Source organism: Lipophrys pholis, assembly GCF_963383615.2.
Source record: "Lipophrys pholis genome assembly, chromosome: 2".
In the NCBI taxonomy this organism is placed as follows: Eukaryota; Metazoa; Chordata; class Actinopteri; order Blenniiformes; family Blenniidae; genus Lipophrys; species Lipophrys pholis.
Window position 1 is genome coordinate 28391180 of NC_137636.1, and position 72089 is coordinate 28463268.

General features: G+C 41.2%; 2 protein-coding genes across 4 annotated transcripts in view; one reads left to right on the forward strand and one right to left on the reverse strand.

Annotated features, from left to right (window-relative positions):
* Positions 1-7405: 7405 nt before the first annotated feature.
* Positions 7406-59255, reverse strand: igdcc4 (immunoglobulin superfamily, DCC subclass, member 4). Of its 2 annotated transcripts, none has more exons than XM_080458542.1 (20): positions 58919-59215; positions 36663-36977; positions 29991-30132; positions 27957-28090; positions 23107-23241; positions 21950-22102; positions 19892-20302; positions 19642-19806; positions 19073-19210; positions 17471-17653; positions 15983-16195; positions 15490-15591; positions 15151-15337; positions 14045-14172; positions 12330-12500; positions 12070-12204; positions 9256-9358; positions 8940-9120; positions 8638-8766; positions 7406-8227 (listed from the first exon to the last, which is right to left on the reverse strand). In XM_080458542.1, the coding sequence occupies exons 1-20, from the start codon at positions 58983-58985 to the stop codon at positions 7685-7687; spliced, it is 3735 nt and encodes a 1244-aa protein (XP_080314668.1). In that variant the 5' UTR covers positions 58986-59215; the 3' UTR covers positions 7406-7684. The 2 variants fall into 2 exon arrangements, with proteins under 2 accessions (XP_080314668.1, XP_080314667.1); XM_080458541.1 differs by having other exon boundaries at positions 7407-8227; positions 8889-9120; positions 58919-59255.
* Positions 59256-68553: 9298 nt separating this feature from the next.
* LOC308106803 (secretory carrier-associated membrane protein 5-like) overlaps positions 68554-72089 on the forward strand; it is a 6819-nt gene continuing 3283 nt past the window's right edge. Inside the window, exons 1-4 of one of the 2 annotated variants that reach the window (XM_080458762.1) lie at positions 68554-68761; positions 69197-69259; positions 69367-69486; positions 71449-71605. In XM_080458762.1, coding sequence (XP_080314888.1) covers positions 69253-69259; positions 69367-69486; positions 71449-71605 — 284 coding nt within the window. In that variant the 5' untranslated portion in view covers positions 68554-68761; positions 69197-69252. The remainder of the gene's footprint in view (positions 68762-69196; positions 69260-69366; positions 69487-71448; positions 71606-72089) is intronic. The other variant, XM_080458763.1, reaches the window with a different exon arrangement.

A 72089-nucleotide genomic window follows, 5' to 3' on the forward strand; every position in this document is an offset into this window, starting at 1 on the left:
ACTGTGAGTATGACTAATTATTGTCCTGAGGCTCTGTTGAAGATAAAAGGGTGGGGCACAGGAGAAAAGAGGGTTGTTGATACCTCGCTGTATCCAGTGTCCAAAGCTAAACCGTGGAACACTTGTTTACAAAGCAGGATTGTATTCTAGTCCTCAGTGTATAACCAGTTAATTCTATTGGATGATCCTTGCATTACACCTCCTGTTTAAAATATACTTCTAGGCAGGGTGTATCTTAGACACCTTAAATTTTACATAGAATATCACAGAAAAGCCACGTGAACCAAAGCACACAACACAACAGTCAGAGGCGTTACCTAAAGTTAATGATTTGTTCTGACTATGAGTGACGTTCACAATGATTACATTGCAAAAATAGCAAGTTTAAACAATTGTGAATAGATAACCAAGGTAAACATGACATTAAGAGATCACAATGAAATCACAGATCTCAAATGACAGAATAGATATCAAACTATCCATTCATCTTCCATTTTGCTTTATTCAACTTGTGGTTGTGAGGGGCTTGAATTGATCCCAGCAGATTATTGGTGAAGGGGGGGATACACCCGGGGCTGGTTGTGAGCTTGTCATAGGTAACACCCATACACACACTCACATTACACGTATGAACAAATTTAGAGACACCAAATAACCTTGTTTTGGACTGTGGGAGAAAACCAAAGTACCACAGAAAACCCACAAACAGGGGGGTGGGACATTGAAACTGCACAGATACACCTGAACCCGGAAAATTCTCTTTTTGAGTCCAGAGTTCAAACCACGACACCATTGTGTAGGCCAGACTTAAGTCTCTGAATATGTTGAGTGAGCCTCAATGCTGCTTGCAAACATGCTGACAGTGTGTCTGATTAATGGGCTTTACTGACTCCAGCATAGCGAGGTATTTGTGGAATTAAGTTGTGATTGCAGCTGTCTCATTAAATATATTCACTTTGGCATGATTCAAATCTACTCTGATTAAATATCAATGAATTACACAGTTTGCAATATCCAAATGCAGCCAGCAGACAGCTGAGAGCTTTAGTTTTAAAACAAGGCTGAAAGTTTGGATGAGCTATTTTTGTACTTCAGCTATTTTACTTTTGCGTCATTATTCAGTAAATCATCTGCAAAGCTCCTTTCTTATCTCCCAGGGTTCGGAAGATGAAATAAATTGTAATCTCTTAATGCAAACCACAACACATTATGTTGTCATTTAACATAAAGGTCAAAGTGATTGGAGTTTGACGAGAAAATAACCCAAATACAAACAAGGTAAATGTCAGAAAAATAAATCATGCAGGGAATGGAATTGACTTTAAATTTCTGCAGAACAGACTGATGGAAAATAAGATTAAAGTTGAGCCTCCTCCTACTCTGCATGTATGAGACAAAAAGAATCACACTGAGCAACTTTCTTCTTTCTTATGATGTTTATTTACAGAAGAGAAGTTTTCACAGTTGCTGTGAGTTTTGACATTTTCACATATGGTAACACAGTGGAAATATTTCTACAACCCACAAGTACTACCTATTTGTGTGACCGTTTCATCCGAACAAGCAATGTTTCTATCACAAATCACGGCCACAGTCGCCATGACTAACACTGAGTAATCCATCTGCTGCCTTACAGACTAAGAAAATTGCACTTCTAGAAATGTAAAGATGACAGCCCAAAAGTTGCTCATGGCCCAAGAGGAAGTGCTAATCTATTAAGTGCCCCAACAATTGGCTCCTGCTTTAGTGTCTGTGATGAATGAGGTCTTGCTTGGCACACGTAGATTGCAAAGGTGTCTGAGTAGCTGCAGAGCATTGCTGGTGACACATGACCACAGAGTCTGAGTCTGTGCTTACACATTCTGAGAAGCAGAACTGAGCCGGTGCACACAAAAACAAGAGAAGACACAACCATTAAAAAAAAAAGACAAGAGAAGAAATATAACCGTGTGACATCACTGGACGAAGCAGCTCACCATAAAGCACCAGAATGTACAGAGAGAAGTCAGAGAGACCGAAATACACTGAGCGATTTGTACAAAACAATAAATCTTCTATGCATAAGAGATTCCATGATGTTTGCTAACAAATGTCATGTAACTGAGTTGCTGGCATGATCGTCTACAATGTTCTGCTGAGATGGGGCACCTGAGTAGAGAAGAGACCATTATTTCTATTGGTGGCTGTCTGCACCGGGAGGTAAGTCCTGCCTGGGGAGGGTGTCCCTTTAGCCCATCTTCTGAGAAGATCAAATACTGACCCACAAGCTGCCGTTCAGCCAAAACGTTTAATACGCGTTTTAAAAAAGCTTGGTAACAGCATGACAAAGTCAGCTTTGCTTTCTTTCTTTCTTTCTTTCTTTCCTCCCTTCACTTGTTTCCCCCCCATCAGTGTTGACCAGACCATCCATGTCACTGTGATGAGTAAAGAAACTCACACTGAGGTAAAATGAAATGCCAGTCCCATCCTCCGTGGAAACCTTGGCTCACAAAACCACAGGATGCTCAAGAAACTGATCAGAAACATGAGGTATGCAGTTTAAAAAAAAAATAAAAAATTTAAAGAGGAAGAAATAATGCAATTATCATCTCTATAAAACAAAACAAAAACCAAGCATGGATAATGTTCCTTCAAAATATTTGATTTTCTAGCCAAAAACAAATAAAAAATGAGGAAAGTGAAAGACATGAGAAAGTGGTTAAAGGTGTAAGTAGAGCTCCAATAGGAAGAGCACACATCCCTAATGCTGGAGGCAGGTTTTATGCTGTCCTTGTTTCAGATCATCTGTGAACTCCACACGCTCATACCCCACTTCTACATAAAAAAACCTGCTTTGAATGTAACACCAGTGGGATAAAACAACATGGACGTACGTCCAAATGAGATTTTGGCAGCTACAACGTCATGAAATCGCAGATGTGATAAGAGTTTTCTTTCCAAACACTGCGACTCCCTGACAAACACCCACACATTTTCAAATGCAATAAATGTCTATGGGGATAAATCACAGCTGTGGAGCAGAGAATACACTTTATTTCATTTATCTAACAGAGGAACACTGTAACTACTCTATAAGAACCTTTAGAAACAATGACACAGAGAGGACAGCTGCTATGTGGACATGTGAGGGCTGAGAGATGTGTCAACAACTTTGCTTTCCAAATAAAACTTTGAATTGGATTCATGTTTGTCAGTGCTACTTCATTTCAGTCTGAGCGAGTCTAAAACCACTGCAGCGTGGCTTTCAGTCAGTGGTAGCTGTAGGAACTGAACCCAGGTCTGGGTGAAGCAGCAGGAACACGGTCACGGGGCGTTTAAGCACTCCTCCTCCCAAAGGTAGAACAGATAACCATGGCTGACCTGGACTTAAAGAGGTATGTTAGTGATATCAAAATGGAATGTTTTTGAAAATGCTTCCCTACAAAATTGAGGACACACACATTTATTATTGTTTTTTTTTTTTCTTTCTTCTTTTTCTCGAGAATGACGATAAACATTATCAATAACAGAATCGGTAAATAACCTGGGTCAAAAAAATATACACTCATTGTTTTGGATCTTTGCTTTAGCTTATATAAAGTTCAAATATAGAATCAAATCACAGGGCAGAGGGCTGTGACTGCATCGCTCTCCATACATTCAACTTGTCGCCGGGATAGATGATATCACAGCAGGTAGTTCACTTGAACAGCGACGGAAGCCTGCTGTGACTTCAGTCACTGCAGCTCGGCAGCCAATAAACCGTGCTTGCCATTTCAGATTGATGAAATGAGTAATGCAGCAGTATTTCTTTTCCACGTGAGCTTTCTGTGGAGGAGCTTTTTCTGAACCACCACGTGGTTTTCGCACAATGCCTTTTTTTTTTTTTTTTTTTGTAACAGGTCTTTTTGAGTTAGTTCATGAAGGTACATAAATATTTTTGAAACACTGAAAATTGTCCCCGAATGAACTACTAGGTAACATTTGACCCGGGTTTGAGCAGAACAACTTCATTTCTGTCCATCAAATATCAGCTGCTGCAGTAAAAAACAGAACACATGTCAGTTTGTTCTTGGTGTTAAACCAAAAAAACCCAAACAAACAAACAAACATGCATTGTGTTCAGAAAATTTGGGACAGGGTAAGCTTTAGAGTAAACACCATTGCGCGCACACGCCATGAGGAACCTTCTACATTTCTCCTGCTGATGTATTTGAGTCGAGCTGGTGAAATTTGTTTTACATTTGTACACAGTTACAAACATGGGCAGGGGAGAGAAGGGATTTGTCCTCTTCTCTTTCACTGCTGGATGACTGGAAGAAAAACCACCTGAGAGAAGATGAGATAAAACAAACTACAGGGCCAGATGAATGCTCAGCTTGATTATCATTAGGTGATCTCAACTCGTAGCATCAGTTTACACCATCGTCATACTAAGTCATGCTCGCCCATTTCTTTTTTTTTTGATTATGTTATCAGCCTAATATTAGTATGTTTTAATGTGAAGCACCTACGTGTACAAAAACTACCTTACAAACTTGCTGCAGGTTAAACGGCTGTCCTGCCACCAAGTGCACGTCCTCGTCCTCGTCCACCTGATGTATTTAACAAAGACTGGAGGTGTGGCGACACAGGCGGTTTAATATGAAGGATACATGCTTGGTAGAATTCTTAGATGGTACTTTAAAGTATTGTCTGTGTTTGTTTGTGTGTATTCTATCTTTAAAAAATCCACTTGACATCGCGTTTCTTGTCAGCATCCTTCAGATAGATACACGCTGCAAAAACTGAAAAATTTGCTTTTTTTCCTCTTCTGGCAGTGCCAGAACAAAGTTTGTTTCCACTCAGGACATTTCCTACTTCACTCGAAACTCAAGTACTCATACGGTTTCTGCTTTTCTGGATTAACGTCTCCAACTTCAAATTTCCAACCAGTCAATACAGGGAAAAAAAAAAAAAAAGAGTTCTGTGCAGATGATACTACAAGAACAAGCTGTGGGAACTCTCCACTGACCAACTGGAAAAAAATACCTCTCTATTATGTTAAGACTCAAAACGTCTCACTGGAACAGAGAGGAATTTCAACATGACAGTTCACTGCAAGAGCAGTATGACTTCCTAATGATGCACTTTGCAATAAATTGTAGTTACAGTAGACTACATTAGCCTGGTGAATGAAGTTTGACAGCTAAAGAAAAACAGCTGCATGTCCAGAATAAAAGTATGTAAATAATAACCTTACAGGCATCATTTTATTTGTGCTTGTATAGGTGATGTAAACATGTTCTGTCCTGTAATGTGAACACAATAAAAGAAATGATATGAAATGAATTCAAAGAAATGAATTCAGAAGATGGTGGGTTGGAATTCACCACGAAGAGGAAGACAACCTGTGCAATACGTCATCTGAATGCCAAGAGACGTCTTTAAGGGGTATTTATGCATGCTGGAGAGTATTTGTAGTAGCTGGTCAGATGGTTAAATTAGTGACCTGGCAAGATATCTAAGATAACTAAAAACTTATTAGCGGAGTCACCTCTGCTTGTTCAAGTCAGTCACAGTTGACTGTTTACTTTAATTTAATGCGGTGCACAGCTGCGATCAAAATCCCTGGAAAAAAATTAAAAAATAATAATAATTTAGCAAATAAAATAATGCCACATACTTTTTATACAGTACATGTGACGACATTTTATTTCTCCTTTAATCTTCCCGCTGCCCTTTGGAAAGAGAAATTTAACAACCAGTTTATCCTGAAACAACAGGCGATGGGAGCTCCCTTTACACTTCCCAGCTCTCTGACCCCTCCAAAGGTCGAAACTGTCAGGACAACATGAAATCCTCCCGCGCTGGACTCCTTTTCTTTCTCTTACATTATGCTGTACGCTACAGTGTGTGTCTGTTGAAACGCAAAGTACCAAACTGCAGATGCAGTTACTTCCCATGCTATTTCGGCAGGATTCTTCAGACAATAAATGTAGGTGCTTCACATCAAAACTGCTGGGTGGTGATGTTTTGAGTATGTGGCAGGGAGAGAGTGATACTATATTTAGGACAAAATCGATTGGTATCAAAGGAAGTTGCAATGCACAACAAAATACATAACTTCCTGTTTGATATGATGCAAGAACGTACAGTCAGTGTCGGGACGATTATTTCTGTCACTACTAAAAGGCTGTAAAATCTGACCAGTTAAGAAAGAGATCTTAAAAACATGCTAGTTACGTAAAACTAATTAAACTACACTGGAAACCGTCCTGAAAAAGAAATGAGGTAGTGTTGTTGATAAGGAGTAGGGATGCACCATTTGTTCTTCTTCCAAGGCTTAAACCAATTACTGACTTACTTCTGCAGAACAATTTATTCCGTTCAGGATACTTTCTGTACAGTATACATCATTGTTTGAGTTTTGAGTCAGATTTAGAGGATTTCTAACATTCTCCTGGGAGCAGTGTTATGAGCATAAATTTTTCATAAAGGTGGACTCAGAAAGGCTCGGAGAATCAATTCGAATTGATCTCAAATTAAAATCCCGGCAAACGTTTAATATAAGGGAATGAGTTCACTGCATTGCACATTGTCTTGGCCTCAGTATGACCATCGGTGCATCCCTAACTGGGTGCTGAACAGAAGACGGATCTACAAGATGGATTCCTGCAACGTCCCCTTTTGGTCCACCGCCAACGTAATGAAACCAAAATTAACATGGAAATTGTCTGATTTCCTAATGAGATCTCAACCATCTTTTAAACCAAACATAAGACTGTGTACACTTCAACTGAGTGTCCCTGGTTCAGAAAAATCCCACCACCTGGGTATATGGCATTTTGGAAAAGAATACTTAACTTCATGTACCAAATCTGCGTACTCCATACTTTTTTTTTCCTTTACATTTTGACTGTATTTAATCCTTCATGTTGACATGTTTTGTACTTGTACTGAATATAACAATCTTTAGAAATATACAGAGGTTATAAACGCACCTAGAATAATTAGGCACCTGAGACCCCCACACTCCAGTCAGGATGTGTGTGTGAATTTGTTTCTGCTTGACTGTTTGGATTTGTGTGAGAAGATATCAATGAATTACTGTGTGTGTGTGTGTGTGTGTGTGTGTGTGTGTGTGTGTGTGTGTGTGTGACCCTGAGACAGCAGGAGGCTGGAGAGAGACACAGGTGTTCTGCACTCTCCGAGTGTGCAGATACTATTTAAGGCTTATTCCTCAGGTGCCACGATGGAGTAGCATAAGCACAACGGAGCCCAGGGAGACCCCCCCTCCCCCCGCTGTTGATCCTCCCATCGTCGATGATAACTGTCCAAGCGCTCACTCGGGGAACGGAACTGTGTGCGACACGGTGGGAATAGCCTACTCCAGTCCACTTCCATCTGCTTGGATAAGTTCAATCTTTTTTTTTTTTTTTTTTTTCAGACAGGAAAGACATCCGAGGGAAAATATGGTTTGCAATGCTTGAAAATTGCAGACCAATATACAGTACTCTACCACTAAACATATACTGTATATGTATACCGTATATATACACATACACATTATTAAGCAATGGGTTCAAAGTATAAAACTTTGCAGAGAAGAGAAAGAAATCCAATAATGAGGTGCATAAAATAATCCTTGGGGATTCTTCATGGGCACATGAAAAGAAAAGCAGTCTGATGTCTCTATGGGAGGGTGAATCCCCACATGCAGAGGTTATGGACACAGGTAACTGTGTGCTGCTGAGGTAGAGTGGACAAAGCCGGAGCTGACAAAGGGGGCAGGGGACAGCCCAGCAGAGATGGCCTTCCCTGTTGCAGAAGGGCAGTGTCTGGAGTCCCCGTTTTCCAAAGGCTCCGGCCTCAGCACAGACCTGACAGTCTTCGGAGAGTGGAAGCCATTGGTCAGCCCAATGCTCTGCTGCGCCTCCGTGTCTGCAGTCGGCTGGTGTCCCAGGCCTTCTGTCTCCCCGTTGTAATTAGCCACCAACTTTATCGAGGGGAGACTCGAGGGGCTTTGAGCCAGGGATAGTTTTTCTAAAGGTTCCTCCTCTCTTGGAAGGCTTGGCTCACTCAGAGGGGAATATCTGTCCTCTGATAATGAAGGTCCTCTGGTGGTGTTACTCTCCCTGTCACTGCCCTCCTCCTCCTCCTCCTCTTCATCTTGCTCCCTCTCAGGGTCTGACAGTTCAGAATGAACAATGACTTCGGCCTCCACCTGGTTACTGCACAACGATGCACACAGATGATCTTCTGAGCCCTGCAACAGAACAATGTCAGGGTTACAACACAGCTTGAAAGTTCCGAAAACATGTGTGACGAAAAGATACATTTGGGTATTTTACCACCTTTTAGCATGTCCGTCTAACTATTTCAGAGTTTGCAGCAGGATTTAGTAATCCATTGAGCACATAATTAGCTGTGACATATTAGTTTATTCAAGAAATAAATGAGCACTGGAGCCAACTATCGCTTAGTCCCTCAAAGTCGCATTTTTGTGTCTTCCATATGAGCTGACGTTTAGCTTTGATATTCAACTTTAGCTCTAGCATTTTAGCAAACTGTCAGTTAGAAATGTAATTTGACACTGTGATGCCAAAGCCCTTTGGCAGAGACTGATTATTCACTAAACAGATAATGTAGGACACTGTATTTGGTTCCTTCATTTACCATGCTCTTATCAGTAATTAACATGTTGAGGGCTCCATTAATGAGAGTTGGGGAGTCTTCTGTTATGGTGTCTCTGTATCTAGTGATTCTGTTGGCCCAGTTATGACTTACAGAGCCATTCCAAGCAGCCTGCAAAATGAACAAGACAAGAGACGAATCATTACAGGAACTGTTATCAGTCTATCAACGTGTGAAAATAAAAATATCTAAGGCCCATCTGGAAATATGTTTCCCTCCTTGCAGATTTTGACCTTGGGTTCAGGTGCAGGGGCATCTTCCCCTTCTCCTGGATTAGCACTTGCCATCAGACTCTGTTCCTCTGGGACGTCTGCTGGCAGCTGACAAGGCTCTTGGCTGCCTGGGGGCATCAGTGTTTCTAGCTCGTGGCTATCGCTGCACTCTGGCATGTCTGAGGGAATGGGGCAGCCGCCTCTCCTGTACTGAGGAGTCACAACTGTGGAGTCCAGGCCTCCCGATATCTCCCTATTTGAAGCAGTAACGACAGGAACACAAGCCTCATTGTGAAGACAGACGAATACAGTTGTTTTCCTTTTGTTTATAGACAAGAAGCTTCATGAAGTTAGGTAGATACATGTGCTGATGGGAGTGTGGCGTTACCTGGATTTGCTGTTACGAAAGCTGAAACACATGCAGAGGAGGATGCATATCAGGCCCAGACACACGCCGACTATGATACCTGTCACTGCATGGACGTCCAGCTCTGGTGGAACACAAGACAAGGTAGAGAATAGTGAGAATAAATAAACACAGCAGCCGATGCAGAGTCTATGCAGGGTTGATACTGTTGCCAATTCCAAACATGCCATACTGATTTTGATATTTGATATATCACCAGTGTTTCATCCACTATTAGCTGGGATTTACTCAAGCTGGCCGTGAGCTTTCTTTGCATTAGACAGGCAGGATGGGCAGACAGCCATTACTTAAGTCCAAGTACAAATAGTTGTAAAAGTCTTGATTCAATGTCTTTACTTAAGTAAATATAAGACAATTAAATTGAAACATTTATACATATATTTAGGAACATATATGTTTAAGTAATGCAGAATGCATTTTAATGCATCTTGAACTATTTGTATAATGATATCATGTTTGTCGACATGACAATCTCAACTTAACCATTACCAAAACCAAAGATTGTAGGTCAAATTATATCATAGCTTCAAGTCAGAGATGGAATAATTTCCTCAATAAAAAACATAGATAATCACCTGGGATGGACTTACAATTATTATTATTATTATATTACTATTTTTGGATCATGAAAATACTAATAAATATATGAATTCTCCCAATTTGAAATATCATGTCTCAGGCCTCAAATCCGAGCATATATATGTGTGTGTGTGTGTGTGTGTGTGTGTGTGTGTGTGTGTGTGTGTGTGTGTGTGTGTGTGTGTGTGTGTGTGTGTGTGTGTGTGTGTGTGTGTGTGTGTGTGTGTCTGTGTGTGTGTGTTCATGAATGGAGACACACACTAAAGCATTTACTTTTTCAATGCAAGTTTCCAAAGACACAAAATAAAACATTAACCTCCTGAGAGCCGACCTTCATATATATTAATTCATGCTGGGCATCTTTGGCAGTCTGGATTCAGAGAGTAGAGCAACCAGTTGGCATGAGCCATCACTCAGCCATCAGCCACCTCAGTGCCATTCACAGGTTGCTCAGTTCCTTCATTACGCTACACTTCGAGTCCACAAGAAAAAAATAAACTGTATTCTGCTGCTTCTTCTTCATACCTGTTGCAATAAACCTGTTTAACTACGTAAGTCCAACATCGTCATACTTTCCCTGTAAAATTATTTGGCAATTCATATCTGATCTGATCTGATCTGATCTAATCTTGTCATGTTTTATCTCATCTCATCTTATCGTGGCTTGTCTTGTCTTGTCTCACCTCACCTCATCTTATACCATACCATACCATACCATACTATATTGTCTTAAACTATCTTGTATATTTGCAGTGGATGAGCTACTTTGTGTGTGAGTACTGCAAAATAATGGATCTCTTCACCACACATGAGAGGCAAGTAAAATGTCAAAAGCTGAACAGCAGGAAACTAATGGCTCTGTGTTTGAAGACTAAATTAGGCAAAGCTGAAATGCTGACTGATTGGTTAAGAACTGTTTAATGAACTTGTAAACTTAAGCACAAAGTGACAAGATAGTAAAGAAAGTGCTTTTTACAGCACATTGTGTAACGTACACAGAGCAGTAATTGAAAGATCTCTCCTGGGGGTCGCTGATGAGACCGCCCCTTTGAAATGTGTACTTTGTTATTATCTTCAATATGCAGCATAGTAGAATGGAAATAATAATGGCCTGCAGAGCGACGCTGTCCCTGCTGGTTGGGATTTCACACACATGCTAATTAGGGGAGTTTTGACTATGGATGCAAGTAAAAAGAATTTTGTAGTAGAAACTGGAAACGGACACAGATGAAGACGATAAGCATTGATTGATAATTTTGATATAGATTGTTTTCCCAGTTGTTTTGGTCTGCACTTGGTGAAGTGGTTAACACTTTTGCCTCATAGCAAGAATTGTATGCGTTTGAATCGAGTCAAATCTTTCTGTGTGGAGTTTGCATATTCGTTCAATGTCCGAGTACGTCGGTGCCCTTCCACAATTCAAAAAGAAAAAGTGAATTGGTGACTCTAAATTTGTCTGTCACTCTGTGTTTGTTTTAGTTTGTAATGGCTTTCTGATTGATAAATAGACAAATAGAATTATGACTTCTTCTCTGAGTGAAGTTCTACTTTCACGGAAATCAGCTTTAGAGACGTCTCAGTCCCAATGGAAGTCTCATTACTTTTTAACGAACCATTTCAGATCTTTATACTGTTCAGTATGAAGCCTGCAGGCCTGTTCGTACTCACGCTATGTGATTTACAATTCGATCAACAATCTTTACACTGTTTTCAGACAAAATATAAGCCATTGCGGTGATACCGTTGATCATCCCCTAAAACCTGTGGTTTATAGTAATGGATGGTGTCATGATTTTACAACCACAAACAGCCAGAAATAAATTTCTGATCATGTCAGAAATACCACTGCTACAAGCTGCAGCTGTTAACAACCAGTAGAAATGCAGCAGGAAACAATGTGATGTTTAAAGCTACACCAGCACAGCATCAGAACAACAGTTTGCTGATTCCAAAAGAGGTAAAATCCTAAAGCTCTGTCAACCACAAACAGCTTCTTCCTTGAACACAAATGCCACTAGAACAACTCAATTCTTGGTCCACTTCACTTATTTATCCCCTGAAGGCACTGGCACTTTAGTAAACAAGTTGATCAAATCCATATTGCACAGTAAAGCAGGTACTAAACTTATAAGGCAGCTTAAAGGCGTGCCGTCATTTGAAAAACCATCACTTAAATCATCCCTATTTGGAACATACCGAATTTCTGAAGAAAAGTGTGGACATCCTTTATAGCTGAATACGGCCCGGGGCCCACCTCAGTTGCTGCCCCGAGCTTAAAAAAGTAGTTAGTGTCGCTGGACAAACCCTGGACCTCCACACTGGTGATGCTCCCTGTCAAAAACAGCAAGGAAGAAAAATACTTGTGAAACCTCTCCCAAGTATTTTATTCATATCTTGACAAAAGATGTGAAACATCTATTCCTCTTTCAAGTTTAGACATCCCATAAATCACTCACCGTCCTGAGAGAGGTTTTTCCACGAGTCCTCAGGCTCACTGAGGTTGCCGCTGTACAAAATCCTGTAACTGATGATGATACCGTTAGGCTCCAGTGGAGGGCGCCAGCTCACCAGCACAGAGGAGGAGTCCAGGGCACTCAGCTTCAGCTCCTCTGGAGGCGTGGAGGGCCCTGGAAGGGGAAATGAGGACAGGGTCAGTAATTAGAGCCCTGAAACGAGGCCTCGCAGCTGGAGAATGTATATTGTCGTGGTGGGGGATTTGACATGTTGCGTGACAACCATCTGTGTCCTCATGTCCATGCCACCTGGGTAACAGGGGCGAGCGGGGCAATGGGGGAATGGGCCGGGGCTCAGGTGATGATACATAGTAGTGCGGTGCAGTGTGGAGTGTGATAGAGGTGACTGGTAGTAATAATATCATTAAAAGCAGCCTCCTCAACACCCACCGCCTTCACATGAGTGACAGGATAGAATTGCTGGCCAACAGGAGAACTGCGACCTACGCCTGAGTGTTTTATTGCAGCCAGTTATCAGCCATTGTTGCCAACAGCAAATTCCCATGTTCACTGGACACTGTCCAGCCAACACCGAGAGCTGCACATGATGAGTGAGTGCACATTCAGAGGCACGCAAATACACACACACACACCCACACACACACACACACACACACACACACACACACCTTCATGTGCACATGCTGCAGCATCTGGAAATTTCAGGAAGAATAGATTAAACAATTTATCTGACTCGCATAAGGAGGAAATTAAAACAAAATAAATAAAACCACTATCAGTCTGTTAATTGAGGATAGTAACGTTAAGCTTCTCACAATATGAATGAGCTGGTCAAGGCCAACGTAATACTGAGAGAGAGATCATGAGGTAAGCAGGTGACATATTTCAAGATTGATTGCTCAAGTAGACCTTTTATGAAAAGAATAAGTTATAATAATAAAAAAGAAGATGAGTGTGGAGTGTAAAAAGGTCCAATACTGAGGTTAAGTGCATTTTTAATGCGAGTCCTCAGACTGCAGGTGGTTGTGATCACTCGATTTAGCAACATTTGCATGAGATGACATCGGCCTGTCACAGATTTTCAGGCATAGCAGCAGCTGGAGAAAATGTCTGCGTTGATGCATTACATGTCCTCATCTCACAGGATTACAAGTGCTTCATGTTGTATGTTGGCAGTGATTTTTTCATTTTAATTTTTTTTTTTATAAGACAGAAACATAAAACTTGATGAACGATGAGACATGCCAGAAAAATGTATCCAAATATATTTTTGTATGACATAAAAAGCCCTGTAACGATAACATGGAAGAGGTTGAGACACTTAGCAGGATCTGATTTTGTTATTCTTACTCACATACCAATCAAGTCTCTACTGATATCCTATGTTCTTATTGATCTTTATGGGACACTGCACATCTACACCTGGTAACTGTCTGATGGTAAATGTGCTTTTTAACACAAGATTGAAGCTCAAGGGAAATGCAAAGGGTGTGAGACTGTATGTCTCTGTGTGATCGAGGAGCGTTCTGGATCATCAGCTTTAACAGAATGATGGCGAGACCGAAAGGGAACGTTAGGAGTTAATGCGTGAACCAAAACGCTTCCACCTTCTACACACATCCTGCAGAATTTCTGTTATTGTGAGGTGAAACAGACGAGGTAAGCAGGGAACTCATCAGGGGTGTTGGAAGACTCACGGTCAGTCAGAGTGGACTCCTCCACAGTGCCACTGAAGGGTCCCACTACATCCACCCCGTTGGACTGCACTGCCAGCTCATAGCGCGTGAACGGCCTCAGTGATCCCAGCAAAATCTCCTGTGCAGAACTGCAACACACAAACAAACATGTGAGAGTCCTAACTTATTGATGCATGTTTTCGTTCCTTAAATGATAAAGGTGAACATCAATGCAATGTCATTATTGCTGGGTGGTATTTGGTGCTTTTTAAATGCCTTATATTGACGATTCACTTTAATGGTAAAACCAATCATCATCTTTTTGCAGCTGAATTCAGTGGTCATCCCAGAGCCTTCTGTACTTGTCCACCAGCTATCAGAACGTCCATGAATCTTTTCTGAGGCCTTCCTCATCTTCCCCTGCACAGCACCACCATCTCCAACATCCTTTGTCCAATTATTTCCGATATCTCTCCTCAGCACATGTCCAGACCAGCTCAACTTGATCTCTCTAGTTTTATCTCTAAACTCATCATCCCTGAAGACTTCATGCAATTCGGGTGAGTAGTTTTTGCGAGAAGTTGGTTACATACATACATACATACATACATACATACATACATACATACATACATACATACATACATACATACATACATACATACATACATACATACATACATACATACATACATACATACATACATACATACATGCATATACCAATAAATAAATACACGCAGACAAAAACATAACCTTCACCCCCAACTTTTGTTGGTGAAGGTAATAAAAAACCCAGCCAAAACAAGCTTCTGCCCCAACTTTCTTTGGCTAAGGTAATAAGAGGAATTGAAAACACAGGATTTTCTTTATGAAAAGCTGGATGACATTTTACATTATTAGATGTGAAATTATGAATTCATTCATCCCACTTCTACACCTTTATGATCCTAGTTAAGGTCGGAGCGGACAGACGTAAACTTATTTTGTCTTAAATTCTCACACTGGCCCTCTAAATCCAAATATCGATCTTATTTTAATGGAATTTAAGTTCATTCTGTCCTGAGCCCCTTTCGCTCCTATTCCAGACATGATTAAATTACTCATATTTAGCCTGGTGCTCTGACCTGGTGTAATAGGTGACTAAGGATGCGTTGGTAGTTCCTGCTGGGCTGCAGCGTACTGTGTAGTTGATAATGCGCACGTTGCTGAACCGTGGCTTCTCCCAGCGCAGCCAGATGGAGGTGGAGCTGTTGGCCTTAGCCTGAATGCTGCTCGGGGGCAGCGGGATCGGACGCAAAGGCGGCGGTGATGCTTTAACACACAATTACACATTACTTCAAGGTGGAACACTGAAATATGTTAGTCACTTCTTCATATTTATCACCAAATAAAAGTGACAACCTTTATTACATCAATATATATGATTCATGTATCAAATATGACCATGTAAAGACAAGTCTTACGTTTTTCTGTGGATCTGTCTGTTCTTCCCTTCCAGACTGCAGCTGCTCCCTCTATCTGCTTGTTAAATGCCCAAACCCTCACCTCATACTGCCGGTCATGGGCTGATACAAACACAAAGAGACAGAAGAATACAGAATATATTGTCCTGCTGAGGTGAATGATAGTTTTCTTCACAGGCTACACTCATATCCTGAAAATGGAAGAAAAAAATACTAATACCTATTAACCAAGGCCTCAACCTGAGAGACCGCTACAAAACTAATTTGAACTATTCTAATTTACCTAAGAGATGTCTATTTCTGCTATAAAGGAACACAATGTGCAGAGGACAGAGACAAAGAAGATTTTAATTGGCTTTGATTGAAACAATATCAAAAAGGTTCTGAGGTTATGGGGATGTGTCTTTTATTTATAACGTTGCTTATTTTAGATTAGTGTGACATTAAAAGGATTTGAAAGTTACATCTGAAGGGTCTTTGATCAACAACTTACCAAGGCCTGTGAGCAGGTGATATCTGGCCTTCTTACGGAGCCGGATGGTGTGGGTCTGTGCTGCCCTTTGTCTGTTGGCTGAATCATCAGCCTCCACCTCTCGACAGGACAGCTTGTACCCAGAGACCAGTGTGTGATTGGGTGAAGGCTGCCATGTCACATTGAGCGTGTTCTCTCTGGCTCTAACTTTGAGCTCAGTGGGAGCGAAGATTACTGAAAAAGATTGTGAAGCAGAAGAGATCCACATTATTCTTTGAAACCCAATTGGGTTCCACGGGATATGTTGAAAGTGACAAAACAAGTATATAGTTTTATTTCCTTCCTTCATTTTTAAGCACAAGTCTTTAAATTAGAATATCTCCCACACATTGGGGGAGCAGCGGCACTGAATTTCAGGTGGACAAATTAGGCTTCAGTGACATTTTCCATTGACATACTGTAGGCTTTTTACATCAACAGTATTGTATTGTATTGTAGTAAATGTTGGAAGTTCACACTTTTATAACACATCTTAAAAATCCACGAGTTAGATGTATTTTTAGAACAATGTACAAACGGGTGTGGTGCAATGTCTGCAAGGATATTACAATTACTGTGGTCTACTTTTAAAATGAAGCCATAACACTTTATTGGGAAACAAACTAGAAGGAAACTACCAACGCTCATCATGTAGATGTGTGCTGCAGATCATTGTCAGTGCAGAGCAGCTGTGGAGCCAAATATTCTGCATCATTTGCACAGCAGACAACACTGAAGACAGTCAGTAAAACAGGGATAATGCTAAGAAATAAGTGTATTGTATTGTGATGTTTCACAAAATAATGGCAACAAAATGCTTCACAATTAACAAAAAAACGCAAAATAAAACACTGAACAAATGTGCACTACAATGCCAGATATATGAAAAACCACTGATTTCCACAAAATTAAACTACTGCAGGATATTAGGTAGCAAACAGGCTGTTAAAGAATTAGAAGTTACTAATAATTTGCAAAGAAGTAAGGACTTGACCGTTAAAAGCAAGTGAGGAAATCTTAAAATAACAGATGGGAAGGACAGATGTGACACTATCAGTTCTTCGAGTTGTGCGTTAAAAGCCTGGCGGTGGTGATCACAATAAAATCGATTCTATGATCGTTGCAAGCTGACATGTTTGTGTTTTCTGGAGGATTGAGAAAACTTATGCTACATCAAATCAATACAAAATCTTGTTATTTGGTAAATTTTTGAGTGGCAGAATGAACAAAGGTTGGTAAAATGTTGTCAAGACTGTTCTTTTTTATTGTTTGCTTTTTAAGGGTGTAAACAACAGGGCACATAGTACCTGAACATTCAAACATTTTGCCTCTTAGCCATACTCCTGCTATATGATTAAGTGCCACTTATAGAGAAAAACAACACATCTGAGTGGAGCAGTGGATTAAAAAAAAAAAAAAAGAAGAGTCTGAAACAAATGGAAAGTGACCTCAGTGAGGAGTCTTTCTTACCCATGGTGTGCTCGCTGTGGTCGTAGTGGGCTAACGTGTGGTGCCGGGCCCACTCAGACGGAACCCCAAAGCCAATCACCGTCCCCGCCGCTATCCTCAGTCTGTAAGCCTGGTTGGGCTGCAGCTCTTTCAGCGTGAACTGGGTCTCGTTCCCACCGACCTCCACTGAGAACACAGTGTCCACTGCAGGAACACACACACAGCCCACACGTCTGCACATATCTACTAATCGAGCGTCTAATCTTCCCGACGCTCTGAGTGCTGTTGCAGGGAAAATGCAAAGCTATATGTTTCCTGGAAATTGATGTATCAGCACACAATTTGGATTGCAAATGTGCTGTTTGTGCAGTAACTCATGGAGATGTTTCTGCCTCTCAGGAACAAACTGAGGCCCTGTTGAAAATGAACTTTATATCTTGCTGCACTACGGAGACGGAAGTAATCGGAATACGTTATTGTGCTCTGTAAGTAACTTTTTTTTATTGTATCACCAACTTAACACTTTCACACCAGTTTTAGATCCTCTGCCTTACAAAATGTAGTGAAACAAAGTTTCAGGCAAGTGACCATATTTAGTAACTTGGGCAGCTCTTTATATTTTTTTCAATAAACTAAATGGAATGCCATAATATATAAGAACATATAGTTCTAATAAAGAGGTTCACGGTTTTATAGTGGTAAACACTTTTTGTGGGCTTGAGTCTGGTTAATTGGTGACTAAAGAGTGCCAGTACGTGTAAATTTGAGTGTTTGTGATTGTCTGTCTCTATGTGGGTTTTTTTTTTTGTCTCGCACCTCGCCACCATGATTAGGATAAGACATCACAATGTCTGGATGGAAAGCTGATTCTAGTTCTATGATGGTCCAATGGACCTAAATATTGAGACCTGTTCTTTTTTTTGACTTAAACAACAAAGTGTTTGGCGCGTTTGCCTTTGCAAAGCCTGTCCTATTCCCAGTTACAGCATCTGACTGATGCCTTCAATAAAAGCAAAATTGTGTAGCACTGTACACTGGGAACTGCAGCAAGTGAAAGCATTCAAGTTCAAACATACATTTAAAATGTCCATTAAGTTATGTTTGGTGTACTTTATTGTATTATAGGAGAGATGTGCTCACTTATGTAGGCTAGATGATATCCTAAAAGAGGATTAAACCCTATTTGGAGACTTTTTGAACTCGAAGAGCGAAATGTGTGATTTTGAAACATTTGAAACCAAAATTTCAACAGTTTATTGTAAAATTGCGATGTAATGGGGTATCTTTATAGTGACTTTAATGTCTTAAAAATCCTTTCAGTTAAAATTGAGAGCCCTGGGACAGGTTAACAGGACAGGAAGCTCATTGCACCCTCTTAGTGTGGAAAATATTGCACAATGGAAAGAATAATTGAAAGCAATGTTGCGATAAAACAGGCATGAACAACAACGTTAGTGCTATTTCCCAAAGAATTCATCTGAACAGTGGCGCATGTTCAAGTAAAGTCAAGTATGTTTCTGATATTTGTTCCATACGCCTTTCTTTTGTCATGACACCAATATTAACTGAGTCCGACTCAAGTGTGTCACTTAAAGGCTCTCATTGGCAGCAGGGGTTACCCACCGTGATCCACAGCGCTGTATTCAATGAGATAACGGGTAACAGCTCCTCGACTGTGCTGAGAGGACAATGGATGCCACATCAGCCTGATGTCTGTGGGAGACGTGCTGGCTATAGACAGCTGAGGAGGAGCGCTCGGCACTGCAGGAAGGAATGAAAACACTTAGTGATTTATCTGATGATTCAAGGTCTACCCTATAGATCGGCACAGTCACTAGACAGTAACAGTATAGAATGTATAGACAAGTGTCTTCGGCTCAATCACAGCCCGGGAAACTTTCCTGAAGAATTACATAAGCACTGCAGTACTCAGGGGGTGATTCTTGAATAAATATAGGATATAAAATGTCAACCAGGTTTTAAAGAGCAGCTGGAGGCAGAAATGCCCTCTTAAGTCTCCAGTGAGAAACGAAAACTGCTTTTAAAATGACAACGTTGATAGTGAGGATTCATGAGCCCTTAAAAGTCCTAAAGAGTTACAAGGCTGCCGAGCTAATAATGTTTGCTCTGTGAGTCAGTAAAGCATCCCAGGCTGGCTCTATGTTACCTACGTTATTGCTATAAATACTTACCATCCTCCAACATCTCGACAGTGACGGGCAGAGACGGGCTGCTGGCACCCATGGGAGAGTAAGCCACTACGTGGAATGTGTAGGCAGTATGAGGGAGAAGCTCTTTGACCAGATACTCTGTTGTGTCGTTGTTCATGGCGAACTGATACTCCACATTATCGGAGCCTGGAGAGGAGAAACATTAAGAATTGAGAATTCCTTTGTGAAAACATGCGATTGTTCACACACTGGCGTCTGAAAGAAATCACACCTGCCGCACGCTGGCAGTGAACGGAGTAGCCAATTATCTGGTCGGAGTTGTACTCGGGTTTCTCCCAGGTGAGCAGGGCAGTTGTGCTGGAGTGAGGGGCAGCAGACAGGTGGCGAGGCGGGCTGGGCAAACCTTCTCTCACAATGACCGTCAGCTTGGCCGTGGCACAGGCGGTGCCAAGCCCGTTATCTGCGATGCACTGGTAGTAGCCGGCGTCCTCCAGAGCCAGCTGGTTAATGAGCAGGACTCCGGGGCTCTGGGTCTTCACCCGTCTGAAGGACCTGATAGGCTGGCCATTCTTCAGCCAATGCAGCGCCGGGGTTGGTTCCCCCGAGCTGTTGCACAGAAACCTGGCAGTGTTTCCCCGGGAGAGGGACACCGTCTCTGGAGGCTGGAGAATTACTGGAGGAGCTGTGAGGAATTTAAAGCAAAGCTTTGAGTTGTGGAGCAAGAAACTGGTGGACTTGAAACGATTCTGTGTATAAATATGATTAAATAGAAAAAATAAATCATATTTTTTGTATGCTGCCATTCAGTTTTATAGTACGGTTGCTATTTTACAATTCAATGCCATATTTACATTTTTTTTTCTTTTCTATAAAGGTGTTTTACTTTTGTCATCCTGCTAAGCGTGACTCGTCTTTAAAGTGCACAAAATCGTATTCATTAAAAGTGACTGGGTCCACCGGCTCATCCTGCCCATCATTAAAACCACACTTGAAGCAGTGCCATGCCACACTGGCAGGTGTATGTTTGGGAAAAACATTTTCAGAGACTGTGTGTGATGTTTGAATTATTCATTTTTCACACCCTCTCTCACTCTCATCCTCCTCCTCCTCCTCCTCCTCCTCCTCCTCCTCCTCCTCCACCTCGTCCAACAGAGGTCGGAGAAGCCTGTTGGAGGGCCGGTGCTCTTTTTGCTGCTTTTCACCACGGTCATAATTGCTACTGAGCTAATCAAATGTGATGCATTAATTGATATTTTTCAGAAAGCTGAGGTGGAGCTGGAGATGAATTTACATGCTTTTATCTCTTCTTGTTTAGACTACTGTAATGCCCTTTTTACCTGTTTAAATCAGTCATCTTTAAACCGCCTTCAAACCGTCCAAAATGCAGCTGCTCATCTTTTAACAGAAATAACCCGGAGAGCCCACATTACCCCTGTCCTTTCCTCTCTTCACTGGCTCCCGATCATTTTCCAAGTTCATTTTAAAATACTAGTGCTTACTTTTAAAGCATTACACAGCCAAACACCGTTTTATATCTCCAACCTGCTTCACCCATATGCCCCAAATAGAGCGCTCAGGTCTGGCCAACAAATGCTGCTTACGGTCCCACACACCAAGCTCAAAACCTGTGGTGATTGTGCATTTGAAGCTCTTGCACCAAAACTGTGGAATGCTCTTCCCCTTCAGCTGAGATGTCTTGACTCCTGTGGTTCCTTTATAAAGCAGTTAAAAACATTTTTATTCAGTCAGGCCTTTCGACCTGTAGCTGCTCAATTTAACTTTTTTGTATAACTATGTACGTTTTTTCTTGCTTCTATACCTTTAATGACCTTATCTCTGTTTTATTTCTTCTCTTTTTAGTGCTGTTAAGCAGCTTGTGACACACGTCTGTGAAAGGTGCTATATAAAGAAAGTTCTGTTCTATTCTATTCTATTGCAGTACTTCACCTCTTTCTCAATGAATGTCAGAATGACAGAATGCTTCATCATTTGTATGCAGGTTTGAGGAAAAGCCAATTTCCCTTCATTAAAAATCACAGTAGAGGCATGGTCGGAAACAAAGGAGAGAAAAATCACAGCCCAAGAAATGAACAAATTATGTTACCGTTTCTAGTCTGCTTCATAAACCCTATAACATGTGAGCGTGCTGAAAAGTACTTATTTCTGACAGCAGCTGAGTTGGAGTAACCTTCACGACTTAGTTAATTTATTTTGCGTTCAATTATGTTGAAACTGGAGACAAATCTAAATGAAGCTACTCTCAAAAGTAATTAATCTATCATATGCTACGCTCTGTGATCCTCATTACAGAACATGGCATGGTGCTCACCAGGCACATGCAGCTCAGCAGCAGCAGTGACAAACTCTCTGGTCTTGGGCTTGTTGGCCCGGCAGACATAGATGCCAGCATGGTGACGTCTCGTGTCCCTAATCACCAGGTTTGTTGCAAGGACGACCACATCAGTGGAAATGGGCTTTCCGTCTGATCAAAAGACAAAGAACAACAAAGAACAGACCCACATCATATAGATGAATGAAAGAAAAAAAAAAGAAAGGGTGGGCTTTATTTCTGAGGCTTTCAGTTGCCTGAGAAACAGTGCAGAGGAGGGTGGCGGAGCTTCCAACAGCCCGGGATTCGACCTGCAATCACACATACTGACCAACAGGTGGCTCTGTGACATTTCAATCTGGGTTCATGGCGACATCTGCATTGGCAAATTCCTGGGCTGTGTGTGTGAAATCATTCACTATTCACTATATAGACCCCTATTTAGTTTGTCCGCCATTTTGTGGAGTGTGGATTCTCTATGGAAGTTAATCATTACGGGCGAATCACACAAAACAACTACTTGGAAGAAAGTAGATGAGGCAAGACTCTTAAACAAGCAGGAGCTCGTTCTTTGAAGTTCACCTTATGCGCATAGAGGAGTGGAGCTTTTAAAGACATAGAGAATTCTCTCTATAGAGGAATGTAAAGTGACTGAAAGGATCATTTCGGATGCAGCACCAGACTCACAAAGCTGACAAATCAAACAAGACAAAAAAGAAAAAGAAAGAAATTGCAGAGGTTTCAAGCTCCAGGAAGGAATCCCATGACATCATTTCCACTGTGATCTCACAAGTGTGCGTGGGCGTGCACATGTGTGTGCGTGTCAAAGCTGTGGAGGTGTGAAGAAATCAGTGTGACAAATGATCTTCTCTAAAGCGTGACTCAATTTACAATAAATAATTTGGGAGGGCACGACTACCATCAGCAAAATAACTTCATAGCTGCAGGTACTGCGCATCTGATCTCGACATGTGGATGTTTGTTCTTGGTGCAAGAGAGGCCGACAGAGACAAAGACACAGATGATGAAAGTGTGACAGATGCAATAAAACAGGAAAGCAAAAAGGCGGAGAGAGAGGGAGAGAGACAGAGACAGAGAGAGAGAGAGAGAGAGAGAGAGAGAGACAGACGGGGGGGGCGTGCATGTGCAAGTGCTACCTTGTCTGCTCCATGACACCAGTGGTTTTGGCTGGCCTTGTGCCATGCACTCCATCACGGTGGGATGGCCAAGCACGACCGTGGCATTCTGAGGCGGTGCTACAATCGCAACTGTGTTCAGGGCTTCAGCGGAGCCTGTAATGACAACAAAAGAAGAGTATGATTTAGTTTCATGGACCAGCAGACATGAGGTAAGGTAGTGTGGAGCCCACGGGCTGGAAGCGATCCAAAAACTTTAATATTCACAAATGAGTGCAACAAAATGTCAATTTTTTTTTTATCAGTTCAGACAAAGGGGAAAAAAAACAACAGATTTTTGACAAGCCTTCTTTTAGTATTTTTCCCATCGGGTGTTGCCACAGTGTTTTTCAAACAAATACTCCAAATAGAAAACCGGCAGCCTGCATTTTGTGAAGACCTCACATGTCAAATTAGAAATGTCATGTATTTTACAATCTGTACAATGGATCCTATTTGCAGTTTAGTTGAGGGATAGAAAGTGATCCTTCAACAGCTTTTCAGGACATATTCAAGGGGTTTGTTGATGACTCACATGATAACAACTTCACCATCTAAAGAACAACTAGAGTGGCTTTTCCAATATCTGTCTGAGGCTTAACTTGCTCTTATTAGAAGCTCTTTGTGGAAATAACATGTAACTTGATGAGGGAGAGTTTGAGGCGAGGGCATTTACTAGGAACGAGAATGAAAACACTGAGAACACAGGTAGCTGTGTAAATCAAAGAGGATCTTTTACTCACAAACTACAGACATACAGAACAAAGCTGGAAAAGAAGCCACAAACCACATGTGACAGAGAAAAGGTGGTCAGACTGAGAAAGTGGGTGATGTCTCTGAGTGACGAAGACACCTTCTAGTTTGGTTTGGATTGAAGTCACTGCTTTTATCTGCAAAAGACATGTCATCAAGTCGGTTTTCCTGTTGTGTCTTTGTAAAGTCCAAGTCTCTAAACTGTTTTGTGTCTTCACGTTTTATTTTGCTACTCGCATGTCTTGTGCACGGCGCTGCAAGCTTGTCCTTCCCATCAGCTTTCCCTCTGTGCGTCTGATTGTGTAAGTGTGTTTCACCTGTGTGTCCCCCTCCCCTGTGTATATAATCCCCCCTTCCTCATGTGTCTGTTGCCCGATCGTCTTCGTTTGTTTGTATCAAGACATCCTGCATTTTCCTTGTGTTTTTTTGTGTTCTTGGACTCTTGCTTGTGTTTTTCGGAACCCTCTTTGGAAAACCCCTTTCTGGATACCTCTGCCTCCTGTGTTTTCAAAGTAAATTCGCTGATAACTGAACTTTAGTGCCACCACCTACTTTTAGGTTCCATTATACCTGTGACACTCAGCTCGTGAACTGATGAATACATCTCTGCTTCAGGGACAAAGGCTCTTATTCAAAGTATATTGTTTATATAGTGAAGAATCAGTCCCTGAGGTACAGCTGGTGAGAGCGGACCATTTCTTCTTTCAATTCTGCAAAGCCCTTGGCAGATCATAATACTAATGATCACAGAGTGGAGGCCGAGCATTCTGCAAACACATTATAAATTAATCATTGTGATTACATACAGCAAATCTTAGTTATGCACAAGGCTTAAAGTGGGTCAGTCTGTCTTGGGGAGGATGACGCAGTAGGGTTCATCTTCATCAGGGTCTTGTGTGGATGTGGTGGGTGGGGGGAGCAACATCAAGTATAAATATATTAATAAACAAGGAAAAGGAAAGTAGTAACAAGTAGAAAAATTGTGCGCTCTGCAGTTGAAGGTCTTTATATTTTCTACATCCTCTCAAGTTGAGTATGTGAACTGGTGACCTCAGAAACATGCTGTCAAAGCTCTGCTGCGGGTGTTGAGGTACTTCATTTGAAAGTGAGTGAAGTGATGGCATTAGATCTGACATCTGTTTCATGTAATGACTTGAGATGAAGTCCTAACTAAACAATGACAGTCGTGCATTAGCTCTGTTGCAAATAATATCCTGGTTAATATTGAATTGATGCAGCCCTGCGTGTGAAAGATGGAAGGTATTAAGATACTTTAATGTGGCGCATTCACCATGCAAATACAATTAGAAGTATGGGGGGAGACACAGTGACAAATCTAAAGTAACACTTGACTAGATGTTTAAATAGAAAATCAACAAATGAATATAACAATAATAATAATAGGGATTTACAAGGATGGATCTTGTGTAAATGTGATTTGACCTTGATTCACTTGCTCTGGCCTCATCTATCTGTCTTCTGCCTGTCTTTCCTTTTGTCTTTGAGTTAAAAGACACACAGCCCATGATTCAAAAAGGACACACAGATTTCCATAGAGCAGCCAATTAAAGTTGACTGATCTCCACCTTGCAAGTGACAGAGGCACGAAATATGACACGGCTTTAATGTCGGCAGCCTGACAGTGAACTCACATCTCACAGTGGCATTCAATGATTCACCACCCACCAATGCAAGAATTTTACATCACCCTGGGATGGTGCTTTCAGAGAGGAGGGTGTGTGCTCTCTAACACGGCTACTGTTTGAAACATGTGAAGGACAAAACGAGATAGTGGGAGAGCCCCTCCATTGATGTCAGGCTCGAGAGGCTTTTATATGCACACTTTACATGTTATCCTTGAGTGTTTCCTTCAGGTCCTCTGATTTCCTTCTGCAGTTCAAAGACATGTGGCATTTGAGTGTTTGTATCTGTACAGCCATTGACTGTGTCCTGCCTTTATGGACTGTGAGCTGGGTTTGGCTCTGCAACTCCAAGTTGAATAGAGCAGGTGTGGAAAATAGATCTATGAATGGATCGTGTCCTCGTTTCCAAAACTTGGTTTGTCAAGATAAGAGTTTTGGGTGGGGTTGTACAATATTAGGAAAAACTGTGTGATAACGTTGTCAAGTGTGAAGATCGGACTTATACTTTCAAACCACAGTGCTCCTTCTCTTCTTGTAGCTAAATTATACCAGATGCAACTCGGCTGAGTTTGTGTTTCTATCTTTTCTTTTTAATCACAGACTCATCTTCCCACCAGCTGTGTTTCACAAACAGACCAGTTTGTAGACATTGTTGTTTTCAGTCATTTTTTTCTTGATTTTTGTGCTTTTGTGCCTCTGACTTCTGGCTTGTTTCCAGATATGATGTGATGTCGAACTAATGAAGTGAAATACAAGCAGTTGTCAGAACAATCTAGCGCAGTAGAGATCCATCTGATTAGCTATATATCTTACCATGCAGGGCATGAATACATGCATGGAAATATAATTTCCTGTCTTGCAAATGTTGACATCCCAATGACACTGAAATGTGTGCTTTGACATGCAGCCTTAGTTGTGGGGTCAGCCTAACTCAATGAACTAAAGGAGAAATGCAGGGGAGTTACTGACAGATGGAAATCACCAACATACACATAGTTAATAATCATCAATTATTAACCCCTTCAACCCACTACTCTGTGAAAAGTAAAATGTAAAAAAAAGTACCTAATGGTCAGCAAATTAAGGAATTTGTCCCACATAAAGCTAGTGAGTAAAATCAGGAAAAAAGTCAAACCCTTCATAAAACGACAGGAAAAGAAACAAAGCACATAGCTTCTTGTTGAAAACTAATTTGAAAGTATAAACCAATGCCAAAACCCCTCTAGTCAGTAAGCTGTGAGAATAAAAGTTTCTTGTATAAAGTGAAAGAAATTAATTCTGAAGGCCAAGTCAAGGAAATGTAAAGTGATTCATATACACAGCATGACGTTAAAGTATTTTACACAATAGCAGTGCTGTGCTTTGAACAAGATACAGTGAAAAGTATCAGACATATATTAAAATAAGCACTAAGGCTTCAAACCATTCACAATGTATTTAATTCTATGAGACAATAGTCACGAACATCTTGGACACAATCATATGTTCCGACAGCAGCCACATCACATATGGCCATCACTATGGTTAAGGCATGTAGTGCTTCTGCTACATATGTTTTCCAAGGATTTATGATAATTATGGCAAGAAATTCCATTGAAAGTATTAATGGTAGTCTGTTCCCTTGTCTGTCATGTCTCTAACTTTAAACAAGATGCATTCCTGTTTTCATTACATAAAACAATCTTAGTAATTCAAAATATGTCAATAAATACTTGGTTCAAATAGGTTTAAAATGACCATCATTCTACCATTACCCCTTAAACCAATAATTTCATGACTTTTGAAAAGTGCTTTGTGAAGTATGTGGCCTGTGTGTCACCATTTCTTTATGCAAGGTAGAGCTGATTTTCCTGCTGCTATGCTGACTGCAATCCTGGAGCAACTCGGAAAACACATAATGTAAAAAAGCACCCACAACCAGAACAGAGCCTCGCTGTCTCCCTTTATGCATATCCAGTATAATGCAATCCATTATAGCGTTTAAAGCCCGTGCCACTCAAACATGCTTCACTTTAATGTCTGACCTTCACAATGATGGAGGTGCAGTTTGACACGAGAAGGCTGTTTTCAAATTCATCTGCTGGAGGTGAAAAGTTTCTCTGTGATCTCCTTGAGACGTGTCCCATCATTGTTTTGTGACTTTGTATGGAAGTGGATGGCGGCACTGAATACATATGCAGCCTGCACGGCCATAATGTGAAGATGTGAAATATGGCAAGTATTTGCAAATTCACATTTTAGAATAATTTCTTTATTTTTTATAGTGCAAAGAATGTACTAATACCCATCAGTCTACAAAATACAAAACACACGCATACACAACACAGCATGATGAACAAAATGCAGTGTGAACACGTGTGAAACGTCTCCTAAAATCATTGCTTTCAAATTGTACTGACGGCTACTGGCTGTCCAAACAACAACAGCGGACCTCACCTGTGGTGACGGTGAGCCGGGCTTCATGACTGATGTCTTTTCTGGCAGAATTGGATGCAGCACAGCGGTAGACCCCCTCATCCTCCTTGGTCACCTCCAGAATTTGGAGAACTCCATTAGGAAGGGAAATGAACCTGTTGCACGTGAGGCCAAAAAGAAAAAGAGAACAGGCAGAGAAAAAAACAGTGAGGCATAGAATGAAAAGAAAAGGACAAAAAGGACAGAAAACAGAGTGTATCGACTGTTCAGGGTCCTGCAGTAACAAGCGTACGGCTCATCGTCTCGTCACGGATCCGGCTGCATCCTCACAAGACCCCATCCTAGTCCTCCGGGAGGGAGGATTTTTGTGAACCGTCATTAAAGACAAGCCTCTGAGTTTAAAGCCTGTTTGAAAGAACGCAGATGGATACTATGTAGAGTATGTGCATTTTATATATGTTTATCTGCATTGTTGATATCCACCAAATCTGCTTTGATCTTACATATCACTAGTACTTCCTTCAGTATGGAGGTCATGTTCCAGACATATTACTCTTGGCCTGCAAGCCAGACTCCCTCTGGGCACAGGCAATGTAATGCCATCTCGCCTCTTATCGCCTTTATCACAGCCTATTAATCCCGCCAACATATGACTGGTTGCCTGGTCAGGAGGGAGTAAGGCGAAAGAAAGTGGGGGGAATACGGGGGAAAATAAGCCGGTGAGAATGAGGACAGGCAGAGGATGGGGAAAACAAAGAAGAGAGATAATAATGAGAGAGAGACAGCAAGCCCTAAATGAAGAGAAAGTAGAGCGAGAAAGCAGCAGAAATAGAGATGGACGGGGGTTAATAAGGAAGAGACTGAGTGAGAGACAGCAGAGGGTCTAATAGAGAGAAAAGGCAACATTAAAGTGGGCAAAAGCACAGGGAGAGAAAAGCCACTGATGTATCAGCCATCCTTTAGCAGATTTTTTTGGTGTGAGGCCATTAGCAGCTCCTGAGGTGGGAGAACCACATCCCACCAATAAGACCTTATAAGCAGCAAGTTGTCTGCAGGTCATACAGGGCTACAGCAGCCATTAACACTTCGCTCTGCACAATAAGGCTGGAAACAAATTTCAGGGCCAGTCGAGCCACAATGAAATGTCAATATAGTTAAGTGGCTCACTAAATGAGAATATTTGCGACCAGAGAACTGACAGTGATATGTGGAGGATGTGGCCACGGGCTTATACGTCTGAAATATGTCTTCGGGTTACTTCCAAAAGCACGCAGGACTGAGAATGAGATGCTCATTTAGACTCAAGGTGAATTTGTAGTGCTACTGTTACTGAAATGCTGAATTTATATTTCAAAGGTAGTTCTTCTCTCAATTCATTATGAACTTTGAATAAAAGCAAAACATTTAGTGGACTGTTACAGCATGGAAGGCTTTAAAAGTTCTTGACAATTTCTTCAATTAAAGTCATTTCTCAAGTAATTTCAAAGGTATTTCCCACACAGGGACATTTATCGATTCTTTATAAGTGTCTAGCAAATCCTTTCACCAGCATTGTCATTAGTGCAATAACAGAAGACAAACTAGGCTCCAGTTTTAGATTTACAAACCTGGCACAAGTTTCATTATTGAAAACACAAATGCATTCTTTTTTTTCTTTTTTTTACTTCACAGAGAAAATAAAAAACACTGAGCTAAATAAGCAGAATAAACAACATCATTGTGGCGTGCCACTTCAATTGCTGGAACTCAGCATGCAAGTTTCTTTAAATGGACTACAAACTGAGAGCAACACAATATCTCTTATTGATACATATAGTAGATGGCTAAGACTGCTTGAGTATTGTACAGACACAGATCTAATCAAAGCATATTAGGACCTAGCATATTTTTAAACAGAGCTAGAAGCGTCAGCATCATATTCCCCCAGGTGAAATTGCATTAAAGGTACGCCACATGTACGGTGATTATACACTGTCAAGAGTTGTAATTTGTCGGGGAGGGTTAAGCAACCACAAGAAGACAAAAGACAAGAGGGAAAACACACAACAGGGTTACCTTGTCTCCACAGGGACAGCGACTTGGTCCTTTTCCCAAGTAATGACAGGTGTGGGTACGCCCTCGATCTGGCACTCAAAGCGAGCTGCTCCCCCGTTGGGCACTGTTTGAGGTGATGGCTCCTGATGAAACTGAGACAGACCTGTCAGCACGTAAATGAGAGTAATCAATGGGTTATTCATCCATGTCAGACCGGTGCTTGACACAAAAACTATCAGGAAATCTACTTGTGAAATCAACCCTTTGTTTGATCTGGTAACTATACAGCTACATTAGGTATGATGGATGAGACGTCACATGTGATGTGACACACTCTTTAAGTGGTGTTATTATTATAATCCTGGTCCTCTACTCGCTCCCAACTCGACTTCGTTTACATTCCACATGGCTTGCATTTGAATACATACCCAGTAGACCTAATTAAATAAACCGATTCAGTTAAGGCAAAAACAGACTGTATCTCAATTATAAGCTAAGGCTTTAACAGAGCGCAAACAGAAATGACCTCACCAGTCACATCATTCACAGCATTTGTTTAAACGGCCTAATTGTGTGTAAGTGGTTTACTTTCGATAGAGGACCATACTCATACGTGGATGGCACTTAACCACATTGTATTTTACAGACTTCTGATTTGTCCACTAATGCTATTTGATCTTTTACAAAAGGTGCAATATTAAATCATATTTAAGGTGCAATATTAATTTATGTAATTCAATTAAAGCCTTTTCCCCACTCCTGAAAGTGACCTTGAAAGTTCCGATGAGAGAATATTTGGGGACATAATCAGACTTGGCTGAATTATTTCTCCCTTCAGGTCAACTCTTGGCATGGTTCCAATTTCCAGTGCCTCCAAGCGTTCACGCACTCTTGTGAAAGCAACTATGTGGGCATTACTGATCACCAGGGGGCAGCGTGGAGCACTGTCTGAGGGCCTCTGACCTCTGACCCCAACAGGCTGTTGGTGGAGAGAACAAAACAGGCAGGCTGGCCCAGCCACTTCGCCTGTAGCCTTGACTGAAAAGTAGAGCGTGGGGGTGGATCAAAGCAGTGAGCAGAGAAAGAAGACAGAGAAGGCAACCAAAAGCAGGGGAAACCACGGCAGTATTAGAGGAATACAATCTGAAGCCATAGACTAACATATGTAAGAGCTTTGTTCCCTGACTGAGAAGCTCTGTGAAGGTGAACACAGGATTTTAACTTAATATCAAACTTATGTACTATTTTTTAAACTTATCATACATTGTTCTCAATAATTTTTTTTTTTCATCTAAACAGACAAATCCATTACTGTGGAAGTTCTCCAGAAGATTGTGTCAGCACCCGTGCCTACTTTATCCTAGTTGGGACTGTGGGGGCTGGAGTCGATCCCAGCTGACATTTAATAAGTGGTAGAATACACAATGAAGTTTCCAGTCAATAACAGGGCTGAGACAAAGGCAGACTCTATCACACAGATATACTCAACGCTGCGGCCAATTTGTTGTTGGATTATAGGAATAAAGCAAAGCGCCTGAAGAAAAAAGGAGAACATGCAACCTTCAAACAGAAAGGCTTCGACCCAGGAGCGACATCAGAGTGGTCAATGTCTGGTGTTTTTATATCTAAATGAAATATCATCTCCTGTTGTTCTGTTTTTGAGTACAAAATAAGTATGTTACAACTACAACTCATTGTTTAAATGAACATGTTGGATAAAAAAAAAATCCCACTGTGACACAATGACAACACCAGCTCAAGAGTGAAGAGAATACAAAAGTTTTTTTTAGAACATGAATTCTGTGCCTAATTCACTGGTAATCCCTAAATTATTACTGAGAAATTAAACTCATCCCCTCAAATGTCAGCACTGTAATTACACTAGAAGCAAATTAAGGGGATCGCTGGAGTTAATAAATTATCTGAGAAAAATTAATGTCCATACACAGTTTAGTGAACTGAGTAACTGAAAACTAAACTTTGATTTATTGGCGATGCAAAGTCACATTCATCAAATGTATCACACCCCGGATACTGTAAAGATTTGTATCATTGTTTATACCACGTTTGCTTATTTCTGACGATTTTCTAGACGATTAACCAATCATGAAAACTCTCCGGTGCCACACCAGTTTACTTCAGAAAGCTCAATCGCGCCGATCCTCTTACGACACAGAAAGTCACGGCAAAAGTCGCAACTTCAATCCAATTAACAGCCGTCAAAATAAATTCAGTCAAGCTTGAAGTGGCGCAACAATTAACCAGTTGATGCAACAACCGGAAACATCAATCGATTCAAATCTTCATTGTTTAATCACAAAAAGGATGATAAGAACTCCCAGCCAGCAGCGCATCAATATATACAAATATACATGAAGAATCCAGAAGAAAACTGCAAAGAACGTTCATCTTCATGATAAGAATAAATACTGTTAACAAATGTTTTAATCCATACATTATAGGTATTTGCATCATTAAGAAAATTGAAATTGGTTGAAGGTCTAAATACCATCAAATATGTGAAAGTTGATGTCTGATAGTTAATATGATTGTTATAGAGGAACTAATAATAATGGTAACTACCAGAAAAAATGTTGATTGGGAATGTTGATCTGAGCATCCTGAGCAGAATCTTTCTAAACCTTTGTCGTAAAAGTGAAAAAAAAAAAACTTTTTCAAGCTTTCCCAATATTCAGTATGTCTTTCTATGTTCTTCAAACTGCTGCAAGTGTGAGGAGACATGAACCCTAACCCTTATCGTGCCACCTATTGGTCACAGAAACAAAGTTGAGGGACCAAAGTTCCTGAATGAGTCTGTCAGAGGTGGACACACACACACACACACACACACACACACACACACACACACACACACACACACACACACACACACACACACACACACACACACACACACACACAAACGCTCAGCAGCAGTAGCAGTAGCAGAAAGCATTTGAATCATTTCAGAAACAACGATTGTCACGCAGCAAATTTGACAAGAGATGTTGATGATTGACCCCTGCAACTTCCAGCCATTACACAGCATGACACCCTCAAGTAAACACACAACCTGTACCACTGCCAGACTGCTTGACAGGCTGCCAGCTGCCTGAGTGTGTAAGCGTGTGCACATGTGTAAATTGAAGTGAATGTGTACCAAGCTACTTGTACCTCACTCTTTACTCAAGTGTGTGCCTTGATGCCCGTGATTATATTTATGGATCACTTTGTTCATTTTTGTCCACTGGTGTGTGTGTGTGTGTGTGTGTGTGTGTGTGTGTGTGTGTGTGTGTGTGTGTGTGTGTGTGTGTGTGTGTGTGTGTGTGTGTGTGTGTGTGTGTGTGTGTGTGTGTGTGTGTGTGTGTGTGTGCGTGTGCATGTGCGTGTGTCCATCGAGAAGGTGCCAACATGTGAGCAGTGGATAACAGCTGATAAGTGAGAGTGCGCATTAGCAGACGTTAATGCGCAGAGGGGCTGCTTGTGTTCACGCTGTGATGGAACAATGGTGACCGGCCAGGCTTCCACCTCCGCTCCGTCAAAGTATAATCATATTAGTCTTTTCCCAGGACTCTGTGAGTGTCCAGAGGCCGGATGAAATTCCATGGCAGATCCTTTCAACCCCATGCGGGTCGCGCTCTCAGATGTTACAAAGCTGACACAAGTTTGTGATGACACATTGGGCCAATTTTCAATTGTAACAACTCCGAGCTAAATGTGACATACCAAGACCACAGGGTCAAAAATATGTCCAATTGTTTCCTAGCAACTGCTCGATGCAGGGGAGATTGTCAGACAGCTCCTCAGGCTCTATCTAAAGTTTCAACCCTTTAATGTACTGAATCAAAAAAAAAAAAAGTCTCCATCTCGCTTCTCTTTCCTCCTTTTTCCTTTTCTGGTTCTCCCCTGCCCTTGACTTTACCCCGACTCTTTCTCTGCTTTTGTCTGTACATTTATCTATGCCCCACTCTTTGGCCCCACAGCTATCAGATTGCAGCGTTTTTTTCCCCTCCCCTTCTGCAAGTAGATAATTCCACCCCGTGACCTCTTTGCTACCCAGCTTTCAGGCTGAGTAACACTGTGAAAACTCATCGAGCATGCCCTCAGCCTCGACACATATTTGTAATAACTGCAGGAAAAAAAATATGTGCAATTCCATCAGTTTTGACATGCATGCCCTTCAACATTGACAAAACAAAGCCATTTACAGTAATCCTGCTAAGCCAAAAGGTTTCAACGGGGGCGATTTCTTTTGAATTAACATTTCCTGATCTGATTTTAATTTTTTTTTGTAGCACGAGGTACAAAGAGCTGCACATTTTTAGAAAATGTATATTAATTTGCATTATAATAACTTATTAAAGGTTACGTAACCGCCGTGAGGCAGAAGAAATACTGAAGAACAAAAAAGTCAAACCTTGAAACAAACGTTTACACATGTCAATGAAAGCTGTGTCTGCTTGGAGGAGAGTGTGCGCCATTCATGGTTAGGACATCAGCTGTTTGATTCAAATGCTTTGCAAAAGCTCACAGGATTTAGAAACATTGACATTCACCTTAGCAGCCTCATAATGAGAAAGGTTAACTGGACTAATTAACATTAAAAGCTGCTTTTTTTTCTTCTTTCTTTTTTTGAACTCATCATCATTTACCCATGAATATAACTCTGTGCGCCACCTCTGTCATTTTGCCTGAGGAGAAAGCTCTACCGCAGAGTTTATAGAGACGATTCTTTTCTGTAAATCTGCATTTAGGGAGCAGCTCTCCCTCACTGTTTCCCTCTGATACACGTGCATGCTGTTTGTTGAGGCCACACGCATCATATATTGCGACAGAGAAAATGGAGCAGGTGGCTTTCGTAATGTGTTTTCACAGATGTGATCCCTGCAACGTTTGCTCTTCACTCTCATTCCGGCTCGTCAAGACACAGTAGGAAATGAGAACGTCCGACTCAATGTCAATGCTCGGACAGTATGGCTCTGGCCTCCTACACGCGGGTCACGTCTATCTCATAGCTCTTTGCCGCTGATTTAATTCACAAACCACACACACTCATGCGTACACCTATACACTCACACTGAAGGTCATTGTTAATGTTCTCAGGAAGACTTTCCTTTCACAATCAGCACAAACTCTCTTCAGCTTCTTCCGCCTTCTCACCATTCATCCAGCCCTCCCCCTCCCTCCCTTTTATTCGGTATTGTCCCTCAAACAAGAGATCCTCATAAATAGGCATGTGACAGCTGACAAAAGAAGGGGAATCCACTGAGGATACTGTCTCACTTTACACAAAGCTAATGACTAAATAAAGACTCCCACTTAGGAGTGAGCAAAAAAGAAAAAAAAAAGGCCACCTCACAGGGCCGATTACAGAGCTGCTGCCTTTCCTCTCATCCCTCATAACCCCTCTTCCGGTGCACTTTCGTTCATTTGCACCAACTGCTCCTTTCTTGCTCAGAGCCAAAATGTTATTTAAGAGCATACCTGCCCCCGGGACACTTGTTCGGTCCAGCAGCATCTGAGACGGACGAGAACTTAGTTCATCGACGTCTGTGTAAAGAAATTCCCCCGACAAAACTGACAAATCACAAATCACACTGTGTGTGCAAATTGTACCCAAAAGAATGCTCTAAATGAAAGACTGAATCAAACTAAGACTCCTCTGTAACATCAGCCATGCTGCACATGTTGTCTCACGACTACGACGCCACCAGATCACCACATCCACAGAAGACCCATGCTTACTTCTCCAACATGTTTTAAAACGACCTCCCTGAATGCCCCGATAAAAACTGTATGGGGATGTACTGAGAATAACCGATGCTGCATTGATGTTTCTCCTGATAGATGACTTTGAAAGACAAAAATAAACTATGAACATATCAGTTTTTGAAAGCACTTTTCCAGCTTCACCCCACCACCCACCCACACATAGTGCAATGTGTAGACTGTATGTGTATGATGAATTTGAGCACAAACTTTACTTATTTAGCCTCAAATAGCATCTTCTGTGAAGTTTAGTAGATAATAAATATTTGCTCAACAGAAAGCATCCATTTATTTGAAAATGCAGGCAATCAACTATTTTCCAAACTTCCTATTGTCTTTACTTCTAGTTATCTCAGCAGCTGTAGTGAATACTTACTTCTAGCTATTGTTAGAATTATAAATGACATTCTACTATGACTTCATTCACCAATATAATAAAATAAAGTGTTGTTTTTAGAGTTGATATGTTACCCAGTTTGAAGTTCTGTTAGACTGTTCTGTTGTGTAATTATTATGACAATAAGAATTTATGTAAAAATGAGAGCTCCAAATCTTTTCCTTTGTTTTTCGCACATTTGATGCATTTTTACATTTTAAAAAAAGTACAATTTGAAAATAATCGTGACCACATGAAATTTCCTCAGTCTGGCATTTCACTCAAACTCGTATAAAACAGTACTAGCAAAATTATTCTGCATTGTGCAGTCAGTCGAATAGTTTTGGCTCTCGATGGTGCGTTTTGTCGGATAATCTCACCAAAACAGAGCAATGACATGTTGAAGAAATCATGAACGGCAGTTACTTAAATCCTTGTTTTATGGAATTCTTTCTTTAAAAAGTTGAACTGTTAAATAATCAGTCATGACATTTAAGATTCTGGATATCAACATACGTATGAGCTGGTGACTCAATCTGTGCACTCACTTGCTTGGAGCACATTGACAGTCCGGCTGGTGAGTGCTCCGAGGGCGCTGGCAGTCAGGCAGCTGTATCCCCCCTCCACGCCTCGGGGAGCATGGGCATCTTTAACGGAGGGCAGCAGGAGGAGGGATCCGTTGGTAAAATACTGCACGTAGTCAACCCCTTGGAGAGGCAGTGGCTGTCCATCCTTTCGCCAGGTGATGTTGAACGGCGTGTCGCTGGCCCCTAAGTTGCAGTCCAGCAGGAGGGGCGAACCTGGCTCCAACACTACATGGCTGGGCCCGGCACCGCAGCTCAGCTCCACTGAAACAGGCTTTTCTGTGTCAAACAAAGAGAAATATTACATGTTATCCATACCTGCAAGTCTATGCCGATCAGGGTTTTGGTTTATTCAAAAGCAACATGTCTGTTTTAGCTGTCACAATATGCAGAAAAAAACCAAAATAAAACATTGCTCTGTCCAGCCTCATTGTTAAAGTGTCACATGAGAGCCATTTGAAAAATCTGCTGTTTAGGATCACTTTCACTGTCAATTTGTCATTTTCTAGCATGACTTCAATACAGTCAATAATGTTGGCAGCACAGATGGATAGGGGTGGTGCATTCCAGAGGCGGGGTGTTTGGGCACAGAGGGGAGGCCGGAGGAGGAGGTGGAGCTCTGAAAATGAAAAGGGAGCAACGGCATGAAGGGATTTGTATGTCAGCAGCAGGACATTAAAGTCAGTAAAAGGGGGGAAATCCTGGAGCAGGAGTTTGATGAGGTGGTGTGATGTGATGATGTGAGCCGAAAAAACTACTCACGATGTAATGGTTCATTGATGGGGAACTTCATTTCAGCGTTATAGTTTGGGAACTTTTTAACATTCACTGTATTGGATCAGTGTGAATGTAAAGTAATACAGTTTCAGTGAACACAAATCACACATTTATTCCCAAGAGAGGGTGGTCATAATTTATCCTGAAGAACAATACTGAATTTAGTTAGTTAAACCGGAAACCGCAGAAAAAGCCAAGAAAAACAGGAAAGATTTTAGCTACAGCAAAACCTAATGACAATTAATAATGTAGAAATGAGAGTTTGGAGTTGGAACAAATACAGTAAGAAATTACTTTAGTCAGAGAGAAGCCTTTAATTAAGATTCATCCACAGGCCAGATAATGATGTATAAAATGTAAGGGTCACTGGTTTCCCTGCTCTGCTTTCAGTAGACCAATAAAAAAAGAGTATCATAAGCATGATCTATTGTTAATGCTCCAAATATGCAGGTATTCATACATTATGCATTAACATCTGTTTTGTAATATGTATGAGACGAGGGAAAATTCCTTTCCTTGTAAGTGGACAGTAAATGTTCACCACCCACTACTGTATATCAGAGCAAAGTACTTGGAAAGTGGCGTAAAACACAACTTAATGATGGTGTGGAGCATTTCAACGTCTCCGTTTAAGTGAGGGGCTGCAGATCAGAGAGGCAGAGTCAGGAGCTTCTGCATAATGAGTATATTGCAAACTATGTCCTCACTCAAGTCTGTGCACAGCGTTTGGTTAAGTAATGCCTCAGCTGTGACAGAACACATAAGAATTGTTACATTTTGATGATGCGGATTTGTTCTACTTGTAATTACTTACCCTAAACATCTCAACAAATTTCCACGAGCATACACGCACTCTACCATTGATGGAGAAAAATCGCCACTGCAACACTGTAGTGTACCTAGTTCATCTTTGTCAGGGAATTGTTACTATTTGCAGAAGCTATTTGACATTTTCTTGGTATAATAAATAACTTAAATTCACTTTTCTGACCACAGTACCTTCACATCCGTAAATGGCAAATCGGCACCTTTAAGATTTGAGTGAGGAGTCTGATGTTGCTTTAAAGTCATTTTTCATACTTAACATTTATTCACTTGGCAGAAACAATTTCACACAACCACTGCAGGGCTCAGCTGAAGTATCATATAAGTGTGAGCAGATGTCTTTTTTTTTTGTTGTTTTTTGAGAGAGCTAATACTGTCTGACCTCTGCTATTGACAACCCTGACAGCTGATTTATGTGTGGCGCTTTTGAAGCCATTACTGCTCAACACATTTATAGTGACCGAGAAAAGTGCAGCGTGGCAGCAGTCACTCCTTCTGACAGGTAAAAATGGCACGTGTGCGCCTTTAAAGTTATTCAATACAAAAGCAATTGTTGGAAATTATTTATGGAAAACATTTTTAACAAATTCACAATACTGCAATTTAACCTAAGCTTTATTTCTTTGTGACATTCTGTCTTTTTTTGTCTTTTTGGTTTAACGACTGATCTCTGATCTGTGGCTTGTACCCTTGAAGACTTTCCTTTTGGCCAGTGCCAAACAGGTTTTCTTTGTTGTCGCTATTATTTCTTGTTTTGAGCTTCTGGGATCACAAACGATTTCTGTCAGCTCAAAGAACTAGCAGGCGACATTTGACTGATGGTGGGTGATAAGGTTGATACAATAGGGCAACTTCGAGCTCTGAGAAACCAGGTTGTGTCCTTCTCGAGAGAGTGTTCTTGTACCAAACCAAAACTAATGGTCAAGTTGTGTATGCTGGGGGATGTCAAAGATGCAAAGTGGACCCACTAAGAGGTGGACACCACAAAAACACCTGTAAGCACTTGGTGCGCTGCCTTTTTTAAGTTTGGAATCGTGGATTGGTGGTACTGTGGTTTATGCTTTCGCCTGACAGTGAGAAAGTCGTGTTCAAATACAGTTGGGATTGGGAGCCTGTGTGGTTGTCTCTCTGTGGGACTGGGGACCTGACCAGGGTATACCATGCTCTTGCCCATAGTTAGCTGGAATTGGTTCCCGTAGTCCCGCTACACTGAACAGGATAAGTGGTATAGAAGATGGATGGATGATTATTGATATTATATTGACGACTCCCTGCCCCAACAGGCCTAATGCAGCCAATTCAACTTTATTTATATTGTTTATATTTCTAGGTGGTTGGGTTTACAGACAGAAACCCAACAAATCCACGTGAGCAAGCATAAGTGACAGTGGTTAAGAAAAACTCTCTCTAACAGGAAGAAACCTTTGCAGAACCAGGCTCAGAGGTAGAGGCTTTCTGCTATTCCATTTGTTGTGAGGATATAGAGGAGAGAAAAGGAGTTTTATTATGTTTCTTCCCAATGTTTAAGGGTAGGTGCCCCTGTTGGATGACCACCACTTCCTCCATGAAGTGTGGCTGTGCATAGTTTATATTCAAGCAAATGTGGATCTATTTTTTTTTAAGTAATAATTTGTTACATTGCAAATGTGCCTTGGTTCTTCAAACTTCAATCATCCGTTCCTTCACACAACACAAAACAAGACTCAACAGCAGAAAAAAAAAGAGGGGAAAGATTTGTTCTCTATAGACGTAGCCCATATTCTCATTTCTGCTGCTCTTCAAACACATGCATGTTTCCTACAAAGGTATCCTAAAAAAAGGAGAATAATCAGACATTCCGATGAGGAAAATGTTGAGGCCAATCTTTTAATACTAAACTTGAAATGGTCGACAGATTAAGGAAAAACCATGAATTAATCACTACCAACATGCAAGATGAATAAGACAGCAAAACAATGTGATTCCTTGAAAGAATTAAATAAAATTGAAAGCCTAAACTACAGGTTTTTTAGACATGTGTCCCTGCAGCACCAGCACATTGTTTACGTCCGTGTACAACCGAGTGTCTCTCAAGCTGGCAGAGACAGCTCAGCTAAGTTTGAACGGAAACTCTATCTTCACGCTCTCCAGTGTGCAGTGAATACAATTAAATCTTCGGTCCATGAGCCAATAATTTCACAGCTGTAAAAGGTTAAAGTTGTGCCTTTACTGCAATCCAGCAAAGCCAGCAAAGGTTAATGGTTCTTTCCATCTTTCATCTGAAGTGCTGCGAACATCATTTCCATTGTAAGATTCTTAATGGACCCCCATAGAATATGGACCCCAGGGTCTATTGTCTGCAGTGGAATATGGACCCCCGCTTGTAGAATATGGACCACTCCTAATATTTGCACTGAAATGTTAATACATTTTTACCACGTAAATAAATATTAACATGGACAATAAAATACACTCGATAGTGAATAACAATTTTGTCATAGATAAACTATTAAAGAGTGACAATGGATTCAAAGTGCTCGCACATGTTCTTAGAGAGCATGGCATTGCCTGATGGTGCAGATAGAGGTGGCGCATTTTATACGCTATAGAAAATGAACCTGGGTACTATAATATACATTAAATACAAGGGGTACAGAATCTATGTCACAGGAAATGGACCTAAGTATCATAATACACATGGCATATCCTATGCCATAAAAAATTGGCTGCACGGTGGAGCAGTAGTTAGCATTCTCGTCTCACAGCAAGAGGGTCGTGTCAAATACAGGGCTTTTCTGGGTGGAGTTTGCCTGTTCTCCCTGTGTGGGTTTCCTCCGGTACTCTGGTTTCCCCCACAGTCCAAAAAAAGCATGCACTGGGAGGCCCCCCCAGCTCTCCAGGACACGCTTGTAAAAGAGATCATAGGAAATTTACAGATGATATAATACACATTTTATATAGGTGTCGAGAACATTTACTGTCATATTAATACAATAAAATGTTTATAAATATGTTTCATGCTGGGGAGGGGTTCGTTATCTATAGGGGGGGTCCATATACCGCAGCAGAAAATGGACCCGGAGGTCCATATTCAATACTACACCATCACCGCGTTGATTCCTGCAACATCTTCATCTTCATCCTGATCACCATCACCATCATCATCAGCATCAGCATCAGCATCAGCATCAGCATCAGCATCAGCATCATCATCATCATCGTCATCAAAGTCAAAACTCTTTGGCAGATGCATGAGAACAATCGTCTTTGTCACGACATAATCAAAACAATAGAATCTTGGTAAATAAATGATCAATAGCAGGAAAAGATGTAAATAGCTGCAAAAAACACCCAAATTAAAAATCCTTCTTTCAAATTGAAAGCTTCATATAAGCTTCTTTTACAATGTATCCAAAGCACTGTAGCGGTACATAGCCAATAGCCATAGAACTATTTATGTTACTGTGTGTCTGTCTATCTCACCCCATTCAATACATCATGTGATCATATAACTTTAAATGCTGTTTTATGTATCCAGACTTTGTATTGAGACATCATTCAAGAAGAATATCACTTCAAAGCTCCTTATTAATGATGGCTTCATGACCGGAATCTGATCTCCAGTGCTTGCCGACCTCACATTTATCTTCAACTTTGCCTATTGTCCTCACTATGTCAAACAAAGACATTTAATTAGTATTTAAAACAGTTTTTCATGGTTAGAATACAAGAAATTAAACATGTATCACTTTAGATGTCTTTTTCATCAAATCTTTTCAGGTTTTCACGTGTACTTGCACATGTAATGTGATTCAGACATCCCCCCTATAGGTCATTTGGCGTGTCTCTTTGAATACTATTTAAAAAACCATATTTTTTCATTGATGCACACACACACACACACACACACAGAAGCAGGTCTTTTACAGCTTCTTTTTCTTTGTCGATGGATTAATTAAGTTAATGGCAGATGGAATTTTTTTCCTTGATTAAATGAGGCTTGACCCCCCACCATCAAATTCTGACGAAGAGGCTGGGTAATGCAGAGAAAGGCTGCACAGCACAGCGCTCTGGTTCTCTCACACATCTGCCATGGAGACAGCATAAATATGCATGCACAACACATGCATCCAAAACTCACACAAAGCCAGACACACACTAGTGCTCCATGTAAAGAGCACCAAAACAAGCATGTGTTGAAACAGACATGCTCATGGATGTGCGCATGTCAACCCACACAGGCACAGATCAACCCCGCGCTCCTCGCTTCCCTTCTCCCATTTCAACTAATTAGGTCTCATTAAGTCATTAAAATGTTAGCCGCTATTTCCTAACTCGCTGGCAATGCTTTCACTTGGTGAGAGGTAGGGATGAATCTGAGCTAGATATGGAAACCATTACTCCCCCTAAAACTGGAGTGGAGTGGTGAAGTAAGAAACATGAAACAGAAAAACTACAAAGACTCAAAGAAGCATCTAATATGCGCTAAACGCATATTTCATGAGTGGAACATTACATCTGGGAATCAAATGCTCACTGAAAAAATTCACACAAATTTGAACCAGAAACATTGATATGCCCTCAGTTTGTGGGCTGTCATGTGAGACTCATACATACAGTCAAATACACACACGCACAGACACACACACACAAACATCAATGAATGCACCCTCACACAAACACATAGATACATGAACATGAATATAAATTCATAAATGCACACACACAGTCATCCACACAATATACATGCAAACTTACACAAACACATATTTGATATATAAATATAGATCAATCATAGGTGTGCGAGCGCGCACGCACACGCGCACGCACACACGCACGCACACACGCACGCACACACGCACGCACACACACACACAGCAATTGTCAGTGCCTCATAAGGACACAATGCGGTGAAGAGGGGGATCTGTGAAGTGGCCATTTTGCCATTTTACTGTACAAGTGGGAGCTGCTGGAAAGGACAGGGTGCACTCTGGGATACCGTAGCGGCTGTGCGGTCTCGCTGAGCTGTAGTGAATGGATTGTGATGGCACTGAGCCAAGAGGTTCATAGCTTACTCTAAGTAGAGAGAGGACAGTGGTTTACAAAAGGGAGAGTGGATGAAACGGAGACCGGCATCCACCAGGAAACAATAAAACAGCGAGGGAAGCAATAAAGGGGCAAACATGTCACCCATAAATGATGCAGTGCCTCTTTTGACGCTTTTGACACCTTATCTGGATTTCTAATAGTCCCCTAAATGCACCAATAACATTAATTTGGATAATGTAGGGATACTTTGATGGGATGAACTGAAAGCCAGACGATTAATATACCCCTTGACAACTGCTAAAGGTGGATAAATGGAGAAATGGATAGACTAACAGCTGAGCTGCAGCTCTATTCACAGGCAAATGCACAGAAAAGAGAGTCTGATAGGAAAATAGACACTGACAAAAGGAGCAGACTTTATCTGCTGCTCGGTGAAAGCGAAACCCAAGGGACAGGGTGAAACGGAGATGTGAGGAGGGCAGTGCTCTTGATACTGTCAACGCTTATGCCACCAGTCCATCTCTGTTAATGGATCATCTATTCACAAAACGTTTGGGGCAACAGAAGGGGAGAGAGAAGGAGAGTGACCCAGCACGGCGAATATTTCACCCAGCCCAGCTCACTGTCAACAGAGACTGGACGCCCAATGACCCCGAGGCCACAGCTCAGGTTTCCGCCGACTCTAAAGTGAAGCTACACAATACCCTAAGCCTTTCAGCAACTTATAGAAACCAACAAAGAGATTGGATTAAAACGGTCTGAAAAGCAGTGCTTTGTGGTTAATTAAAAATGCTGACATTTCCCAATAATGCACCGTGATTTTGCTGCATTCTGAAGGATATCTGCTCTCTCTTTGCAGCTGCCATTCAGAAAGTATGTTTAACAAATACAAAAGACAAAATGAAAATGTGATCTGTCCTATTCATTCACTCATACTTTACTTTTCTCGGTGGTGAAATTTACTGTCTCATCAGACTCAATGAAAATAGAGAAAGTAGGCTGCAGAGCAACTCAGCGATTCTTACTTTTACACCAGTCAATGGGAGTTTTAACAGCGTTTCACTAAAACATGAAAAAAATCTGTTGGATCATCATTAGCTGATTTGGAAAGGCCACAGATAAATGTAATGGTTTGCAGTCTCATATCACAGCAAGTACACATCTGGTTTTAGTCCAGATTTGGGGGCATGCTGTGTGGAGTTTGCGTTTTCTCCCCGTGCATGCGTGGATATTCTCCAAGTACTATGGTTTCCCCTACACCTCAAAAAGTACGTGTTGAAAGTTAATTGATGACTAAAATGCCAGGAGGTGTGATCTGTCTCTCTGTATTTCGCCCTGTGATGGACCTGTCCGGCAAGTACACTGCTTTTACTTTCAATTGGGATCTACTTCAGCACCATGCTGATAATTCTCCAGAAGGCCAAGCATCAAAGACGGAAAACAAAATGGCTTAAACAAACCAAACAAGAATCCAGAAGAAAAATAGCCTGCAGTAGGTAATGATTGAATGCCCCAAAACATTCAACTCATTGCTCATCCCCAATTGCAATTCATAAATACTGGCAAGACTGAATACTGATATTCACGAGTGCCAACAGGCAAAAGACTGTCACAAGCTCAAACAGGTGGAGAATGTGTTGAAAGAAAAGCAAAGACATGACATGAAACAATGAAGGATGTCCAGGATTTCCAAATGAAGCAGAGGACTGACTGAACCAGTGCCAATAAGATTAGGACAGCCTTGAGACTCCATTGAACGAAAGCAGCGAAATGTGATTAAAGTCGCTTTTGTGAAGAGGGACCACTAAAGCGCACAAAAGCAGTGATAACCAGATTGCCTTTTACATCTGTTAAATTGACACAGCAGCAGCAGATAATTGCTATGAATTGTTGCTGAATCATGTTGGCGTCCGTCCGTCCGTGTGTGCGTGTGTGTGTGTGTGTGTGTGTGTGTGTGTGTGTGTGTGTGTGTGTGTGTGTGTGTGTGTGTGTGTGTGTGTGTGTGTGTGTGTTGATTACAACTCCCCCCCCCCCGAAGAAAAATATCCATCCACACTGCTACTTTTTTCATGTTACCACATGATTGTGCTGTATTCTTTCACTTGTGACTCTTTTTTTCCCCCCGATGTTACATAAATAGCAACAGAATAAAGTGAAATATAATAAAACACCTTCCCCACTAACACATGCCTGTGGCCAAAAACTCCCCAGTATGAGAGTAAATCAATATTTTGAAGCCACAGTTGAGATCATCTGAGAGGAGAAGCAGCAGACGGAGCCTCTCGGGTTTCGGTGTATAAGTGAAAATGCCTGTGCAATAACAAGACACAGAGAACGTCACAGACAAACGGACCCCACTTCAGTCTATATATCTACATTTTCATCTTGTACGGCCTTATCTCCAGTATTGCTTTGTGCATTGGGGTCTTTTACTGAAAGCATAAAGCCTTGCCTGAAACAGGAGCCATTAACCTTGTTTTGTGAGCCTTGAATGGCAACTTAAAACTGTTGACTACTTAAAGAGCACTCCACACAGAGGGCACATCATTTCACTCTGCTCAAAGTGAGGCTGCAAGTCACTCACCAATGTGAACAGCTGCTGCGTCGAGAGTTGACTGTTCCAGCTGTGTTTCCTCCCACGACTGTGCACCACAGTTCTTCTCACACCCAGTTATTGGCACAAACACACTGTCACTTTCATGGTCTGAGAGCCAATGTAATAAATCAAAGATATGAGGGAAAGTTACACATATACTGTATGTCTCAGAGTTCAGTATGATTCTGTTGTGGCTCAGGGACAACAGAATTTCAGGCCAAGGTTTCAATTGTACCACATCTACAATATTTAGCAAAAAATGTAAATGTTTTGAGTTTCGAGTACTGATTCCTCTTGTCTTCCACTTGATTAGCTTTTGCTCTATAATAACACAGAAAGTATGAAAGAAAACACATCCTGCAATTTTTTTCCGCTGATTGCAGAACTTCTTTAAATACCTATAACAACACAATTACAGCAAATGTGGAATCAAATACGGATGAGAAAATAAGTAAAACTGCTTCCACCAGTAAGACTTAAAACTGTTGTATTTAGCCTTTTTGCTTAAAATAACAAGAAAAAGGTGTTTTCCAATATTTTACACTTGTTTTCATACATAGCTCTCATTTTAAGCCATCAAATCAACCTGTTTTTGCACTTGTCACATTTTACTTTGCTCAAATAAAGTTCTGCTGTGGAACATGAAATGTGAAGTTATTTAGAAGGTAATAAATAATGCATGTGACATTTAGGAATTAATTTCAAAGACATCATGCAGTGCCCTTCTTCTCACGGGCAATGAGGTTTGAAAAGAAAATTAAAATAAACAAATGAAAACGTGTTGTGCTGAGACAAACAGGAAAACCTCATGAAAAACCAGGGATAGAGAATGAGAGTGAGAGAGCGAGAGAGGGAGAGAGGTGGAGAGGTGGAGAGGGGGAGAGAGGGGGGCCGAGAGAGAGAGGTGGGCATACCGGTGCAGTCCCTCATGCCCCCCTGCTCTATGTACAATTCTCATTCATCCCAGTCCGGCCTCGTCCAATCCCAGAGGCGCTCTCCTTCACGCGGGGCCTCCCAGCAGCATGGGGCCTCCACATGGCCATGTCAAGTGCCAGACCTACTCGTATAAGTCAACAGAGCCAGCAATAAAACCAACGCCGGGGTGATGCAGGAGATCCAAGTCCCATTCAGCTTGTTTCCTCAGCAACAGACTGACTGACAACACTTCTCCCTGAGGTGTAACTCATTACAGGAAAATCAACTTTGCATAGGCAAACATATTAACATAGGAGACAACAGCTTGAAAACACTTTTTCTTTTTTTCTTTTTTTTGATGCTCCATTGTCGGCTGAAGCACATGTACTGGACGTAACAACGATCAGGGTTGAGCATCTCACACAATGTCAGGATGATGAATGAGACCGTTGAGGTGACACTTTCCGGTACATGCACTGAGGAAAGACAGAACGCACCGAGCGAGATTTGGACATCGTGCTCATGCTGGGGATGCCAGTAACAACAGCTTTTATCACAGAAGTGGGAGATGTGATCTTTGAATGGTATACGGTGTTTGAATGAGAACGAAATGACACCCTCGCTCGGTGTGAATGCACAAACCGCGATTGAAAAGATTTATGAATGTGCACACTCACTGATGCAGAGACATAAATGCAGCCCAACTTTGAATTTGTAGAAGCCTATACAGTACTTTTCACCGCTACAGCCTATTTTCATATCAGTAGCTCTAACCCCACAGGTCGGCCTCCTACATAGCCACAGTGAGTTTTCCTCCTCTGATTTCATGTGACCGTGCAGACAGGGGAGAGGTATGGGAGGAATGTGGAGGCAGGTTGGTTGACCAAGTGAGAGCAGAAACACACACACACACACACACACACACACATACACATACACATACACACACACACACACATACACTCTCACATACACACACACACACACACTGCTCTTCTTAATATACTGAGTTGCACCTTCAGTGCAGCTCAGCTGTGGGTCAAATCCCATATCTATTACACTGCATGGCAATAAAAATCTGTGACCTGGTAAGCACCCCGGATGAAATAACACAATCTATTTGAGTTGTATAATGGCAATAGTAGGATCTTATTGATCCATCGGGGATCAAAGTATTAACAGATAGCAGCCTCACCAAAGGCTGGGAACACTTTCATTTGATCTACGTGTGGAATAGAAGTGTAATACTGTGAAAAAGACGTGACGAATAGAAGAACTTCTGGTGTTTTTCGGTATATCCCAGCTTCATTGACAGAGGATAATTCTGCAACATTTCTTTTATTACGACGCAACTCCAGTGCAAAGAAAATATGATCTCCATTCAGATAGCGATTAAATGATCCAGATGTGGAAAACACATATCAAAAATCTAAATTCTGACTTAAAAAATGTGTCTAGTCCCTCAACACTATGTGATAAGACATATCCAGTACATTGTTCTCACATTTAACAGTTTTTGCAAGATAAATTAGAAGACTCTTGTCGTATTCTTTATATCACACCTACGTCCGGTTCAGAACTCAGTGAAAATAAATACATGATGTCGCCGAGGGACACAAAGCGCAGATTAGATAAGAGTGAGAAACAATATTTCTAAATCGGGTGTTGCCTTTTGCAGTTCAAACCACAATATTGAAAATGAGGGGAAAATGTCCTTTCATGTCTTTCTGAAGGACAATAAACAACGAGAATGTTTATTTCAAGCGGTGCTGAGGAAAAATACTAATGGCAGCGAGACGATGTCTGCACACGCAGCTCTGTGTGGGAAACATTTCATTAAGGGTAAGTAATGAAATTGATTAAAAAGAAAAGTCTCTGTCAAGTTGCCATATCGACAGCTTATTATTTAAAGCACATTGATTAAATGGTAGTATTTTACAATATATGTACCATTCTAATATTCCTTCACCGTACATGGTAAATATCAGCGCAAATGTTTTCTTATGAAAACCGTCGATATTTTGGAACAGTTTAATTAATGTATACATACATACTGTACATGCCATTACACTGGCATATATAGGTATTCATTCTTACATATTCTCTCTCTGGCGCGCACACACACACACACACACACACACACACACACACACACACACACGCACGCACGCATGCACACAAGCACACAAAGCGGCATATGCAAAATTTATTTTATTTTTCTTTGTCCATGAGCCAGTGGGTAACCTGTGAGGACAGTCGCTGTTGCCGGCCGCCGTAAGTTTGACCTTGTCGCTTGTCTCAGCTTGTTTCATCCAGCTTATCAAAGCAGACGTAAAACATGTCTGTTTGGTGACCACACGTCAAGCCGATTGTACTACACTACACTATCAAATGAACAAGTACAGAGATAACATTGGAAACAGAGAGAAGCGGCGACAATTCGAGTTGCAGTCGCACATGTACAACACCAACTACGTGGGTTTGTTTTCACTGAGTGATGATTCGGGTCAACCGGAAGTCACAACACTGCAATATCGTCCATTAGAGGCTTTATTACAGTCTAGAGGTGTGTTTTCTGAAGTTATCAGACCAGTTATGTTACCGACCAAGTCATTACATTGACTCGTTTTCAGAAATGTCACTATGAAAACACAATTCACATTTGATGGAAGCAAAATGATCAACTACATAAAATGTTCAGTGAAGAACAGCGGACTTTACCTAATTGTTACAAGACAGATAGAAATAAGACACAATCTTATTTGTCTCATGCAAGAACTACTTTTATCAAATAAAAATAATGGTGTCCTTTTAAAAATCTTTAAATTTACATGACAATGGTGCTCAGAGACACTGAAAATGCAACTTTTTGAAAATGGCTCCCACAGTTGAACTTCAGGAAAATGCTCAGTATAAATGGGGAAAAAAACGTTTCTTTTCTGAAACACTGCGTATGTGTACCATGGCCATAGTAAATAGTCCTTCTGCACATGCACGAGGAGCTGAACAATAACAACAATGGCGGCCGCCCGAGTGTCATGACTCCCAGTATTTATCCTCCTGAGACTTAGTAGTTTCATAGTTGAGAGTCACAAGGATTATCAATACAATTTTGTCGTATGTCCATACGAATGTTCATGTATCTCGCCATTGTTAATGTTTATAGCTTATTGTTCTCTGCACGCATGTGTGTGGTTTCCCTACAAAAACAAAACAAAAACCAAACAGCAGCTCCCACTAGTGGCCCAGCATGCTAACTCAATCATTTTCAGCATTGCTGTTGTTTCCGTGTAAACAGGCATCGTTTTCAAAACATTGCTGTGTAAATGCCAAACTTTTCTGAAACAAAAACGCAAAAACTATATTTTCGCTTTTACAACGTCACGTAAACAGGCCCTAAATCGATATTCTCCCAGGAAGCCCAGTTGTCTTTACATAATGTTTGTGAAGATAGGAACTATGATTAAAGGTGATAAGATTCAAAGTGATGGATACAAATCTTAAAACTAAATGTAATTTAAATACAAGGATTACAAATTACTAGTACGAATTATACTTTAATTCTTCATGGATCTCAACTAGCTTTATAGTATAATATTCTATTGTAAACATACAGGAAGCCCAGCAATCAAGCAGAAATGACGACTTAACATGAGTTAATGTTCGTGCAGTGAGTTTAGAGTCAATTGGCTGAGTTTCACCATCAGGACATGACAGTTCACAGCTCCACTTTACTTTGGTTTTAAAGAGAAAAACATTTATTTGACTTTTTTTTGTGTTGTGTGCTGGTGAAGTATTCAACCTCTACCAAGCGGAGATGAGTTTTATTCCTCAAAGGTAAAAAATAAATCAGCAGAAGTGGGGATGCGTAGACCAGAGGGGGTTTCTCAGATCCCAATCCCACCATTTTTGTAAACCAAATTAACCTGGGATCCTGTAATTACTGGAGAGGCCACAAGTCATGACATAATGACCTTCCCTTCTTTATTTAAGTTTTTTTTGGCAAGAAGAGTCGAACCTTCAGCCCTCTGCAGCTGGACATGAATACACCGTAAAAGCACGTCCATCATTTTTGCAACATTTGAAACTCAGCTGTCCTATAGTAGCAATGAGAAGAGGTTTTTTTTGGGTGGAGGGGTGTATAAATTCTCATTAGCTCACAAGGTCTTATTTTCAGATATGTTTAAGGGGTTATGCTTACAAAAACGCACATATAAAATAAATTGAGCACAACACTTTTAGCAACTCAAGAGAGCAAATCATTTTAATTCATCGCAGACAAAATCAAGCTCAAGGCTTCCTCTCCTTTCAAGCAAACACTTCTGCGCTTAAGATTGCTTCCCTGGCACCATGAATAGAGCTGTGCACACGTACACATGCACGCACACACACACACACACACACACACACACACACACACACACACACACACACACACACACACACACACACACACACACACACACACACACACACAGGGCAGCATAAAAATCAACATATTCACTGCACAAATATACCCAGCTGAAACCCAGCCCAGGGCATCTTTAAATAATATGCATCCTAATTTAGCTTGGGCTCTCTGGGGACGGGATCAAGATGCACACACAAATTGCAGCTGACACGCCCACGCTCACACACAAGTGAAGGGGGCAGGCACACCGGGTGTACAGTATGTACCTCAGCATACGTGCACATGCACGTACTTCCTTTACCGCTAATGTGTAATTAGCTGGACTCGACAGGCACTTCTGTCCAGGAAGCTGTTCTTTTAAATCCGACAAGTTCCTTCTCAATACATATCCACATAAATATGGACGGAGTGACTTAAGTTTGAGCCCAGGGTTCAAGCAATCGCTAACAACCACAACATGAGTCACTTACAAGCACCGCATCATTTACAGTTAGATTATAAAAGCTGTTACACGGAGCCATTCGAGTAATGTGTTGTGAAGGATGAGATGGAGTAAAAAAAAAAAAAAAGGTTATTTCTTTCTTTTCCTTTTCACGGTTCAGGCTCTTCAAAAGAAAGCCGATGACGTGTGATAGTCACAGCGGAATTTTTGGTGTTGCCAGAGCAGTGACATAAATGAGCAGCAACAGTGAAGCGGGTGCAAGTCGCTCTACAGGCAACATACATCTGTCAACAGAGCCATGGTTAATATTCTGGAGCTGTTGTCTCGTGTAGACACAACAAACTGGAGCTGAACATACTCTGTTAGTGATGACTGCAGGGTTCAGGGGGACACATAACAGACAACTTAGGAAGCCACAGGAGGAGAACACCATTGACGTCCATCAATAGAAATGGTTCAAATAAGGGAAAGGCATATCATTTGAGTTTTGAAGCTGATAACCAATACAATACCTGATCGTAATTCCCTGTCTGACACCGGTTTAAAACTGCAGATTGAATGCAATGGTGCCACCGCAACGCTGACGTGGGCATGTGGACAAATGCAGCAGATCATCAGAGAGACAGCGAGCGAGAGGAAAAAGGAAGTAAGAACTGAGCTTTGAAGGCAGCTTTAAAGCCTCTTTAAAAAGGCTCCTGGCTCCATGTGCCATTCTTCGCACCAGCCGACAGTAACACAAGGGTGTTTGTTTGCTACCAGCCTGGTATGAAATATTCTATAAAATATGACAGAAATGCATGGCTGGGGGGAGAAAACAGAGGAACAAACCAAGTCAAAGGCAGTCTGACATTTTCAGCGTTTGCCACACAAACTCAAGGCTAACAAGACGAGAAAGAATACGCTTCAAAATATGGTTAAAAACAAAATAATCTATGTTTGATTTTGCTGTACCTGTACACACATATATAGACTTATTGTTACTTTCTAGCTACTGCAATGACACAAATCTCAAATTTAGTTTTCTGCTTAAGTTCATGTAAGCAGTCACCTGAATTGCTCAACAGTCAAGTCAATTATTTATGAAAAAAAAAAACAGGTTCGAATAGCTTGACGTTACTCCAGTTTTTTTGATGAACAAAATACAAGGAGGCACCGACAACATGATAACTCTTTAATTATTGAAATACGAAATGTGACTTGGGAAGAAATCGTCACAATTCATGCAACGTAATGTAGAAATGTCATCAACTATCATATCTGCGATGAAACTGCAGTGGGAGTGAAACCTCCAAACATACTGTGCCGCAAGCTCAGTTTATGCAGAGAAGATATTTCACATGAACATTTAAACCAAGACTTTTTTTTTCACTCTGCCGTTTTCGCTACATTCACTGTCTTTCTCTGACGAAGCGCCAAGCTCGTAATGTTTCCAATCTGTGCAACTCCACATCGTTGTGATGTGTAAGGCAGAGAATGGACTTTGCACCACAGTTCCATCGCACAGTGAGAGGAATAAATGGCTGACTAAAAAAACAACAACAAAAAAAAAAAAACACCTCCCTCCCACCACCAGGCCTAACACTGAACAGGGTCACTTTCACAATCGTATTTTTTACAGTTAAATCTTTCTCGGGTGTTGTATAAAATCTTAAGTTTGCATGAAACAAGCTGCACACATGACCCTGTCTGACCTGAGAATATTGAAGGAAAAGTGTTTTTTTTTTTTGTTTGTTTGTTTTTTCTTACCAGTGCTAAATTCTAGAGTTAACATCCCAAATCTCTGATATAGCCACAATCTATTATAAAAGAACAGATTATTGCTTGGACTGATCACACACAGGTAGTCTGCATTGATTTCAAAGCGAGCTAAAAATAAAACACCAACAGTGTGTTGATGCCAAAGGACTGGCAGCAGCCTTCAAAGGCATGTCAAGAGACTGTGAGTAAATGCTGCTCAATTAAACATTTTCACTCGGGATAAATATTCATCTATCTAAATAGATATGCTCATATTAGGAAGAAATAAAGAATGACCTTATTAGTACTTTAGTACAGTGTTAGCAGTGCAATCGGTTTATCTTCATTATGTTTTATGTCTCTATAAACTAACATCGAGTAAACATGTACTCCATGTAGTTAGAATTATGTATCAAGAAGGAGAATAGAGAGAAGCAGGCTAAGCACGAGAACTTCAATCGTTTCATGATTAACTTCAACTTATCTAGTACAGTTATAACAAGTACTACTGCTTTGGCAATAGGTCATTACCACTGTGCAATAATGCTTGACGTATATTTATAAATACTCAGTGTAACGCCAGTATTTTAGGCATTAACATGAGAGTAACTAACTACTATGAGAATTAATGGCGTACTGACGATTACTGAAGTTTCCATGAGTTTGTTACTCATTACTTTTCTCACCGGTGAAAAATACCAGAGAGCTGCTGTCCCTTTCCGTCCCACTCGCTGAGGAGTCTGTTAACCTCTTTTAACGTCTGTTAACGTCTGTTAACTGTGAACCCCAGCCTCCACATTGTCGCTACAGACAGAGAGAACCCACAGGCTCTTCTTTCCCCCGTACCAGAGTTGTCTGCTGCAGTCTATATGTTCTTCGTTTTTCTCAGCTCGTTGCGTTATTCTCTTATTCATTTGTTCATTAATCTGCATTTTGCAAGAACGAGTGTTATGGCAAGTTCCCATCAGTGTGAAGTGGACAACATACTACAAGCTCATTTTTATCAAAAGTAATTGTCGTTCGAGCAGCAGAAATAACATTGTTCACTATGAGCAGCTGGCTGTGTGACCAGTGTGTCATTTTCATGTTTTGAAATATTCCTGTTTAAATGAATCAATTAACACTGAAACCTTGTAAGAAGGTGGCCTGTGTTTATTTCCTCCCATTTGTCAGAACTTAAGGTGTCAGTCTGAACAGTTGACAGGAATATTGGTGGTCTGATTCCCTCTGTGGTGGATTTTAAATTTCATTTCTAGACAGAATCATGTATTTGGTCAAACCACTGCACTGTGGATCTATGGACCTTATTTAATTTGTGTTGTTTGTTTGCTATGTAAAGTTATGTACAGTAGTTAGTGTGTGTGCTTGTGTGTGAAGTTGAGGGATTTAGTGATTAAACCATTTTGATGGATCTTCTCTTGATGTACGTGATACTGCATTTTATATTCCTACTGTTAAAATGGCAGGTCGAGTCCTCGAAAAGCACTTTTTTCATTGATGACCAAGCAGAAGTTATGTCCATTCAGTGCATTTTGTCTTTGTGCTGTGAGCTTGAATAAAAATAAAATAAAAGAACAAACAGATAAAGAGATATTGTGTCTTGTCCTGTCATTAGGCTGTTGAGTGGCTCTGAGTCGGTTGTGTTTCATATGAATCGGCCTCAGACTTTAAATAATTGCAGCATCTCTTACATAACTTACCAGACTGTGATTCTTTGTCTGCTTTTGTGAATCTTACGGTCGTTGTTACTTATTGTATTGAACAGTGAGCCTTTACTGTGGCTATTATTAAACTGTTATTGGCTTTGGCGTGTACACAGTCGTTATGCTGCATCACCTCCACTGAATGTATAATCAGCTGCCATAAAATACATTTCAGCAATTTCGAATTTCTAGTCATATTTCTGTGGTAACTTTGGTGAAAGTAATTCAAACTTAATTCAAAAGTCAGAGACAGGAATTTTTAAGGGAACTCATTACTTTCAAATGGCAGTAACTATTAACATATAATATGTACATTTTGGAAGTAACTTTCCCAACACTGAAAGTGACCCCCCAGTAATTCAATTATTTAGTTCATTTTTTTTTGAGTGAATATAAGTTTTGAATCTATTGAAGTTACTTGTGACTTTATTCTTTTTATTTATTATGTGTATTAGCAAGTTTGCATCATGAAAGTAATAATATACCTACTTGTTGTCTTCAAACTTGTTTAACATATAACCCTAAAAGGCTAAATAGTTATAAATTCAGGTTATTTTATATACAAAACATTGGATGAATGTCTGGAAAACATTCATGAAAGTCACCTTTGAACATATTTTGTTAACAATATTCATCATTACCTTGTGTGCGTACATGTCAGTGCTGTGTGTGTGTGTGTGTGTTTTTTTTTTGTTGTTGTATGTTCTTACATGTATTTGCTGGCCTCGTTTCTGCAGCAACATGAGTTCCCCCACATGAACATGCAGGATAAGCAGTTTGGAAAATAGATGGTACCAGCACAGAGGAGGAAATTAACGCAAAGTACATTTCTCTTTAATCAAAGCATATCGCACTGCGCTGCTCCTGTGGAATTGCAGGAGGCTGCTATTGAACTGCGAATCAGCTCTTTCACCGTGTGAGCTTTAAGATTGGACGGCGCAGGGAAGGATGACAAAGACTCCAAATGCAAAAAAAGATGACGAGGAGATATTTAATAGGCGGTAACAAGATCTGTTAAATCAGACGTTTCGTCTTCTTGCAGGTTTAATGAACTCACATGGCAATCCCACTCAGCGAAGTGCTTAATTATCCTCTTGTTTACATTCTCATGTGCATAAAAAAAATGCCAAAGGTACTCCTCCAATCAGATTAATTTGCTAATCAACTCTTAAAGGAATATTCATGCTTTTCATTGTGCCTACGAATAACTGTGAAGTATTGTATGTTCTATGAACACGCAGACACTCCGGCACTTCTGTTTCATTCATTTGCTCGTTATGTGCTTAGTGAAGCTGACAAATTTTCATCTGATCTTTAGAATGGACAAAACAAGTTCTTTGTGCGTGAGGCAATGGCCCTTGCCCTCAAATTCGCCCCACCAGCAACCGCCAATTCATTCCTGTCCCAGAATCACCCCCAACCCCCTCGCCACAGCAGCCTCTGTTCCCACAACATTTATGCATGCTCCACTTTCTCAAGTAACTACATGCATGCACGCACACGCACACGCACACACACACACACACACACACACACACAGACAAAAACCTGACTGTGTTATTTAACTGGCCTTGATGACGATCCCATGTAATTATTTAGTCATAAAAAAATTATAAGCGCTAATAAGTTCATTTGCTTTCAAGGCACAGCATCACTGTCATTAGAGCTGCCTTCTCTCATCACAAAGACACTCTTCTAGGCCAAACAATAAATATTCTGACAGATTGCGGAATAATATTTGTTTAATGTCCTTTTAATTAGCCTTTAAAAAGTTTTTGAGACACTGACCGAATGCCAAAACTGAAAACTTTCAGTGATAAACATCTCACGCGCAATATAAATCAGCATCCTCCTCACTCCTATCAGAGACAAGCACCGGCGCCATCAGCATTTACTCACAAGAGATTTCATCATCTGGATTTGATCGCCCCCAGTGTGGCACTCACTCTCCTGTCAGGAGCATCTCAAGGGGAGTAATCCCTTATTCTGTCTCTGCTAGAGTCTGTAGGGCATGGTAATCTAACTCCACATAAATTGTATCCTTTGACCTTCCACAGCGATATCAGATGGAGGTGAAGGAGGTGCATTTCTACTCTCCTTCCTTTATGTGCGTAATTGGGCAATGAATAATGGAACAATTACAGTAGCTCAGAGGGAGGTGACGCTACCTGGAAATGCATATGTTTCTGACACATTCATTCCGACACGCTTGACTTTTCGCCGCTACGTTAAATGCTTTATTTCACATCTTTGTTGGGAGACATGGCTGCAGACTCAGAGCGAGGCACACAGGAGTTACAGCAGCAGCAGCTGCAGCAACAGCAGCATGCCTTTCTCAAGACACAAGCAAAGGATGAAATTATGCTGGGTATTGAATGAGATAGTTTGTTTTATGATGATTAAGAAGGGAGTTGGTATCTGATTTTGGTCAAAACTGATTGTGCAGAGTTTTGGGATCCTCAACCCTCAAGCAACACACCAAAGACGTGCACCGATTACAAGCTGGGAAGTTCCCACATGTTTTCATCCATGGTCTCAGGAGTACAACCTTGGGTACATGCAGTTCTTGCCTGTCTGGTTTTCATACGAGGCTGTTACCGGAAGCCTTCAAACTTTTTTATTTGATCCAAAGACACTTTGCCTGACTATTTTACTTAAAATTGAAAGTCATAAATGTGTCTGATGACAATCAATTACATCACAGGTAGATTAATGGTCAAGAGACAATGACAAAATATTCTAAATATACTATGCTGCTTCAGTGATGTTACTTCTATCACCTGTAGGACACTCCAGCCACATCCGACATGTTCTTGGTTTTTTAGTTTGATGAGACAGACACATTTTCAATCAATAGTTTCAAGAAAATGGATGCAAAGTAGTGTCACTTGCTATGTGTTCAGCATTTCCTCCTGGTGGCCCTTTGGCCATGTAACATTCACTGATGTTCTGCACAGGTCTTTTGTCCTGCAGCTAAGCCCTGTGACCAGTCAGTCTCTCACTGACTCATTACTGCCTGAGTGGGCTGACTTTCCTCTCCACTCTGGGGAGCCACAAGCAGTTAGTGGGAAATAAATCTGGTGCTGCTGCTGCTGTGCGCTTTCCACTCTCAGCCCCAGGATACTTTCTTCTGCAAGTTTAGAACAGATCACCACTGAAAATGTTGCACTTTTGTTGATTGCATCAGTAACACTGTCCTCAAAACCCTTTCACTCAACTTTGCTGTCCCAGTGGTTACGATCAGATGTCCCGGATTCACTGGACTGTGAAAGAGGGAAAAGTTCTTACTGTTTCTTAGTAAGGCAAAGGACACTGGGTTGCTGTGGTCTGACTGAAAGCTGAGCTTACACGTCTTCATCGTGAGCCGCGCTCCGTGGTTTTGATCCCAAACTTCCCTCCGGCCAGTTCAAGAGCCCTGCGGCCGCCCTGTGGCGAGACTCACTGCTGCTCCTTTGGGCAAATGTTCTGCAACTTTGCAGCACCGGAGCCATTGCAGCTTGTCCTGAATAGAGAGTAACAATACACCCCGACACCCAAAGCACCGGAGAGGCCACATGAGGTGAAGGCGGAATAACGGAGGGTATGCTGCATGGATCGTGCAAGGTGCAGATTTACCCGGAGGCTCTCTCCTATCTGCTATCGCAGCCTACTTATGTTCTGAGTAACTGCACTTCAGTGTAATATGAGTGCCCCGCTACCTCACATGCACCCCACCAAAAAAAAAAAAAAAAAAAAAAAAAAAAAAAAAAGGATCCATGCAGATAAATAAGAGAGAGCGCTTTTTACCTTCCTTGGATGGACCACAAAAGAGCGAAAGAAGACAGAACAGCCAAATTGTACTCTCCACCGCCATGTACAGCCTTTGATTTCCACCAGTGGGGTAGCAGCGTGCGTCTGTACAACCAGCTAAACCGTCACGGCGACATGCATATGTTGGAATCCGCTATTGTCTCCGCCGGTGCGTAAAAGAGTCTGAGAGTGTGCTCAGTCTCTTTGCTCAACAGTCCCCTGGTTCCTAACAATGCGCCCGCATTAGTCCGGGGAGAGCCGTGTCTCTCGGCGCTTCAACGCCATGTTGCGAACGAATGTTAAGTGTGTGTTGGCTGTGAGTCCAAACACACACACACACACACACACACACACACACACACACACAAGGAGGCATGGACGCACACATGCGCGCCCACTTTACGCGCACACGCCCCGTTCGCCAGACACTGGCTGGCTGGCTGGTCGTCGCTGGAGTCCTGAAAAGCTGTCGGCGATTCTAACACACGCTTTCTTCCGTCCCCTCCCGTATTTGTTTTTTTTTTTTTTTTTTTCCAACTCCACGCTTGTCCACCAATACTTATTCGATCCCGTTCAGAGCGTTGCAGAAAGCACTTGCGATACCAATATTGTCCCAAAAAAACGTGTTTTACCCCAGGCGCCCTCTCTGTCTGTCTGGGATGATGAATTCGTTGGGGTAACACTTCAGTCTCGGCTCGAGCAAATAATAAAATTTACAAAAAAACAAGTGTGGAGAATGGTCTTGATTAGTGGTTATCTGTAATGACTGCTAATGCGTTGCCCTGAATGAACCCATGTTGGAGACTGCTGCTGCTGCTGCTGCTGCTGCTGATGCTGTTGTTTATGAGCACGCGCACACATCAGGATACACATGTTGTACAAACACGCTCCTTTAATCATGCACCACCTACGCTGATTCATTCTTGTGATTTAATATCGCATATATCTTTGTGTTCTTCTTTGGGTGGATGAACAGGCACCTTTGTTAATGGCTACACGAATTCGAGAGTGTGTGTGTATGTGTGTGTGTGTGTGTGTGTGTGATAAAGCAGGTCTGAGTGAAAAATGGAGAGGCACATGTGCTCCCCAAGCAAGATCAGGCAAAAAAAAAAAGGGGTGGGGGGGGGGGGGGGGGTTGTTGGTGGAGTGCATCCCAATCAATCAACTCGCTCGCCACTTTTGCATGCAAACACATAGCAGGAGCCAGCTGGAGCCCAGCCTTCCCAGAGCAGACAAAGACTCGCCTCGTGCAGCGCTCTCAGCATCACTGATACCAGCAGCATCCTCGCATCCACCAGCACACAGTGATGTGCAGCGGCTGGAAACACAAAGCAAAGCCTCTAACCTATGTCCGACATGCACGTACCGCTCATTACATGCACATCAGGCCTGCTACTTCTGGTTACAGTTCACTGGAATAATACAACCGTTCTTTGAAGTTCCATCGTCATACGCACCAAACACATTTGATGAGGTATCTTCTTATATATTGCTTGTTCCGTACTCGAAAACATGAGGAAGGTTTTTAGGCAGCCTGTAACACCGGGTATATAGAAAGACTGTAATCATGAAAGGCTGTAATGAAGGAGTTCCCTTTGGTAATAATATCTTGTCCAGCAGATTTCTGGACTCGGTGTATTCATTTAATACTGATGGGGGATTGATTTGAGCTGATGAAATGAAATGGGATGGATGCATTTCCCAGGTGTCTGATTAAAGCGAATGTCTGGCCCATCAGATTATGTGATTGCATTGGAAAACTAATAGCACTGCTGTGTCCTCTGTGATTGTGGTCAAGCTGCAATTTCCCCGCTTTTCCCTTTTCCTCCCCAGCTGCTGTAAAAATAATGAACACAAACTGTCAGCTGCTTGCAAATTTGGAGTTTTGGCTGTGTGCCCGCCTCTGTCACTCTATGCTGTATGCTCTGTGGGAGGTCTAGACAAATAACCTGTGCAAACTGAACATGACTGTGCAATGAGATACAGATGCAACAATATTGATAAAACTGAAATCAAATTATTTGTGGTTTATCAGAATATAAGCCAATGTGGCATATCGGATGACCCGCGTCAAGCTGTGCTGTTAATTATGTAAGCTGATCCCTTAAACTACAAACCAAGAGACCACGCTGCAGATACACTTGCGGCTTTGCCTCCACCTTGTTACCCCGTGCAGAAACCACTGACCACGCACTCTGGTCGATACATAATAAGACACTGGTGACTCTCTGATTGAATGTTGTTCTTTTATTACCATACTGAAGTAATTCTGTTAAAGATGAAAACAATGTGCTCCAGAAATTATTACAGAACATTGTTCCAGCAGGCAGAACTTTATTTTCACTATGAAACAAAGCCAGGACTGCCGAGGACAGAGTGGGCCAATCTCTGAGAGAATTATTTACACATTTGATGCTCTGCCCACAGAGACCAATTAGGATAGTAAACTTGTCTGGCTTAAGTCAAACAGCAAGAGGTTTTAGTAGTTTTTCTTGGCAGTATAAGAGGTAGGTTGGCTTTGCTTTTTTTTTTGTTTTTTTTCTGTGAAAACAAATTAGATTTCTATACTACAGACAATATTGTAATTGGTTAGTGTGGAGCGGAGCCCACCAGAAGATGTCTATCTCTGTAAAGGATGTAGTCACCTTAGGGTGGGAAAGATCTTGAAGTAATTGCTCGGGGCATGGGATGAGATTAAATACATTTGTTATATGTGTGTTTCCAGAGCAACTGCACAACTCAGAAACGTTCTGGATCAAATAACAGAAATCATGCAAAGTGGCAATCTTTTAAATGAAATTACCGGCGTGCACTTTGAGTTCTTCTTCTTCTTCATGTCAACATTATTGTAAGAGTTCGTCTTTAAAATTCAGTCGGTGGAGGCAAAAACAGAGTTTCCCGTATGTTTTAAATATACAATTGACATAAAATTATTGTTGCATAGGAGATGAATAAAGATGTGTGAATAAATTGTAAAAATCTTGCAGGGGTTCTAAAAACATAGACTATTTCACACACTAAACACATTATCAAGTTGCACTTTGTATTATGTGTATGAGCTCAGTGCAAATATAGAATTTATTGGAATAATTGCACCATTTAAATTCAGTGACTAATTTAGCCTTGGAAAGCTCCAGCTGAAATATCCCAAAGAAAAAGGAAATAGTTTGAAGGGAAGGGCACGAGTTTGATTGTTTGTTTTTTTTGATCAGTCGACGGAGCATTCATTAAAACTGCCTAATGGTGATAATGCACTTATCATTTATTAGCTCCCCTCAGGATGAACAAATATAATATATAGTCTTTAGTTATTTGTTGCAATTAGGACATTGAGAGCACAAATATATTGTCTGTAAACAGGAAACCAGGTATTTCTCAGATAGGAAAAAGCGCATTTTGGAAGAATATGTATTGATGGGTTTGTTATTAGGTTCATTAGAGAATCTGTGGAGCGAGGAGTAGAAAATGCTTATGTGCCAACATGATACATGTTCCATTACAAGATAGCATTTTATGTGTTGGTCTTAGCCTTTATTTGACATTTGTTTATGATGACGTGTTCTCCTGACCAAGTTAAAGAGTTGGAAGATAACATATCAGTGATTAAAAACAGTCACATTTATTACTGTCGCCCCTGCAGTGGCGCATGCTGCTGTTTGAGATTCAGAGCTGGATTATGTTCAGCGATCAATGAGGCTGTGTGGCACTCAGTCACTGCCACAATTACTGCCTCAGTAAAATATGTTAATGATGTTTAGCTGCCATTCTGTGTCTTTGGTTTTTGTTGTTGTTTGGCCTATCCATTAGCAGACACTCCCTTTCATGGATATTAAATCTGGAGGCAGACAAAAATTCAGGTTTTAATATGATTTTTTTTTAAATTCAGTCAAAATAGTTTGGGTTTTTTTTTTCAAGAAAAAAATGGTATTTTGAAAGAAAAAAAAAAGTACAATTGAAAAAAAGCAGAAAAGAAATCATTTAATTCCACATGTGGTCAGAAATTATAGGAAGAAAGAAAATATGGTCACCTCACACTCCTCCCACATTGCTGGTGTCCTTATTTCTACGCCACAGTCTTGACTGAGGAGTGAGTATTGAAATGCCGAGTACAGTAGCCTCAGAGGTGGCTGTCTTTCATCTTCTTCAAGGTCAGAGACACCCAACTCCATCTGACAGCAGAGGCTCTCCTGAATCCATAAGGCTATGCCACAGACTGACAGACAGAGAGAGCAGCGCCCCCACCTGGGCATGCTCAGGAAACACCAATAATGTCAGGAGTACAAAGAAAGCCTCGGCGGTCAGAAGATTGAAAACTGTGGAGGAGATCAGTATCTATATTTTACACTTTGATCAGATGACCCCCATCAATTCATCCAAATCATTTATGAATCATCAATTCTCTTGTGGCAAAATAATACTCTAATCGGTTATAAATATAGAAATAGAAAAATCATTATCGTGTGTGCTTCATTTTAGGAGTTCAAAGAGACACTGAAATGTTGAGTGAACAAACACAGTATGCTGTGGTCCATGGTCCATGTTTGGACATGTAAATGAGGTGAGTGTGTGATTGCCTTTCCACAATGTTATTCCACCTCCTTCCGCTGGAGGGGAGCCCTCCGCGTGCTTGACGTGAAGTAAAGCGTCTCCATAGAAACTAAAACAACGGTGGCACATGGTCTTAGAGAGTGACTGGGCAAATGGCTTTTCTTCCTGGGAGGACAATGACACCGGGGATGAACTGGCGCTGGGCCGCGATTCAGAGCACCAAGCGGGGAAAGTGAGCGTCAAACCGGAGACACTCGTTTTTACCTCATTCAAAGTGCGTGGACATAAATACATGCAATCAAGCATTTAATAGGAACCACGGAGATCAGTGAACTTGTGTGCGCACGGGTTCATGACTGTTGCGCGCTTCAACGTGCGTACCCACAAAAACATCAAGTCTCTACAGAGGGTGTTTGCATATATTCAAATTTTGACGTGAAACATGATTTCTTTGTTAGATCAATGTCAAGGGTGGTTTAGTTGAAGGTGAGGGTGAGAGTTTAATGAGTAGTAATTGAGGTTGAAATCACAGAAAGTCTGTCTTCCGTCTGTTTGTACAATCACATCATGATGACTTGTCACCCTTGACGGAGCAAAAGTCCCCCTACTAGCAATATTATTACATTATTGACGTACGATTTGACTCAGAGCTCGAGCCAAATGACTAAAACCACACATATAGCATGACACCCAAACTTATTTTTATACTTTAAATGACCTATATGGCACTGACGGTGTATTCAGATCAAAAATCTATATTTGATTGAAATACTTTAAAGCTTTTAACAATGTCTTTATCACGATTTTTTTTTCTCAAAAATTTAAAAAAAGAAAAAAGGGAAAAATACTATGAAAAGATATCCCCTCATTAAAGTAGTAGTTTTGGTTGAATTACAAAGATGTCAAAATGCATGCCCACTGACACATTTGGCTTTTATTTCATTTAAGTCCCAAGCTGGAAACCGCACAAGACAGCACAAAGCAGACTGCCGAACACAAAAAATACCACAAATCTGATTAAAAAAAATTGTAGATGATTTATAAATAATCACCCTTTTTATTTACTGAAGTGCACCGATTTCCAGATCTTCAGTCACTTATAGACTGTAAGTGATTTAACTGCAGAGAAACAAAGTAGACAAGACATTTTCAGAGAAAACACGCTCTTCTATCTTCCTGCCTCTGATATTCAGTGAATGCTGTTGCTGACATGCTCTCATACCCTTCATTTCCTTTCTCCCTCTCATCGTCTTTTGTTTTCTCTCCCACCCCGCTGCTTCTCTCATCTTCCTCGGCGCTTAATATCCTGCTTTCTATCTGCACCCTGTCCAGGTTGATGACAAAGCACGTCTCAATGCGAGTCCCCCCATGCCCCCCTCCCCCAAAAAAAGCCTCATTGTGTTGCATCAATACCCTGTTGGCAAAGCTCATGGGAGGAAATCTGACATTCTCGTTCTAATGTATGCAGAGTGAAGCACTGTTGTGAGCTGGAGTGGGAGGGAGTAGGTGGGCTCTGTTAATACAGAGTAGGACCATTACTGTCTGAAAGAAGCAGCCCTTGTCCTAATTAGCTCAAAAAGTAGATTCTGAATCCAAATCTAGGTTGAAGATTGCAAGGCGTTGGAGAAAGGAGCTTATCTGAATGGTCCTGTCAATGGCGGCCTTGTTTGGTAAAGATGAGAAGCGGAATGAGAAACGGAGCGAGAAAGACGGACAAAGAAACAAGACAGAGAGACCACTTACAGCCCACTATTCTGTAGATTTCTGTGCACGACCAGCGGCATGTTGGCCTTTGAACAACCTGTCAGAGTCCTGTCTAGACTGAAACTACTTCAGATAAATATTAATGAAGAGAGAAGAGGGAAAAATTAGAGAGGTGGGGGGGGTGTGACCGCGTGAGATAAGTGACAGCTTCTCAGCTTTCCATTCTGAGTGGCCTTGATTTGACAAGTGGTGACAAATGAAAAGGTCGTTTTAATGATCTAGTGTTATTCGATTTAATTAATTTATTTTTTTCAAGGACTACACTGCAATGAACTTTGTTATCTCTGTTACTTCTGACCGCAAACAATTTGTTTTTCCACTTGTGCAGCGGCTGCATTCAAACAGGAGCTACGTTCTCAGATGTTTTAAATCTTGCACACCCCCATCGGAGCTTTCGCTTGATCCTGAAGTGACATGGACTTGATTGTTCCACGATTGTTGTATGATGCCTGCTGTGAGGATGAGGATGACACTTGGAGGGAAGAACTGGGTGTTCAGCTCCCCGATGCCAGGTGGGATGAGGATTCATCGATGAATCACTGTCGCTCAACACAGAGTAGATATTAACTCATCCACTTTAAGTTCATCATTTGAAGGATCCCATCTCACCGATGGCCTCCTCAAACCCAAACCAAAAGATAAGATAAGATTTGAGACAAATCAAAGTAGTTTGCCCTGATTTGATTTGAAATAACCTGCAAATACACCATTTATAATCTCTTTGTACCTTCTCACTCTCCCCTGAGAAAGTGCATCGGCATCCTAATCCAATGATTAACTGAGGTTATGGTTTTAGACAGATTGAACTATCCAAGGTACTTTAGTTGACTCTATTTCATGAGGAAGCAACACATTAGAAATCACCACAGTTTGTGATGGCGGCTTGCCAGTGAAGCTCATCAGGACTAAATCAATGTTGCAGACTTTAATGACATGATCAACCACCCCTCAGGGACCCGTAGAAGCTGATCAGGCGCGTCATGTCAATTATGTGGATGAGCAGCACATCAAGGATGGGGAGTAAAAAAAAAGTTCTTGGGATGTGGCGGCTTGTGTCAGTGACAAATTGAACGTTATGTGTTATGGTCGTCATCTTGTATTTTGACTTGACTAATTCAAGTCTTCTCCTGTCCATTCCTACCTGCCCTGAAGTTACCTCGTCTCATCAGACCCCGCCCACATACCTGAAGACTACCTGCTGCATATAGCTCACCCTCCTGCCCCATTTTTGATCTCGTGCCAATTTGTCATAGTGCTGTTGTTATTGGACTCCAGCGTTTGCTCTTATTATTGTCTCCAGTCCGTTCTTGACTTTCTGGTATAGCTGATTTTTTGCCTCACTTGTCTTTGCCTGCCTGTTGTTGATTGTAAACCTTAAAACATCATTTGAGTCCCTTTTTCTTGCCTGCTTTATTCTTACTTTAAACTGAACTTTCTAGCCTTATGTCACCATAAATTCTGATATCAGTTATTGAAGGTCCAACTGGCCCCTTTTCAGTGAGTCCATGTGACAATGGTCATTTAAGTAGAAAAAAAACATGAGTTATCTACATTTATAACTATTTGACAGTTTTACATTTTAGATGATTGATATAATGATCCAACACAAGCTAACATCGCTGAATACATCTACGTTTGTGATTAAACTGCTGTTAAATACTTTTTAACAGCGGGGGGGGGGGGGGGGTTGGTGTTTATCATTTATTCCCAATAGTAGAAATTCACGAGTTTTTTCCAGGCACTCAGTTTCCTCCCACAATTCAAAAAGTTGCATTTAAGGTGAATTGTTGACTGTAAAAATGCAAAGTTGAATATGATGGACTGACTAATAGGATTTATGCTCCCTTTGGCTTTTCCATCAAGTCTCAGGCTTCCAGTCAGAATTTTAGACTATGTAGCGATTTTATACTTAGCATAAATTGTGAAATCTCATATCACTTGGTGAGCTTCATGCTTTCCAAGAGGTTTCCATCACATATAAGTTTAGTTATGTCTTTAAGACATAGTCGCAGATTTCAAAAAGTAGCTCTTGACATATTCTTTAACACAACTCAAGTTTTGAAAAGCTCCCTTTTCAAATAATTCAACAAGTGCCCACTTGAGGAAGTGTTTCTTTTAGTTCCTTAACAACTTTTTGATGAACTGACTGACTGACAAACCCTTCTCAGTCTTTACTCACTTCAAAAGCCTCTCTGAAATGCTCTTTTTCAACCTATACAAAATTATCCTTCAGCTTCTTTTTTTTTAAACAGTGCCACTTAGCTGCTTGTTGACTCATCCAACCCATTTTGATGTTTTACTGCCATTCGAATTATCCATCCATATTATTCTAGGGTCATAGGGGTCAGCTGAATGAGGATGACTGTGAGTCGAAGTCGAGTACATTCTGCACTGATCACTAGTCCATCACAGAACGAACACAGAAATACAGTCAATCACACATTTCCACAGTCACACCTACGGGCAGTTTCAAGACAATAATTAACTGAGATATACGTTGTTGCCTGTTAGAGGAAACTGGAAAACCCACCGGGGAAACATTTCTGCAAACAAAAGCATCCAAATCTAACCTGGACTATGAGGTGAGAGTATGAAGCACGAAACCGCGTTGTCTGCAAAATTAGAAATGTTACACATCCTTCCAACCTTTTTGGCCTTTGGGTTGTATTTGGAAGTGGGTCACCTATACATTCACTGTGAAGAGAAACAACAAAAACAAGTCATTCTTACACACTAGTACCATGGAATAACCCATTTCCCTTCAATGTTTGTTTCAATAAGTGTCAGAGTGTTTCCTCTAATGTACAACCGCTTGCCGGAATTGTGGTGGACGCTGTGAGAGTATCCAGTGCATCATTATTCCAGTGTAGTGAAACAGCAGCCCCAGCTGGAGTGCAGGAGTCAGCATACTATTTAGGTCAACCCGAGACTCATATTCAGGTCTGCTACGAGCAGCAGCTTGACTGATGATAGTCTGCTCCATGGGGTGCACTATAGCTGAATTTGCACAATATAAAAGTACTCCCTACTGGCCTATTCCTTCCCTCAAGTAGTGGGCTTGGCATGGTTTTCCTAATAGTGCTGCTACTCTTGGAACGCACACCACAAGACATGGTCACATAAATGTCGTCGAAGGTGTTTTATCACAGAGAAATGTCAGCTCTGGTGCTGGTGGCTTCAAGTTAGAGGCCACGCTTGTGTTTTTAATCTCCGCTTTCAGCACCATGGACAGAGCGCGCGGCGGTGATTGGGTCGACAACACGACGTCAGGGATTAGAGTAATCCGCCTATTGGTCTGAATCAAAGTGACAGCAAGTTCCGCGGCAGTGATTGGTGGACAAGTCAGGACAGACAGGATTTATCTCTGTGGTCACACTGAGCAAAACAAAGTACTAGAAGTGTAAAAATAAATAAAAAAAATTGCTCGCGGGTCATATCGGATCGTCCTACTCTCTCGGCTCCTCGTGCAGGTGAGAATCATCCCGGAGCGCGTTTTGGACAAGTGGAGCGACAGATCTGAGCAGGAAGGTAAGCAGATTACTCTCCCGGTTCAAGACGTAATTCCTGGCGGAGATGGCCGGCTCCGAAATACCTCAGGTGACTTTGCACATGTGTGGATAATTCATTCATCCGGTAAAGCGCAGTTTGTATGCAATAGTCACCCGGCGGTGTTTTTTTTTCCCTTTTCTATTGTTTCTCGAGTCGTTATAAGTCTTATCAACACCAGATAGACGTGGCTGCAGGGCGCACACACATTAAATCCCCCGCACGACGTCTCGATGGCGACGCAGGAGCTTATAACACCGTCTGTTAAAACGCTTTCTTAACGGAAAGTATGTCACTTTGGCAAAGGGTGGAGGAAGGAGCTCCTCCTTCACCGACGATGCGCATCAAACATCTGCAAACTTGTAAAGTTATGCAAGCTGCAGGTGCACCCAGCTGAAGTTTCTCCTCTCTTGACAGGCTGAAGGGACTGGCGGGCCAAACATAAAAGAAGCAAAACTCCACATTGTGTCCATATGGCTGGTCAGTGACGGAAACAAATTATGCGCGGCAAAGAAAAGAGAGACACATACAAGTCATTTGGTGCCTGGCATGTCTAACTCCCGTTATCGCCACACTGTTTGTTGCAGAGCCCAATTTCCCTCCACTGCCTGGATTCATTCCACTCAAGCCATGTTTCTATCAGGACTTTGACGAAATCCCCGAGCAGCACCGCAGCATGTGCAAGAAAATGTACCACCTGTGGATGTGTGAGTGCACAAATGTCAAGCTGGGTTACATATTTGACTCTTTACCTACTTCTTAGACAAGACTATAGTGTGTAAATGTTGCACTTTGCATTCAGGGTAAGAAAATGTAGCTGTTCAGGTACAGAAGGTTTGAGTAGGCTATTTTCTGTGGGGAGTTTGCGCGTTCTTTCATGTGTCTGTATGGGATTTCTCAAGGTCCTCATCCTTCTTCCAACAGGCAAAAAACATGCATTTGAGGTTATTTGGTGTTTTTACATTTGAATGTCATTCATGTGACTGACGGGCATCGTGCCCAGGGTGCCCACCGCCATCACTCAGTCAGATGGAATTGATTTGACAAAGAAACTCTTAACCTTTTATGTGGCATTTGCTGAAACAACTTTTTATGCATAGACATGGTTTAAAGCTATTTTGAAACTTAAGAGCAGTGGTTGGCAAACTGCTGATTTCATCTTTTTTAAAGTCTTTATTATGTTGTTAATATTAATTAATACACATAGACACAGTTTAGAGCTGAATTATGTTTCTAATACAGATATATTTTTCACATTCCTTTTAAAGTAGGTCATGCTTGATTCCGCATCATTTACATGACTGAATCCTACTGCTAACCAATATAATTTATAAGGGTCCTACATATGACTTATTGGATGCACTATTGAAATACTCTCGTGTGACATGTACTACGGTGCAAATGGACACATGATGTGTCATAGTATTGATGCGGTGCATGACTACAGTGCTATGAGAAACGTTGCCTGTGTTTATGTGATGATATCATGTTTCTAGTGTAATTATAATCACACAAAATTCAGGAATCCCACATGTACAACAACTATTTGAATGATGACTGGAACTTTTAATCCATGTATTCTGTAACTTTAGTGAAAGTACCTTTGACAGTTTCTAAAAAAAAAATGCAGAATCTGAAAGTGTCCAATTAGGTTTCCTCATCTAATGAGGTGATAAAAAAAAATCGAAATGATCTCGAATGATGCGACTCTTCTGCAGGTCCATGTCATCGCCACAGGCATCAGCTCGTGGGAAAAAAAAGAACATGTAACAGTGGGGTAATGCTTTATCCGAGTCCATTTGGACCAAAAAAGATCATTTTATTTCTCTGGCTTTGTTTTGATGACTGGTGTATTTGCTAATGAGTCATAGCACTGACCAGATGGCCTGGGTTTGAGCAGCGCAGTTAACGCTGAAATTGTGTAAAACAATCTTCGCCAGAAGCAGTTTCATCAAAGTTTATGAGTCTATAAACACGCAGTACAGTAGTGTTTGTGATATTGTTCGACTCTGGTGGCTCCCTGCCTGCCAGTGAGTTCAAACAAGGGACCAGGTGGAAGAAGAGCAAGAAACAAGTCAGAGCTGAGCTGCGATGGGCCGTCATACCAACTCAGCAGTCAGAGGAAGGAAAGCAAGCCAACGAGCAAAAAATAAATAAAAAATACAACATGAAATCCAGAGGATATAGCTGGTGTGTTCGGGAAAAAAAAGTCTGTGCATATTTTAGGCAATTTAACCAGGATCAGGAGCATCTTGATTTAAGATGAGCTAACCTCTTTTCTTTCTGCAGGTGGCTTCTTTTTAATAAACACACGCAGGTACTAAATCTCCCCGTCGGTTTCTTTGCAGCGCCTGTCTTGCATGTCACGTGTATAGAAAATATTCAGTGGTGACCTGCATGGCTCTCTTTATGCTTGCATGTTTTTCTCGCGTGGGTTAATTTAAAGAATGTGAAACCTTGTCGTTGTTCTAAACTTGTTTATTCTCCATTTTGTCACTTTCTACAGTCAAAGTTTCAGTTGAATTAAGTGTCAATGATGTTAAACTTCTCAGGGAGCACCAACAGATTTGTGATTGGATTATGTCAACACTAGCTGTTTTCATGTGTTCAATAAGATTTAGGTTTTTGTTCATTTCAATGCCTGAACTATCTCTGCTGTGCCTCTGCAGTGAATGGCGCCACACTTGCCGTCAACCTCATTGGCTGCTTTGCCTGGATGTTCGGTGGAGGTGGTGTGACTAATTTCGGACTGGCCATCATCTGGCTCCTGATGTTCACTCCTTGCTCCTACGTCTGCTGGTTCAGGCCAATCTACAAGGCCTACAAGTCAGTCGAACACGATTTCATTCTTACTTAAACAGTTAGTTTACGGCAGAAACGATTGATTTCACTTCCCAAATTAGAAAGGACAGAAACCCAAGAGGAATCACCTGACCTCAACTGGTCTGGTACAAATATAATCCTGAATCAAAGGAGCTGCTTTTCTGGATGATTGACCTTCATAATGGCATACAGTAACGGTAAAGCAATTTTTTGGTTGATAATCCTGTGACGTCTTGTGACGATGCTGCTGTAGCCGTATGACATATTTTACCGCCACATAGTAATGACATCTCATCCTGAAATGAGGCCGGTGTTTTATGGTGTCAACCAAAATGCTGGAGGACAAAACTGAAAGCTCTTTTTGATATATTTGATGGGTGGATTCCAGCAGTTTATACTTAGCGTGCTATTTTCTCTTGTAGTTCCATATCTTCCGATTCCTAAACATTACATAGACCAGCCTGCTGATTTACTTCTGTGCACAATT

What these genes read in the sequence shown, in the direction of transcription:
- igdcc4 (XM_080458541.1), bottom strand. Translation starts at nt 58,985, where the DNA reads ATGGCGGTGGAGAGTACAATTTGGCTGTTCTGTCTTCTTTCGCTCTTT. An exon ending in ATACAGCGCTGTGGATCACG is followed by an intron (nt 17,654 to 19,072) that starts GTGGGTAACCCC and finishes GTGTTCCTGCAG; the next exon opens with TGGACACTGTGTTCTCAGTG. An exon ending in GGAGTCCACTCTGACTGACC is followed by an intron (nt 12,501 to 14,044) that starts GTGAGTCTTCCA and finishes TTCCCCTTCCAG; the next exon opens with GGCCCTCCACGCCTCCAGAG.